Source organism: Myxocyprinus asiaticus, chromosome 6 (genome assembly GCF_019703515.2).
Source record: "Myxocyprinus asiaticus isolate MX2 ecotype Aquarium Trade chromosome 6, UBuf_Myxa_2, whole genome shotgun sequence".
In the NCBI taxonomy this organism is placed as follows: domain Eukaryota; kingdom Metazoa; phylum Chordata; class Actinopteri; order Cypriniformes; family Catostomidae; genus Myxocyprinus; species Myxocyprinus asiaticus.
The window spans coordinates 23,297,282-23,358,514 of NC_059349.1; the positions used below are offsets into that span (position 1 = coordinate 23,297,282).

The window sequence follows — 61,233 nt, forward strand, 5'->3', positions numbered from 1 at the left end:
AGGCACTTAAGGCGGTTCATAGGGGCCGGATCATACAGTTTGCCTCATTCACCAAAAAATCCAAAGCACGAGAACTCGTGGAGTTGGAAGGGAATATTAAAAGTGCAGAGGCAGAGCTGAAGCGCCGAATGTTGTCTGATGGCCTCAGAGAATTGACCAGATTGAAATACAGATATAATACTATTTTGTCGCAGAAGGTGGAGTTTTGGCTATTCAGGGCAAGACAGTCATACTTTGAGTCAGGGAACAAAGCAGGGAAACCTCTGGCTAGATATATAAAACAGAGAGAGTCTCTTTCTATCATTCCCTCAGTGAAATCTGCTGGTGGTGAAATATTTACCTCAGCCATTGATTTTAATAATGCTTTTAAAGAATTCTATCTTGATCTCTCTAGTTCCACGTCTTTGTCAAATGATGAGGATATTAGAAACTTTGTGGAACCATTAAAACTCCCTAAATTGACGAATGAGCAAAAAAATTCTCTATAATTCTGAGATAACCTTGGAGGAGCTTGGTGAGGTAATTAAAGCCATGCCTACAGGCAAGGCTCCGGAGACAGATGGCTTTGCCGCTGAGTTTTTTAGATCTTATGCTACAGAATTGACTCCACTTTTGCTAGAAGTTTATACAGAATTTTTAAAGAATGGAAAGCTTCTGCCAACCATGACACAAGCCCAGATCAGTCTGATTCTTAAAAAGGACAAAGATCCAAGTGAGTGTAAAAGTTACCATCCAATTTCCCTGATCCAGCTAGACGTTAAAATATTGTCAAAAATTTTGGCTAACCGATTAAGTTATGACATCTCTTATGCATATTGATCAGGTGGGGTTCATTCGGGGCCGTAGCTCTTCTGATAACATTAGAAGTTTCATCAATATCATGTGGTCAGTGGCGAATGATCAGACTCCGGTCGACTTCGTCTCACTTGACGACGAAAAGGCGTTTGATATGGTAGAATGGGATTATCTTTTTAAGATTTTGGAAATGTACAGGTTTGGGAATACTTTTATTGGGTGGATTAAGTTACTTTATAGACACCCAGTAGCGGCGGTACAAACAAATGGATTAATTTTAGATTACTTTACTCTGGATAGGGGCACCCAGAAGGGTTGCCCTCTTTCCACCTTATTGTTCTGTCTTGCCCTGGAACCATTAGTAGCCGCGATAAGAAAGGAGGATGATTTTCCAGGGGTGGTGGCAGGAGGTATGGCGCATAAGCTTTTGCTTTAAGCAAAATCTTATGCAATTTGTGTATGGAATCAATACAAATTGTTAATGACAAAAAAAAAAAAAAAAAAAAAAGGGAAAAAAAGAAATTGCCATCTCTCTAAATTACATCTTAAAACTTCCATGAATAGGAGTGTTGTGTTTTATCTGTATGAAGATGGTCAAACTAGTAATGCTGCACTCCAGAGCCACTGCAAACAGAAATGAACCATTATTTAGTATTATAAAAACCTTGATACAATACAAAATAATGAGAACAAATGGGAAAAGATATATCTTTTATATCATGTTTATGTCATTGTTTTGAAGTCAAATGTCCCCTTTGACTTCTCCTTGTCATGACTCTGATGATGTTGATGTCCAGAACTTCAGAAGTGCACAGAGTTAGTTGAAGGTCTTTGATAAAACCCCTTGTTCAATTAATATGGCACCTTCAATTAAAAATACATAATTATCATATTTTTGTACATGACAATTAAACTACAAACACCAAATACTCACAAGTTGAGAAACTGAAACATCTCCATCACTTCCTCTCTTTGACTTTGAACATTTGACATATTCACACTCTTGAATAGAGATTAATCAATCTCTTTATATCAGTTCAATAATAGAGATTGATTAATCTCTTTATATCAATCCAGTTGTGTTTATTCAATTATATGCTCCTGGAAACTTTTTTCCATGTTATCTAGATGCAAAGAAAATTAAATTATAACATAACCTGGTATCAGGATTACTAGTCAATCCACAACAGATATTTTAGTGATTCAAGTGTGAAATTACTAACCTCCTGGTGGAGAAGGTTTTGTCAACATTTTTTATTTGTGCTTGCTGAAATAAACGTGTAAGTCATAAATAACAAGGAGTTCGGTCAAAATAAATAAAAATAGCATAAAATTAATCAAAAAATTAATTTGTTTCTCTTACTTATCAGGGTAACGTCGCCCTCAAGCTTTCAGCTCAACCGACTTTCTGTGACCTTTAAATTTTGAAATCGGATGTTCGCGCCTTTTGATCAGTCCCGCGTCTGAGCCTTTGCGCTGTGTAGATAGGAGGGGGGAAACAGCACTACACGCTCAAGCTGTTTGCTGTTTATGATAAACACAATTTGCATCTTTTGTTGAATTATGAGTCCAGAATAGACTATACCATAGACTATACCACTATACCATTTATCTTGCCGTCTACAAGATAAAGGACATTGGATCTGATCATCATTTCATTTATCCTTTTCTAATCAAACCTAAAGCTAAAAAGCTACATTTTAAACGTTTTATTTTTCTGCAGTATGAAATGCAAAAGTTGTGTTCAGAACTATTTATAAACAAAACTTTCAATAATGTAATTTATGCATACACATACATACTCACATTAAGCATTTCACTCTCACAGGGTATAAAGTGCAGCATTAAAAAGAGGCTGATTGCCAATACATTTTTTTGCTGGTTTGACATGCAGTCAACGTACACCCACGCCTTCCTCATCTGCGGAATTTCACCGTGCAAAGGTAAATGCGACTGCGATTTACCGTACTGCCATTTGATGAGGGAAGCAAAGCAGGCATTTTCAATTAATTCCAAAATTAGTCGAGCGCCACGCTTGCGAGGTTGATTCACGGGTGAAGAAGACTTGGGTGGATGATGAGTGTGTGTGAAACCAGCAAAAAACTAATCACCAAGCAGCCTCTTTTCAATGCTGCAATTTATACTCTCGGAGAGTGAAGTTAAAAAGAAACCCTCCGGTAAAATTATATCCTTGTCCATTGTGAATTTTCAGTGTTGCTGTGTACGAAGTAGTGTTGGGTTCGAGTCCACCTTAGTCAAGTCCAAGTCAAGTCCGAGGCATTAAACAATCGAGTCCGAGTCGAGTCCGAGTCCAAAAGGGGCCAAGTCAGACTGAAGACCGAGTCCATAACAGGCTGAGTCCGAGTCGAGTCCGAATGAATCTGTTCATGAATCTGAATTAAAATTGTAACCGTAAACTCAACATCAATATTTTAAACCTCACAACTAAGAAAAACAGTTTGTCAATATAAATGTAACAAAAACAATTGCATTTTTTATATACATTTTATAATTAGTATCCTGCTGAACAGACTTCAAAGTGGTTTCAGAATAAAAGCATATGCTTTAGGTGACAAAACTGTCCTTCAACACAATTCTTATTGCGTTCTGTTGACATTTCAATTATTTGTTGCTCTTTCCCCTCTACTCAAACATACACCAAAGAAAGTGAAAGCTGCGTTTGTCATCACAGCCAGAGTTTTTATTATTTTAATTTTGTTTTTATTTCTACTTCATTTTAAATTTGTCAATTCAATTTAATTTAGTTTTATTTAAAAATACATACTGTACAAATGAGTCAACACTGTAGTAATTAGCACTCGCTGAGAAGTTACTTCTCACGATTTGACTGCAAATGCTACATCCAAAAACAATGGAAAAGCCCACTGATAATATTAGAGCTATGTCATCACAGACATGATTTTCTAGTTAATTTGCAGGAAACCGCACAATGCAGGGCAGTTCTGCATGCTACTCATGTACCTAAATCCCTGATGCGTCCGTATGTGTCTCGCAGCAGCTGCCGCAGAAAATTAAAAAAAAAAATAACTGATAATTGCTTGAGCGGCAGCCGCGTTGGTCTGCAATCAGTCTGAAATCTTTAAATACCAAAACAAAATTCATTGAGCTCTCCTTTAACTGCAAAAACATGGAGAGTAATAATTTTTAGTCATAAATTTTACAAAACTGTCCTTCAAAAGTGTCGGCTAAATAGGCAAAAAAAATAAATAAATAAAAAAAGACGTGCATAAGTTACCCGGTGGTTTACAATAAAAATAAAATAAACATTTAAAATAAAAACATCATAACCAACTAAATTCAACTCGTAACATGAAGTTTAGCTTCATACACAAACTTTGTCATCGAATAATACATTTATTTTATAGTCTATAATTAAATTATAAACAAAACATTTCACTGCCCAAAATATCCTAATATTTTATTGTGCATGGATGAATGTTGTGAATGGTGGACAAATGCTGTAAAATAATGTATTTTAAACAGCTCATCAATGCTTTGAAAATAGTCAATCAATAATAAATACAGTTGAAGTCAGAAGTTTACATACACCTTAGCCAAATACATTTAAACAGTTTTTCACAATTCCTGACATTTAATCGAAGAAAACATTCCGTCTTAGGTCAGTCAAGATCACTACTTTATTTTAAGAATGTGAAATATCGGGGGGGTCACGTGATGCCACGCGAGGTTCGGATATGTGAACAGCGCGCTCTGCGCACTTTGTAGTTTTAACACTATTAATGTCATAAACCAGTGAGATTCGATACACTCTGTTCCATAACTGTTCTTCAATGTCAATATGTCAAAGAATTCAAAATCCTTGGGCTCTGGAGATATTAAAAGAGACTTACGTGCTCAAGCTGACACCCCTGAGTAGGCCCCAAGCCCAGGAGTCGAATTGGTCGGAGAAATTAGGGAAATTCGGCAAGAAATGTTGAACATGTCGGCAATGCTGATGAAGGTCATTGCTGACTTGGAGGATCTTGCTGTAATACGTCGATCAATCACTGCCATGGAGACGAAATTCAGTGAGGTGGTTACAAGAGTGGGGGATGTGAAACGGATCGATTATCTGGAATTATCTGCTAATCTGCTAGCGACCGAGGTAGATTTGGAGCAAGTCTGAGAGAAGTTGGAGGACATGGAGAACCGTAGCCGGCGGAATAACGCCCGTATTGTTAGAATTCCTGAGGCCGAAGAGGGTCAGGATATGGTGAAATTCCTGTACGGGCTCTTTTCGAGTCTGCTCGACATAACAAGCCGTAAGCTGGAAATCGAGTGAGCTCACAGGGTTCCGGCTCAGCGATTCGCTGAGGGAGACAGGCCCCGATAAATTCTGGCCAAATTTCTGAGATCATCCGATAAAGATCTCGTGTTACGCGAGGCGAGGAGTAAAGGAAGGCTTTCTTGGAAGAACCAAAGCATTTTCTTGTTCCCAGACTTTGCAAATTCGACAAGAGAGAAATGTGATCGATTCAAGGAATGCAAGAAACTCTTACATCAACGGAAGGCTGCTTTTGCACTGATGTTCCCGACCAAATTGAGAGTAGATGCGCACCTTAGTTTTTACTTTTTTTTTTTCTTTCTTTCTTTCTTCTTTTTGTGCTGGTTCCGCCTAGCGGCTAGAGTTTGTTTTGTGGAGGAACACATTTTCGGGACAGTTATGTGGATGAATCTACACATTCTTTGTGTTTATTCCACCAATTGGCTGGAGTTTGTTTTATAGATTATCTTTTTTTGCCTAATTCTGTCTCACAAAATTTTTATAGATACACCAGAATTAAGCAATCCGATGGCAAAGTTGTCGCGGGGGCTCTCATAGGCATACATGGACTGTTTGAGGGATGGATGCCAGTTGGTGCTGTCGTGTGCGGGGTTAATGCGCACGTTCTTCTTTTTTCTGTTTGTTTGGTTCAGGGGGAAGTTTGGGGTTTGATTGTTACACTAATGTTGGAATGTGGTCTTTATAATTTTGTTTTTGACACACAATTTTTTTTTCCTAATATGTCAAAATGTAAAATGTTAATTTGAGTGGATTGTCTCTCTCCACATGGAATGTGAATGAATGGGGCACCCCATAAAAAGAAGGAAGGTTATTTCTCTTCTTTAGCATAAGAAATATGATATAGTATTTCTTAAAGAAACGCATCTTTCACCACAGGAAGCTGAAAAATTTGGGAAGATATGGGGTGGACATGTTTTCTTTAGTGCTGGCTCAAGTAAGAGCAGGGGAGTCATTACACTGATAAGTAAGCATCTACAATTCAAATGTCTCAAACAGATTAAAGATAAATTAGGAAGAGTCATTATTGTTTTAGCTGAAATTCAGGGGCAAAGGTTGATTTTGGCTAATATTTACACACCTTACGTTGATGAACAGGGCTTTTTTTTATAGATCATGAAGGGATGTTGCAAGCCGCTGCCACCCCTCATGATATAATATTGGGAGGAGTCTTCAATCTTTTGATGGACTCAGTCCTTGATCATAGTGAAGCAAAAGTGTGCAAGCCCCCTAGAGCAACACTGACGCTTCACAGGATGTATAAAAATCTTAGTCTTACAGATATTTGGAGAATTTATAGTCTGGTGGGGACTATACATTTTTTCCATCAGTCTATAAGATTTATTCTAGAATAGATTTTTTTTATATCCAAGTCCCTCATTTCATCTGTTGTTGATTGCTCAATTGGAAACATTTTAGTCTCAGATGTTAAATGTTAAAGGTTGAAATCAATGTTTATATGGAGACCAACTGGTCCTCAGTATCCTCTGTGGGCGTGGCTTGGGAGGCACTTAAGGCAGTTGGATCATACAGTATGCCTCATTCACCAAAAAATCTTAAGCATGAGAACTCGTGGAATTGGAAGGGAATATTAAAAGTGCCACGACAGAGCTAAAGCACTGAATGTCGTCTGATGGCCTCAGAGAATTGACCCGATTGAAATACAGATATAATACTATTTTGTTGCGTAAGGTGGAGTTTTGACTAGTCAGGGCAAGACAGTCATACTTTGAGTTAGGGGACAAGGCAGGGAAACAGCTGGCTAGATATATAAAACAGAGAGTCTTTTTCTACCATTCCCTCAGTGAAATCTGCTAGTGGTGAAATATTTACCTCAGCCATTGATATTAATAATGGTTTTAAAGAATTCTATCTTGATCTCTATAGTTCCATTGATGAGGATATTAGAAACTTTGTGGAACCATTAGAACATCCTAAACTGAAAACAAACAAAAAAAATTCTTGATTCTGAGATAACTTTGGAGGAGCTTGGTGAGGTAATTAAGGCTTACAGGCAAGGCTCTGGGGCCAGATGGCTTTGCCGCTGAGTTTTTAGATCTTATGCTACAGAATTGGATCCACTTTTGCTAGAAGTTTATATGGAATCATTAAAGAATGGAAAGCTTCCGCCAACCATGATGCAAGCCCGGATCAGTCTGATTCTTAAAAAGGACAAAGATCCAAGCGAGTGTAAGAGTTACCATCCAATTTCCCTGATCCAGCTAGATGTTAAAATATTGTCAAAAATTTTGGCCAACTGATTAAGTCAAGTTATGACATCTCTTATACATATAGATCAGGTGGTGTTTATTCTGGCCGTAGCTCTTCTGATAACATTAGGCATCTCACTTGACGCCAAAAAGGTGTTTGATATGGCAGAATGGGATTATCTTTTTTTTCTTTTTTGATTTTCTCACCTTTTTCTCCCAATTTGGAATGCCCAATTCCCAATGTGCTTTTAAGTCCTCGTGGTCACGTAGTGATTCGCCTCAGTCCGGGTGGCGGAGGACGAATCCCAGTTGCCTCTGTGTCTGAGACCGTCAACCCACGCATCTTATCACGTGGCTTGTTGAGCGCGTTGCCACGGAGACACAGCGCGTGTGGAGGCTTCACGCCATCCACCACGGCAACTCACCACGTGCCCCACCTAAAACAAACCACATTATAGCAATCACGAGGAGGTTACCCAATGTGACTCTACCCTCCCTAGCAACCGGGCCAATTTGATTTGCTTAGGAGACCTGGCTGGAGTCACTCAGCACGCCCTGGAATTCGAACTAGCAAACTCCAGGGGTGGTGGCCAGCGTCTTAACACTGAGCTACCCAGGCCCCACGGGATTATCTTTTTAAGATTTTGGAAATATATGGGTTCAGGAATACTTTTATTGGTTGGATTAAGTTACTTTATAGACACCCGGTAGCGGCGGTACAAACGAATGGATTAATTTCAGATTATTTTACTCTGGATTGGGGCAACCGGCAGGGTTGCCCTCTTTCCCCATTATTGTTCTGTCTTGACCTGGAACCATTAACAGCCGCGATAAGAATGGAGGATGATTTTCCAGGGGTGGTGGCGGGAGGTGTGGCACATAAGCTTTTGCTTTATGCAGATGATATTTTATTATTCGTATCTGACCCTGCTAGATCTATGCCTTGCCTCAAATTAATTATTAATTCCTTTTCTAAATTCTCGAGAAACAGAGTTAATTGGTCTAAATCCGAAGATTTGGCTCTGACAGCGTACTGCCCTGTAACGGCTTTTCAGCTGGGCGCCTTCCAGTGGCCCAAACAGGGCATTAAGGGTATTATGGGTATTTTATTCGCAGCAAATTTGTGTGATTTAGTTAGTCAATTTTGACCCTTTAATAAAAAGGTTTTCGAGCGATGTGGGGAGGTGGGCTTCATTACATTTATCTATGATTGGGAAGATTAATGTTATTAAAATGAATTGTATTCCAAAATTCAACTACCTGCTACAATCTCTCCCTATAGATGTCCCCCTCTCTTATTTCAAGCAATTTGATAGCATAGCGAAGTCCTTCATTTGGAATAGTAAACGTCCCAGATTATATTTCAGTAAACTGCATAGGCCGATTGACAAAGATGGGCTAGGCATACCCAAGATTTTGTTTTATTATTATGCATTCAGTCTCAGACATTTGGCTCATTGGTCACTTCCACTTGAGAGAGCCCCTCCCTGGTTTTGTATTGAACAGGAAGTTCTTGCCCCTATTTCACTATTGCAAAGCCTTTCTATCAAACTAATCAGAGAAGTTAAGTTAAACCCCGTTATCTCACATTTGCACTCGGTATGGACAAAAGTGTCCAGGGTGTTTAATTCAGACATTTATTTAAATGTTGCCTCGAGCATATGGCTGAACCCAAAATTATGTATTAATAAGTCCCCATTCTACTGGTCAGAGTGGATTGTGAGGGAGGTTAATACATTTGGTGACCTATCCCCCAAATTTATGACTGCCCCATCACCCAAAATACAGAGTCTGGGGCAAAGTAAAATTCGAGTGCCCAAAACGTCACACATACAACTCTGAACCTTCAACCAAAATTCTTGGATCTTAACACACCACCAAAAGACATGGGTTGTGTCTCCATCTTCTGATTGGCATCACCAGCAGGTGGGTGTGTCTTTAAGACCAAGCCTATACAATCTAGAGGGTGTCCAATAGAATCTATGTAAAATCTTGAATTGCATAAGGCAAACCCTTGCATCTCTAGATGCAGACTTGACATTTTTTAGAATCCTAGCCCACACTCCCTCCTCCAATACCAAATTTAAATCTTTCTCCCATAATCTCTTGAGAGAAGTTGAAGCTCCATCCCCCAGACTCTGAATTAGCAGGGAGTATTACACTGATGCCTCAAGACCTTATCCAAAAGCAGTAATCACCTCTCCCAGAGTATCTGCTGCTTTAGGGGGTTGTGTGCCACTCCCAAAAACAATACAGCTAAATGTCTGAGACCGAATGCATAATAATAAAACAAAATCTTGGGTTGGCCTAGCCCACCTTTGTCAATCGGCCTATGTAACTTATTAAAATGTAATCTAGGATGCTTACCTTTCCAAATGAAGCACTTTGCTATGCTATCAAATTGCTTGAAATAAGAGAGGGGGACATCTACTGGGAGAGATTGTTACAGTTAGTTAAATTTTGGAAAACAATTCATTTTAATAACATTAACCTTCCCAATCATAGATAAATATAACGAAGCCCACCCGCCCACATTGCTCGAAAACCTTTTTTATTAAGGGGTCAAAATTAACTCTACCTAAATCAGACAAATTTGTTGTTGCCCAAATAATTAATGCCCTGTTTGGGCCACTGGAAGGCACCCAGCTGGAAAGCTGTTACTGGGCAGTACACTGTCAGAGCCAAAGCTTCGGATTTAGACCAAACTGACTCTGTATCCCGAGAACTTAGAAAAAGAATTAATAATTCTATGGAGGCAAGGCATAGATCTAATGAATAATAAATAATAAAATATCATCTGCGTAAAGCAAAAGCTTATCCGCCAAACCTCCCACCACCACCCCTGGAAAATCATCTTCCCTTCTTATCGTGGCTGCAAATGGTTCCAGGGCAAGACAGAACAATAATGGGGAAAGAGGGTAACCCTGCCGGGTGACCCTATCCAGAGTATAATAATCAAATGAATTAATTCAATTAACCACCGCTACCAGGTGTCTATAAAGTAACTTAATCCATCCAATAAAAGTATTCCAGAACCCATTGTGACGAGGAGGAGGGCAGGGCCAGGCCGTGACTATGCACACCCAGCCCCTAAATGGGCTAATCAGTCGAGGAGAGGGATAAATGCAGCAGGATGCGGCAGTTCGGAAGAGAGAGAGCCACATGCAGCTGCAGTGTGTGCGTTTGTGTTTATGTTTTGTCTTTATGTTTTAATTTCTCATGAAACATTATTTTGATGGTTCGTCTGGTTCCCGCCGCCTCCTTTCCATTTTACCCTGTTACATTGGTGCTGAAGCCTGGAACGCACACACTGGAGCTGCATGTGGCTCTCTCTCTCCCGAACTGCTGCGTCCCGCTGCATTTATCCCTCTCCTCAGCTGCTTTGGGGGCCAGGCGTGCGTAGTCATGGCCCGGCCCCGCCCTCCTCCTCGTCACACCCGTATATTTCCAAAATCTTAAAAAGTTAATCCCATTCTAGCATATCAAACGCCTTTTCAGCATCAAGTGAGATGGCCGCGACTGGAGTCTGATCATTCACCACTGACCACATAATATTGATGAAATGCCTAATGATATCAGAAGAGCTGCTTTAATCTGTTTGAGACATTTGAATTGTAGATGTTTACTTATCAATGTAATGACTCCCCTGCTCTTACTTGAGCCAACATTAAAGAAAACATGTCCACCCCATATCTTCCCAAATTTTTCAGCTTCCTACAGGGAAAGATGTGTTTCTTGAAGAAACACTATATCATATTTCTTACATTTAAGAAAAGAAATAACCTAAAAAAAGAAAAAACATTCACATTCCACGAGGGACAATCCACTCATAATAACATTTGACATTTTGACATATTAGAAAAAATAGATTGTGTGTCAAAAGCAAAATTATAAAGACTACATTCCAACATTAGAGCAACAATCAAACCCCGAACTTCCCCCAGAAAAAAATAAAAATAAAAAAAAACAGAAAAAAGAAAAACGTGCGCATTAACCCCGCACACGACAGCGCCAACTGGCGTCCATCCCTCTAAACTCAAACAGTCCATGTACGCTTACGAGAGTCCCTGCGACAACTTTACCATCGGATTGCTCAAGTCCGGTTACACAACAGAAAATAATCTATAAAACAAACTCCTAAAACAAAAGGCATAAGATATAGTCAATTAAAAGTGAAACAATCTGTCTGTAAACAATTGTTGGAAAAATTACTTGTGTCATGAACAAAGTACATGTCCTAAACGACTTGCCAGAACTATAGTTTGCTAAAATGAAATCTGTAGTGTTTAAAAAAATTAGTTTTAATGACTTCAACCTAAGTGTATGTAAACTTCTTACTTCAACTGTAGGTGCTGTTTATCTGTTTAGAGTTGCTGTCTGCTTTAGCAATAACACTTTTTCCCCGACTATTAAAAAAGTTACAGTTAATTTTACCAGTTTTCAGGTCCCGTGTCATGTGAAACGGCCTTGTTTAGTTTCTATTACATTGGATACATACCCGTCTTTATGTTTTCATCATGCCAGCCACCTCGGTAGTCTCTGTAGTAACATTCAAGCATACTGGTTGACTGATGAGTGTGCCTGTGCCTGTGCACGTGCGTATGTGTGTTTGCTGAAACCTTGAAAGTGAAACCGACTTCAGGGGCTAATACAGCTGCATGCAGACAGAGATGTGTTCATTAATACCGGTTTTGTTATTTATTCATTTATTTTTTTAATTGTATCACAAATGTCATGAAGTCCCAAAGGCTCGAGTCCGAGTCAAGTCCGAGTAAAAAAGCATCCGAGTCCGTGACAAGTCCAAGTCCATTAAAATTGGACTTGTGAATCAGACTCGAGTCCAAGTCCATACTCGAGTACCCCAACTCTAGTATGAAGCACCGCCTACACAGAGGTCACTGCCAAGCCAAGCAACTTCCTGGTCAATGCAGTGAATTCACTGTCAAGTTCACCAAACGAAATCCGCAAGTGGAAATTTTCCACACAAGTCCCTCGTACAAAATTCACAATCGTGCAGATCCCAATTGAGATGACTGTATTTCATCCGCGGAATTTAGCCATGAGAAGGTAAATGTGACCACGCCTTTAGACCGCATAAATAAAACATGGCGATTTTGTCGACGCAGCTAACTAATCATTGCCAGATGATGATATGTCTCTGGTGGATAATCTTTTTGCTCAATAATAGCGAACACAAAACTGGTTAAACTGTTGGCATTCTTGTTTCTTGAAGCTGCATCTTGTCACTCCCAAAAGAAAATTTGCAGTGCGTACATGGCAAAAATAAATTTCAGAATGTCTGAGCAGCTGCTCAAAAAATGAGACAAGCAACATAAAAATTATCATTAAAAATAAGCCATTCTATTTGTGCGCTGTATTCCACACTTTATAGGCTATTGTTGATAAGTGGTTAGGTTTAGGGGAGGGGTTGGGTTAGGGAATCTAAAATATGATAGTATAATATAACTATGCTAATACATTTATAAGTATAATTAAAGATATTGTGGTTAAACAATACATTTGAAGATTGCCGAGCCTATGACAGAATCGTGAGAATGAATGACAAGGATGCTTGTCAAAAAGTCACTACGGTGACATATTTGTCATGAGAATGCCCTGGATTTTTATGTTGTTCGCAATGTATTTAGTCAGTATACACATTTATTTTTGAATGACCGTCAATGGAGAAAAATGCTTTTTTGGTCCAGATAATGTAGTTACAGCTACCAGCAGGAGCTAACTGGGCCATGCTAACCAGCCAAACCCTGACCTCTTGAATGAAACCCATTAATGTGGGTTTGACGTCAAAGCAAGTTGGAAAGTTGGACATTTCAATCATGTTTCCAGTGGATTTCTTGTTGTCATTTTCCATTCCTCACCACTCTTTTCAGCAGCCATAATGTGTCACACCTCTAAAACCAACCTTAAAACTATGGCCAGACTTTAGCAGCTAAATCTAATTTAGCTGGTAATTCAACTGTCTATTGCGCTGTGTCCTTACACACATCTTATTGTGCTCAAATGTTGGAGAATACCAGAGAGAAACAGAACATTTTGGGAACCAAAAAAGATCATCATCGTCCCTCAAACAAGTGCTACGAAGAGTCGCAGTACTACCCTCTGGTAGGTTACAGGTAGTAGTATTAAAGTTCAACACATCTGTGTAGATTTGTGTTCCAGCATCGCCCTGTCGCAGCTCACTGGCTGCTCACAGCACCTTCTACCAAACAGGTGCAGCTGCTGCAATGGAAAGAATAACATGCGGTCATTAAATGTAGCTTAATAACCACAGATGAGATGAGAAATAAAACAAATGTCCAAGTGATCAACACATTCTCCAGTCCCATAGATACTAGACACTGTACATGACAGCATTATAGCAGTCAAATACAGTGACCCAAAACAAGTATTTGGACACTTAAGCCACTGAATGAATGTCATTGCAACAAAAATCAAAACAATTGTCATCTGGAAACCAATGATGCTAGACAGTAACTTTTTAACTTTTAAAGAGGTAGTTCACCCACAAATGAAAATTCTGTCACCATTTACTCACGCTCATGTTGTTAAAACCCCATTTGACTTTTTTTCTGTGAAAGACATAAGATGTTAGGCAGAGTGTTAACCTTAGTCTCTATTTACTTTCATTGCATATTTTTTGCATAATGAATGTGAATGGTGATTGAAGTCCCTAACATTCTGTCCCATTAACATCTCCCTTTGTGTTCCATGGAAGAAATTAATTTGGGAACAAAATGAGGGTGAATAAATGATGATAGAATTTTAATTCTTAGGAGAACTATTCCTTTAGCCATTTTTGCAGTTACGTTTACAAATTGATCCAAAGGTGATTTTTAGTGGATGTATTTAGTCAGTTCTCTTCAAGTTCTCCAAGAAGATTATGGACCTGTTCCACTAACATTTGACCACAGGAAAGTGACTACATGCTTCTTGTCTTCATTTTGAACACTATATCTGTTGGTTTAGTATTTCAAAGTAACATTTCTTTTTTTTTTTTTTTGCTTGAAAGTGTGTCTGTGCTATCTTTCAAAAAATGATATGCCACTTACTAACTTACTGTGTCAAGTTATATCCAGTTGCCATGATGATGTAATGTCAATAAACCCTAAAATCCTAAAACAACTGTAAAAATGATGATTTAAACAACTTTATAGCTCAACTAATACACAAGTTTTAACAGAATAATTAATGTAAATTAACTTTTATTAAATCATAAACTTCATATTTCTGCCTTTAAACCCTCCAAAAATTGGCCCCATTCACTTCCATTGTAAGTGCCTCACTGTAACTTCGATTTTTGCTGCTGCTTCTTTTTTTTTTTTTTTTTTTTAAGAAAAGGAGAGAAAAGTCTAAATTATTTTTGTGGTAATCAACATTATGCCACATATGCTGTTGATTGAGCTTAACTTGTATTGAACCTGGAATATTCCTTTAAGCGTGGCTTAAATGTCCAAACACTGTTTGGTGGACACTGTAGAAAGCATGGAACAGTGAGGTCATTAGATGCATTACCCAACTTGTTACAAATGCAGTCAAGTAAGGTAAAGACATCAGTGGATGGGGAGGAGAAGAATCTCTTCAATGTCCTCCAGCAGCAGAAAATACTCACTCAGCTCATCTTCAGCCTGGCTCTGGGGTCAGTTTTTGGAGACCATCAAATGGTTCTGGCTCTAAAGCCATTTAGATTCCAACCACAATGTTGTATTTGGTTTCCAAAGAAACCTCTACAAATCTGGGAGAGTGGCCATGTGTGAGGTCCTTGGGGAAAAAAGTAATTTTCTGGAACTGGAATAAAGAACTGATACGTATATGAGAGTGAGCTTGAACAACCATACTCAGCAAAAAACCTACCCACTGCAAATATGGCAAAGATGGAGACAGGAACCTCAATCTTCAACGATGCTTCCGTAAACACGGAGATCTTCTAAACATTTGCAATTGATATGAATTAAATTACCAAATCTGTGGTCTCAGAATCATAATTGCTTTTATAATGCTGATTTGAGGTTTAGCAGGATTGCGACTATTTGCCTCCTCGGCTATGTGCTCTGCTTACTATAGAGCAAAACTCAAAGCTCAACTTGCTACAGTATTTAGAGCCACTCAAACAAAAGAGCCAAATATTAAGACATACTGTAAGTTAACATAACTGCACTTTAAAAGGGGTGAAACAATTTATCAAAAAAAAAAAAAAAAAAGGCAGACTACCCACACGCATTCAAAATCATTTGATAAGTTAAACATATTCTAAATCAACATGATTACATGGGAAATCAGTGTCTAAAAGTTACAAAAAAATTCCACCTAAAGTCGGAGCCAATGTGCCGAATTCCAGAAAAGTGCCAACATGAGGTGAACATTCATGCCCTGAAAATCGGCTGCTCTATACCTTTGACATCACATCCCTCCAGCTAGCGAGATATCACAATTGCAAAAAAAGCAAAAACATTGTTTTGGAAAGGACTGACTGATAGCAGACAAAAAAACAAAAACAAAAAAAAGATTTTCCTGTGAGATCAATCTGTCTAAATATAGTAACACAATACCAACCTGAAAGCCATTGAAATGGCATGGCCACAGAGCCAGATTAAGAGCCAGGATAATTCTGTGAGAGAAGAAAATCCTTCCTTGATTTAGGAATATTTGCTTCAATTGCTCTCACGCATACCTACACAACCAGTAAGAGCCTATACATTTTAGGGGGATCAGAGTTTTTCTACCGACCACAAACAGTTCTTATGCAACACTATTTTAAGCAAAAGAAACAAAGACAAAAGACAATAATATGCAATGTTTGCAGGTTTCACTCAAATTGCATGTTCCTTAGATGAGTGCTACTGATTTTACCTTCACAATTTCTTAATATAATATTTTCTTAAATAAACGGCTCATATTAAAGTAAATAGTGAAACTCTTATCAATTTATGGAGCACATCAAAAGATCCAGAAAGTTTGAACTCTTAAATGGGTTTCCTACAAAAATGAGAAGACAAACTCAAGGTCAACTTATCAGTCCTGTGGGATTAGCGAGGGAACAGGCAACATCCTGCCCATGCTGAGGTTCTGCCTCTATAATTAATGGACAGCTTCCATCTTTTCCATTCATAAAAACAGAAAGACTTTCACCGTATTAGTAGGGTTCCTGCTGCATGGATTCGGTTGGTTCTGTTTTGGCCATCCAGAGAAGTCAAAAGAAACCAAAAAAAAAAAAAAAAAAAAAAAAGGAAGCAATCCTACAAACAGTCCATCGATTTTTAAAGACATGTTTTCTTTTCAGGCTAAAGATAAATAATACTAAAGATAGAGCAGACTCTCTAAAATATGTGCTGTAATTTTTATCAGATTTTCTGCAACAGCACTGTGGCCATTTACAGTACGTGTCTTTGGATGAAAGAGGCATGTGTCACTGCTGCGACATTTTTGAAAGGAAATATTTAGAGGTGCGGCATCTAAAAAGGTCTATCCCTCTGAAATGAATTAAAATAGTCCAAGGCTGTTTTAGTTAATAGAGTGTCACTTTTATGGCATGTTCTAGATTCAAACAGCAGAGCTGGCTGCAGACAGATGGCTGAACTTAAATGTGCTGGACATATTTGTGAATGAGTTCTCCTTCTTGTTAAACTGATCCAGCTGGATAACCTGACAGAAAATCACTGTCATGGCCCAACATGATAAAATGACTGAACAAAGCTGTAAATTCAAAATGCTAATTTGCAGTCAGTCAGTGTCAACACCACTAGACAATGGCATAGGTGTTTTTATTTGATATTCTCTCTCTCTCTCCCCCTCTCCCTCTCTCTCTCTCTCTCTCCTCCCTTCCTCCCTCCCTCCTTCCCGATACGTCAGTGTAGAGCTAAGAAGAGAACAGCCACAATAAACATTAAAAGATTTTCAAATGTAAACACTGGCTCCTAAATAGTGATTAATGAACAACAGAAGTTTAACCAAGAACTGTAGTTTTAAAACACTTTACAAATCCAAAAATATCTTTCAAGCTATTTCAATATTGCTTGGTAGCTTATTTTGTTATATCTTCCATTCTTATGGGCTCAGACATTGTGTGAGCAGTGAAGTCCATGTGTTCAACATCTGATCCCAGCTGTGGTTTATTAATGCCATTTCTCAAATGCATTCACTTTACAGTTCTGCAGGAAATAGCAGGGAAACTGTCTAGTGCTTGTTGGTGTTAGTAGTACAAGGACCCGAACATGTCAGATACTAAATGCATCTTAATCATTTCAAATGTGAAACTAGATTGTCTTTTCTGCTACCATGCAAATCTCTGAATACCAATTTTGTATATGAACAGAGTAATTTTAAAAGATAGCTTATTCATTAGCTTAATGATTTTTTACCACTGTGTGAGTGAATAGGCTTAACAGTTGTGGACATTAGCTGCTTATATTTGACATAATTCCATATTTTCCTTAATGCATTATTTTAAAGACAGAAGATTAACATTTTGAGTTTGTTGGGATTACTTTTGAAAATTAAAACTACCAGTCTAGGAGTGTAATTATGAAGCCAAGTGGATTTTGGAAGCATCTTCCAAAATTAATTTTATATTCTTGATAATTACATGATTATTGTGGATTACAAAAAGTCTTCATTTGAAACTGGGTTGATTAGAAATGTTAAAATGTTTTAAAAATGTCTGCCTTAAAGGAACATTCCGGGTTCAATACAAATTAAACTCAACATTTAACGATAGCATTTGTGGCATATTGCTGATTACCACAAAAAATAATTTGGACTCATCCCTCCTTTTCTTAAAAAAGGAAAAATCGAAGTAAAGCACTTACAATAGAAGTGAATGGGACCAATTTTATGGAGGGTTTAAAGGCAGAAATGTAAATCTTATAATTTTATAAAAGCACATTAATTCTACTGTTGTCGTTTTTAGTCATTTTAAGGTTTTAGGGTTTGATGACATTACATTGCCATGGTAACAAATTTGTAAAATTGGCTATAACTTTACACAGAAAACGTTAGTGAATGATTTTATCACACTAAAATCATACATATATTGTTTATTTCTAGTGGCTATACTTTTGAAAACCTCAAGTATTTTTATGTTATAGGATTGGCCCCATTCACTTCCACTGTAAGAGTTTCACTCTAACCTAGATTTTTGCTTTTTTTAAAGGAGCAACAAGTCAAAATATATTTTGTGGTAATCAATATTATGCCACAAATTCTATCGATTGAGCTTAACTTGTATTGAACCCGGAATATTCCTTTAACACTTGGTGGACATTGGTGCACTGTGCAACAAAGTCAAATAGGCCAAACTATACTTTCATTCTATTCAGTGAGTCTCACACAACCAGCCAATACCAATTTTACCGTCTAGATCAATACTGTTTTTTCCATTTGTAAGAACAGGGCCCTTTCTCATGTTCACATGTATGGCATGTCTTTAAAAAAAACCACAGTTGTTAGATTAACTCTTGAAAGGACAGAATAAACTAAAAGTGTATTGCACCCTAAACTGCTACAATTGAAAAGGTCAAGACTGTCACACAGAAGTTACACTTTTAAAACCAGAAAGACTGAAAATCAGATGCCTTGATTATCCACACCTCCTTATTCTAAACCAATGACATATATTGTGCAAGGGACTGCCTGGTGTTTTTGGGCATTCCATTTAGTTATCCCTTTTCTCTCTCAACTTCACTATTGGGCTGTACATTCTGCTGGACAAGGGCCCCTGAAATCCTGCTCTCCTCTCAACTGGCAGTGTTTCTCTTGAATGCACGTACGCAGTGGGCAGCTCTTCACTTATTTACACTTCACAGAGAGGGTTCAGGTCATTACATAAGGAATATGACCCTTATAAACACAACAGGATTTTACAACTCAATGCCATAACCACTCAAAGTGTCACTCAGATTCTCAATAAACACACCACTACATGAGCTGGGGGCCAAAAGGAAACTATGGTACACATTAATTTGTATAAGTGCTAAAAAAAACAACAACAAAAAAAATTTCAAAAAGAAAAGCACAGTACATGCCCTTTTCAAAGTTTTATTGTCAAATATACAGATGTTGGCTCTTATCTGAATTCTGTATGAGATCGCTCTTAAAATTATTTCACCAAAATATCCTTCCTTTATCAGCTTTCGATGCATGTGATGGCTTCTTCTATGAGCTCAAAGACAGCAAACATCATACCCTGTTTTGTTTTGTTGTTTTTTTTTTGGCCTTTAACTCTACAGCAGTGTTTAGTGAGCAAGGACTCAAGCATTGTCAGTGGGGATGAATACAATCATGTTGTATCAGTTTAAACAGTCTCACATTTACATATCTTTTATCTATATTTGGCAGTGTAAATGAGAATTAAGGCTGCTTTGTCTTTATTCTCCACTACACTATGAATACCAACACTCATTAAATTTGCATAGAACCTGGTGTAATGAAAAAGTACTGGTTATATGGCGCCACCTACAGAAAGGAAAACCTAATGTTGTAGTACTTGCAACGTCTATTTGTGTACAAATTACAAAATAATGTTCTATTTAAAATATGAATTTGATTTAATAAAAATTAAACCTTCTGCTTAAAGGAATATTTCAGGTTCAATACAAGTTAATCTCAATCGACAGCATTTGTAGCATAATGAACGCTTGTGCATCTGGAAGGCTGGATTCACCCAGCGTTCATACGAACACTGTTCGCCATACCAGTTAAAGGAGCCCAGCTTTGAGCTGCATTTGGGCTAGAAGAGAGTTTTTACATAAGCTTTTAATTTTGGAATATATTAAAACATCTATTAATAAACAAAAGCAGCTGCTACAATCTATTAAGAGTATCAGAACTCTGACCTCCCTAGCAAACAGGGGAAGAGGACAGTATAATGTAATATGCTTTCCTTCTTTCTTTCTTTCTTTCTATTATAAATCTAGAAGCCCCTTGAACTTTCACAATAATCAATGAATAATCATTTCTATTTGTCTTTTTCAGACACTTAGGAAAAAGGTTTTGTAATTTCTTTTAATAACCTCCAGGTTTTTTATTTCACTTTTTTTTGCCTTGCATTTTGTGCATATGTATTGTATGAGGAATAGTGTCTGTTAAACATTGTGTATTCTAAAATGTGCTGATTGTTGCTGCTGTCCTGCAACCAAATTTCCCATCAGAGATTAATAAAGTACAAAGCAATCAATCATCCATTCCTCCCTCAGATGTGTGAGGTGATCTGGTACTACCTGTCCCATCCATAACACCTAGTAAAGCCTGCTCCATCCACTGCACTGGCATGTGCACTGTTTCTGATCTTCAGCTGAAGGGGTCACTGTCCTTGTCTTCTTATGAGTGAATGCTGAAGCTCCGCCTCCAACACAGTGACAGAATGCTGGAGTGGCGGAAGAGTTTGCGCCTGTTTAGAACAGAAGACAGAGGGAGATGACAATGTCAGTCAAGTCAAAGTCGTAAATTCTTATTCATATCTTCTGCATATGGTACCAACTGCTTGGGAAAAGTTAAAAAGAGATTATACCTGCACTTTCTACATCTGAAAACAGCCTCTGCATTCTGGGTTTGGGCAGGGTCAACAACTAAAACATCTTTTGGGACATTCTGAAGCTCTGAATTGATCAAAATATAAAAAAGAATGACTTATATAGCAGGTTTCCTTGTTGATTGCATTCAGTGAGCTTGTTTTTAAAACATCTGTAAAAGTTTGGTTGAACTTATAGTTGTGCTCAAAACTTAACATTCCCATTTTATCATTAGTTGACATGACCCTTGCAGAATCTGAAAGATGTTTAGCATTTTTAAAACATAAGAGAGATCATAAAAATTGTGTTTAGGACAGGGCAGTACTAAGGCCTACTAATCATTTCCATGATAGCTCTTATTATTATTTTTAATTATAACCATCTTACAGATTTAGCAGCTATGGGCAGTGAATGAAATCCAAGGCCACATACAGTATTTACTAATGTATTAAGAATTGTACAATATATTTTTAAGTTTAAAAGTAATACAAAAACTTGTTTTAAAACTTACATAACTGGATATTTTTCTGTAATTTTCTTCAATCTAAACTGTTTGTATATGGGATTTGTGGTGTCTAGTTTGCAATCCATTAATTCACAAAGTGCCAACTGGTCCAGAAACTCTTCGTTCAACTCTTCAAAACCAAGACTCATCTGCAAGTGTCTTTTAAACTTTGCAATAAGCAATGGCAAACCTTACATCACAGGATAAACAATGAAACATACTCACTTCACATCTGGTTTTAAGTTTTGGAGTTTAGTATATGCATCCTGTAAACTCAGGTTTTCATGAGATAGGCAGTCACTACAGCAGCATTTCTGCTTTGCCCTACATGACGTCAGAAAGAAGCAAAAAGTTGAATCACAATGACATACATAACATATTACTGATATACTTCTGATTACAAAATAAGACACTGGTAACACCTTATAATAACTTCAATGAAATAGTCATTAACAAACATGATATTATGCTTACCACCAGCAGTTTATGTACATTCAAATATTAATACAGTATAAGAAAATATGAATCAATGTTTTATCACATTTGTAACCATTTGAATGCACATTAACTAATGGCCTGTTCAGCAATAGGGTACAATGGGACAAAAGGCACATTTGATTTGATTTTCTCCCAAAACACTAAATAGCAACAAAAACTACCACAATACTTTCCTAAATATCTGTTTGACACTATACACTGCAAAATAATCTGATCCATGAGATAATTGTGTGCAATGTCTAACGTTTGATTTTGAGGCAAGTGGATATAATATTTAATCATTTTTAAAATGTTGCAAATTTATGTAGCTAATGAAAATCCCTGAAATTATCACATTTATTGTTAGACAAAATACTTGTTTGTTATTTTCAGTTTTGTTCAAGGTGATTTTTATTTTTATTTTTTTTATTTTATTTTATTAAACAATTATTTAATTCAGAAACATTTATCCCTGCAAATCTTCGACAGCTGTTTCTTACGTGTTACCGGTCGTCGTCGTCTTCTTTTACATTTATTGGCGGTTGGCAACCAGCTTAAAGGTGCATTTCCGCCACCTACTGGACTGGAGTGTGGAGCATTGTGGATGAATAAAAAAAAAAAGTAATTTTTTTTTAAATTAAATCTATTAATCAGACCACTTATTTTAAATACTTTATCAGTTCATAATAAACTTTAAATTGTTTCAGGGCATTATTCAATATAGTTTTAAGTGACACATTCCCTATTTCCAATAAGCTTAGCTCTTCTACCATTTGTGATCTTTCTCTTTTGTATGCTTCACAGTATAATATCACATGTTCTACAGTCTCTGGTAAACCACAATTACTGCAATTACCAGATTTGTGCTCGCCAATAATAAAAAGCTTATCATTAAGAGCAGTGTGTCCAATGCGGAGTTGAGATATTATTGAGTCTTCCTTTCTATTTCCAAAGTTCTTCCTTCCAATTCCAACCAGTTTTTGAATTCTATATAGGTGACAACCCCTTAACTCCCCATCCCACATCTTCTGCCATTTCTTAATCACTGCCTCTTTAATTATTCCTTTCATTTCTTCTTAATGCTACATTTATATCTACATTTATATGACCTTATGCATTCTTGGCCAGATGATCTGCTTCCTCATTGCCCTCTATCCCTACATGTGCCGGTACCCATAAGTATGAAATAATTAATCTATATTGTCTAATTCTAAACATACTCTGTAGAATCTCATACAATACATCTTGCCTCGATGTTGATTTACCACTTAACAAACGTACTAATACAGAATGAGTCCGCGCATATTACTGTATTTAATGGCTGAATTTCCTCCACCCATTGAAGAGCCATCATAATTGCTATCATTTCTGTTGTATAAACAGATAAATGGTCACTTGTCCTTTTAGCAATTCTGGTCTTAAAATGGGGAATGAATACCGAAGCCGCTGTACAACTGGATTCAGGGTCTTTAGATCCATCCAAAAAAAATTTAATCTCCTGACAATACTCCTGATCCAGATCCTGTTGCGTCATCTCGTCCTTAGGTACCAATCCCTCATTATCTTTCATTTTTTCCAGTAGCTGCAAGTCAACTATTTGCATAGGAAATAACCAAGGAGGAGTTATTGGAATTGCCACTGTAGTACTGACATCAATTCTTGTCAGTCCCATGTCCTGGGCCTCTTTTTGCACATACCACCTAAAACTTGTGTAAACTTGTTTTTATTCCCAGCACCCTTCCAATACCTTTTTAGCTGGATGGATTTCATAATGTTCTTTTAAGGATGTCCAATATTCCATAGCCAACTTGAGTCTACAGATTTCCATTGGCATCTCTCCCATCTCTATCTGTATAGCTGATATAGGAGAGGTTCTAAAAGCACCACAACATACATACAAGGCTTGTGCATGAATAACATCTACCTTTTTTAATAAAGTTGCTGATGTAGACATGTATACTATACTCCCATAATCAATTGTTGATCTTATAAGTGCACAATATATGCTCCTTAATGCATGGCGTCTTGCACCCATTCCACTCCTGCCAAGCACCTCATTATATTTATTCCTTTCTTACACTTATCAATTAACTTCTGTATATGTACAGCAAATGTCAATTTCGTATCCAACCATACCCCTAAAAATCTCATATTTGAGACCTGTTCTAAAATTTGTCCATATAGTTTTATTCTAACTATATGAGTTATTTTCTTTTTTGAAAAGTAATTTACTTTTGTTTTTTGCAATGATAGTCGAAATCCCCAATTCCCTGCCCATCTTTCCACTTCAGCTACTGCCAACTGCATGCTTTGTACTATATATGGAATATTTCGTCCTTTCTTCCATAAAGCCCCATCATCTGCATACAGTGACTTCCCTCTTCATGGTTCAATTTGGGGGAAATATATATTACCTGTTGTGAATGTGGAGGTCCAGTTACATAAAAAGTCGGTAGGAAACAGGAGCGAATTTGTTAGTTCCGGGAAGAACATCCCGTCGCCGCTAGAGGGCGTTAATAGAAAAGAAATAGCATATTTTTCTGCACAAGATATTGCAATATTTTGCTCTAAGCTGTTAATATAACGACAACATTTATGTTCTGTCATGCAATTCCTGTTTATGTTATTTATTTTGTTGAATGAAGATTCTACATGTCCATAAGCATATTTTTATGTTCAACGTCCGATTGACTGACTTCTATTTTTTTCTTCTAATTTGCCGACTACACCCCATTCCTACCTAATGTTTTTTTTTTTTTTTTTTTTTTTTTTTAAGAGTGGTCCATCATCACAATTCAGTTTAAAGAGGTTTTGTTTTTCTATCATGGTGGGGACTCAATACTTTCACATTTAGCTAACCTAAGAGAAACCTTGCATTTTAAGGCAGTATTTAGTATGTTTATTAAGCCGTTTTCCTCGTGGAAATGCCATAAACCATATTCAGCCAAGAGAGAAATATTTTATTTACAAGTTTATGTTCATGGAGGATGTAGCCTGTATTTTTTTTTCTTTTTTTTTTTTAGCTTATATTTGTGCTTTTAATCTAATTTACATTTTAACAAGATTCCATGGTGTGTGTCTAGATCTGTATTACTACCCTTTTGGTAGACTTTTGGCTGCCCTGCATGTGGTCTATGAAAGCCAACACCATGACATTTAAACAAGACTGAAGGTGTCCAGTAAAAACTGCATCCTACATAAGTCTTACCTCAATCATCTATATGGTTGCCTGTAACTCAATTTACATGAAACTCCTCATACCAAATAATTATGTATTTTCGAGAGGTCTTTGGTGAACCAAAAATACACACTTAAAAATGTCATTGCAATACAACAATATAACTGTATCAAACCAAGTTGCATTTTTCAATTGATGCTGGAATTTTTCTTAGAAATGACTTTATTTTTTAAAACATTTTTGCAATTACTATTAACCAACTGGTCTCAAGAAGTTACTGTAAAGTGGATACAAAGTTAGTTCACAGTTGTCCTAGCTGAGTAACTTCATGAACTATAGACATGTTCCACTTAAGTTTGACAACCAGAACATGTCTAAATACTTTTTGTACATTCTGGACAGTATATCAATTGTTTGTTTGTTTGTGTGAAAAAGTTTTGTTCAAAAAGTGTGCTTTGTACAACCATTCTTTAAAATAAAGGCTATATAATATTTTGGCTAACACGCAACTATAAGGTTCAATTTGTTAACATTAGTTAACATGAACTAACAATGAACAATACTTCTACAGCATTTATTAATCTTGGTCAATAAGTTTCAACAAATAGAAATACATTTTTAAAATCAAAAGTTGTATTAGTTTACATTAATGCACTATGAACTAACAATGAACAATAGTATTTTTATTAACTAGCATAAACTAAAATGTTATAATGCTGTAAAAAATATATTGTTCATTGTTAGTTCATGATACCTAATGCATTAATTAATGTTAACGAATGGAACCTTATCGTAAAGTGTTGCCATATTTGGTTATGTAATGCACTGACATTCATAAACTTTTTAAGTGTTTGTATCCAAGTACTTTTTAGGGCCATTTTCTTACGGCATATTATGGAAACTTGAATAACACCTCAACAAGTGACTGTAACATTACAGAGCAGATGCCTGTGCCTTAATCTGACTTGTCCTCTCAGGACAAGTCCAACTTAACCTCATGTGATCCCACAGAATCCCTACTCAACAGGGCCAGCTCCTGCCAGCTATGCTAGGGTGGGCTGATGGATATTATAGGTTTGGGGGGGGGGGGTACTCAGACTACAAATTGAATGTATTTAATTGGCGTGACATGGTGTAATTGCCAAGATCATAAGGCCAAATATAACTATATTTTACACTTATTCCCCATATTAAAAAATCGATATGATCACACATGAAGTTGGCATGATGTTTCCGATAGTTTCGGTACACTAGGATCGGCGACTGTATGCTGACATACAGCATTCTTATCAGACATGTTTGCAGTGGTTCCAGTGCGTTTACCTTTCCACCTGGCGCGATTGGCAGCACGTTGCATCAGCTGTGTGGGAAATTAGGGTTCAAATCCAGACAGTAACCATGTTTGAATTATTAATGATGAGCATGATTCGAAGGTTTCACTTTTCCCTCTAGCATTACTTTTTTACGCCACTAATGGTTAAGGTAAGGTTTGGGTTTGAGTTGGGGGAAATAATTTATAAATATATGCTTTTCTCTTCATTGTATAACATCCTGTAAAGCTGAAAACAACTTGCTTCACTACTAGCTTTTGGCAGCCTCTCCTGAACATAAATGGAGCTCACACGTGCTCATATGCCCTACAACACTTACTGCTTTGGCCACTGGGGGCAGTGTTTTGAAATTTCGGTCAATGTATACCGATTTTGACGAAAGAAAAGTCAGTCTACTCTTTCCGTTTTCACTATGAGATCAGGCTGCAAAAAATATATTGAAATAAATAAACTGATAAACATTCTATATAATCATAAGATTGTAGTGGGCACTGACAACTTTACACTTTCAGAGTAATTAGAATTACAGCCTTAAAGCAAATTACAAAGACAAATCAGAATCCCCATGAATGCAAGGATGGATTGGAGAGAAATAATATCAAGGAGGAAAATAAGGATGGATTGAAAGGAAATATATTTAATGGAGAGATCAAGATTAAGAACCTAAAATTTGACACAGATGAGAACTGCTTAAAGAAGAAATTATATAATATTAAATGATGACGATTCGTTTGACAGAAATGTAATAAGCAATGATCCTACCCCACAAAGACAAAACGCAAAATAGAGTTATGAATGAAACAGGTCTCTTATGATCTGTCAGTGACAGATGAGTTTGTCTCATTTGCTGAAATTCAGAGTAACCATTGTGTGAAAATGCAGTAACTACAAAATCCACATCAAAATAATTCAAGCCATTTTTCTCAGTGTTAGTTAATGAGTATGGCCTTTGTAGGGTAGTAAAGGGTATTGATATTTTTACCAGTGAAACTATATGTGTAAAGTCATTTAGAGAATACAGGAATTTGGATGGATGGATGGATGGAAAGTACTGCCATGTAAACACCAATGGTTATTTTCATGGCAAACAGAGTAATTTAAAGCGCAATGACAAACAATAAACAACAAACTATCACAGCACTGTAAAAAATTTAATATAAAAGAGATGTAAGACATGAAGAGACAGACAGCATCACTCACTGACACCGAATTAACAACAGGGGAAACAGAAGCACACGTCCCACAAAACACTGTATCCAGCTATGAATCATGATCGCGTACGGTACTATCAGCTAATAATGGCCGCAGAATCAATGGGACCCGGTGCAACAGAGTGAAACAAATGACTTGCAGGACTCCCGCAAAATATAAATATCTAAATAACAAAATAGATTTTCTTGAAATTTATTTAATGTATTTAAGATACAGAGTGTTATTCGTGTTATTTGTCTATTACGCAAGACCAACAAAAAATAAAATATTTACAGGCATAGGGTTAGTGGCTAATTCATACAAATTATTCCTTGTGCTCCATCCAGTGGAAAGTGCTATGGATGTTAACGCTTTATTAAAGAAATGTACAAACAAAACTTTGAAACCAACCAAAGGTCAATCAGATATTTGGCAATGTTAGAGTGATAACAAAACTTGATTTCTCTCTCTCTCTCTCTCTCTCTCTCTCTTTTTTCTGGGTGGGAATTAAAAAAAAAAAAAAAGCCTGATACCAGAGCAGGACAGAATCTTAGGGGGCCGGGACTGAAACATTTGCGCAGACCACTACCTGCGGGCTTTCGAGTGGAAGTGGGACAAAATGTGAAAGTTGCAGGCAGGAATGGGACAAAATATTAAATATTGTTTTGGATGGGAGTGGGACAGAATATCGCAGGAGTGGGTCTGAAAACCCATCCCGCGCAGACCTCTACTTTATAATTAAGGTCCAGTATTTCACAAACACCCGCAGCGTGATTTTGGGGAGCTGATGTGGAGGGAGAGGGAGTCAGGGAGATATTTGATAAGAGGGAGCCTGTGATACATTAACAGCAGCCACATGGTCACTGCACACTGAGACAGCACCAGGCTTCTATATGGGCACTAAAAACCTATACATTGCACAAAAATATCTTTAATTACCGCACGCAACATCTCAGACTCTCTGGATTGCAGCATCCACTTCTTGGGTGTGTCATTGCTTTCGGTCAGTGACAAAAATAGAAAAACACTACACAGTTCTGGTGGTGTTTTGTGATTGGTTGGGCAGTCTACAGCCCAACACACAGCCTGCCCCCATATTGCTTTTAACCAATGTACAATTTGAAAAAAAAAAAAAAAAAAAAATATATATATATATATATATATATATATATATATATTATTTAAAACCGTGTTTCCCAAATGTCTGATTGGGTGGGCAAGACTCACTTTTGGGTGGGCTCAGCCCACCCCTGCCCATGCCTACATCTGGCCCCGCTACCCAACCTGTTCCACTCACGTACGTCTTTCCTGGAATGCACAGCATTTGTGCAGCATCACTACATTATCAAATGAATCCTAATCAGACAGCAGAAACACATATTTTTCAATATTTTCTTTTATTAACAGCAGTCATTTGCCATCTGGTTGTCATGTAATGATTAGGGTTATTGATTTTTGTAAGAGCATCAGAAATTTGCATCAGCATCTTATAATCGTCTAGACCCAAAAAGGCAGAGATTTAGGATTAAGAGCTTAAAGAAAAATAAGGACTGATGCTTCCTAGAAATGAACATCTGTGCTAAGTGAAATAGGCTTCAAGTGTTTCTCCAGCACCCTTTATGCTTGAGACATTAAGATTTCAGTTACAAAACTTCATTTGCTTTTGCAACAGAACAGGGCAAGATAGGAAATAAATAGTACAGGTCATTGTCGAAAGTTCCTCCTTGCCTCAATATTTTCCATGAAGGAAATGCTACTTGTGCTATACTGATACATCTAGAGGAAATAAAACTGCCTGAAAAAGAAAGTTACGCATGCATCCACAATTATATCTTCCATTTACACATGTACAAAATGATTCATCATCAAAAAGTATATGGTTTACTCCAACTAGCCTATTCATTTCTATTCAGATGGTTTGGCTAAAGAGCTTTATTTCTAAAAGGTTTCGGATTTTGCCATATGTCATCTGAGAACAGGTCCTTTCTAAGAAGTGGCTTTCTTCTCAGAAAGGCCCAAAATTCTCTGAAGAGCTGAAGAGATTGCTGATATATGAACACTGTTTCTCTCATTTCAGCCAAAAAAATTCCTCTCTAAAGTCTACATTAACCTTTCTGCCCTTTCTTCAAATTTTAAACGCACCTGGCCTTGGCATCCTGTTTAAAACCTCATGGTTGTTTTTCATTAAAATGATTCTACCAGAGCTCTAGTTTAAAGCAGAAAGCATCAAAATAGTTCTTCTCAGCTGGCAGCCCAAGAGGTGTGACTCCCTGTGCCTGTGCTCTTAAGGCACAATTGATTTTGCCTGTTGTTTCCTCTCAAAAGTTCACTCAGGGTAACCCTACTTCACCCGTATCTATTTCAGTGCTTCAAAAATTAGTGCTTCATTGCCAAGTGTTTTCCTGCATTTGCTTTTCGACTAATTAACCATTGTATAGTATCTTTTTTAAATCACTCTGTTCTTTCCTCTTTTCTATTTTTACACATTGGAATTACAAACATGTGGTATAATGCCTCTCTTGTACAGTCACTGTGGAAAGTGTCCCATGATCATGCTGTCAGATGTCCTCACAAACTTTCACTTCACTTTCACTCCTTGGCTGATTATGCAATGTTCTTATTTTCTAGAATGAAATATTCTCATGTTTTCTATATTTTGAGTCATTTCATTGAGATACTGGACATTTGTGTTTTCTTGTGACTTTTAGATATACTGCTGCAAAAGATTTTAAATTATGTCAAAAGCCTCTTTTCCTATTTTGGGATCTTGTTATTGCATTGATTTTACTGATGTATCTTTGTTTGTCTGAACTTCACTGCAAAAATGAGTTTAACTAGTTTACTATGAAAGTAAGCAATACAGTAGTTCAGGGTTTCCACACTGTCATTGGATTTCCATGACTTTTCCATGACCTTTCCAGGTTTTGAGATAACTGGATTCATATTTTTAAAAAAAATAATTATTTTGATTCAGACCGATATGCTCATGAAGCATGTCCATTGATTTGTGAACATTTCAGCTAATTCGTTTAAAAGAACTGACTCAAAAAAAGAATGATTCACTCACCAACAGAAAATTATATGGCTTGCAAGCACAAATTAATCCAGACAAGAGCAATATCTAGCTGAAGAAATTTTAGAGCCAAGACAAAACTAGAAACATGTATATTCACTATAGAAATTTCTATGACAATTTAGATTTACATGACATTTCCAGCCCTAGAATTTTTTAAAATTTTTTATTTCCTCATATATTTCTAGGTTTTCCAATACCATGGGAACCCTACGTACATACCGTAGAATAACGTTTGTATAATAATGTTTGTCTAATCAATAAAATCTGTTGGCTTTAATCAGAAAAATGCAGAAGTTCCTTTGTGGAATGCACTCTTTTCACTTTATACCCTTAAAGCTCTCAATTTGTTTATACACTTTTGGAGATTTTACAATGGTTTCCCAAAATACCCATCTCTTTGTATATATTTTATTGTAACAACCCATGCTTTGTGTGCCTATGTGTTCATTTACATTTAGTACTCATGTGTTGATCAGTATGGCATGGGTTGCGTCCCATGAGCTCCTCTGTCAGTTGGATTGAGTAAGATTTATGACGCGCATCCTGTGGCGAAAGAGAAGCAAGACGCCACTCACGAGGTAATGCTGGCAGTCCTTCCTGGAGGTCAGCTCTGCCCTCTTGCTGAAACCTTCTTACTACAAAATGGTTACAAAGCAGTGATATTAGAGTTGCTCTGTCAGAATACTGTGTAATGGTGGGCGATCAGGTTTTACCAAATTTGCTGGCATCACAGCAGCATCACATATATTTCAAAAAAGTGAAATGTATTCTTAATCCTTTAGAATGATAATTTATAACTCCTTTGAATAAAAAATAAAAAGTATTTTCCCTAATTTTTTTGCTGTCTAGAAATTAAGGTGTTAAGGTGTGATCAGGAATTTAGTTTATATACTACACACAAAAATGTCAGTGTGCAAAATTGCATTTGGGCCCCTCAGTAGATATCTGAAGGCCAGAGTTGACCAGTAAAGAATACAATACTGTGATTAATGATTACTTTCTTCTATTGCTGGAAACAACACCAGTAGGAATAAGTATTTTACTATTTACATTTTTTTAAATTCTAATAATTTTCAATCATGTTTCCAATAAGTAGTTTTCTGCACACAACAGATGATTAAAAGCAATTGGCATGCTGCTTTGGTGTGTTATGGACAAAATGGTCTGCATCAAAAAGAGGTTTAACACTGAAAATGTGCAGCATGTTATGCTTTTGTGCTCAGAGATTAATGACCTGTGAGATTGATGATACTTGCCTTGGCTGTGCTTGCCATGCTCGAGCCTTGAAGAACAGCGAGGTTCCACTCATATGTGTGTGTGAGTGGGCGTGGTCTGTGTGTGGGGACTGATTAAAACATGAGGGGGCTAGGTTAATGAGTGTATGACAGATGGAGAACTACCCCCCAAACACACACAGTCTATATGATCAGTAGAGCAGATAGGAAGGTTGTTTCTTAAGTTTTCACTTCACTCGATCAGATAAGATCTCACTGGTATTACAAAAAGACAATGGTCTATCTTCCGAATCTCATCAGAGATACAGAGTTTATCAAAACAAAAACTGGCCACAACATTTTAAACTACACTGCAAAAAAAAATGTTAACCTTAAAAATTTGCTTCATGTGGTAACATCTTAATTTACTGGTTTTACTTAAGTCAACAATATTATTTGACATAACAATAGACCTTTTCACCTTATTTAGCAGCGTAAATCTATTTTAATCTTAATCTAAACTTTTTTTTCCAATTTTTTTTATTTAGTGTAATTTATAACATTATGCTTTGTGTTGTATTACCCTGCAATTAGTAAAAAAATAAATAAAATTAAAAAAAAGGAGTGACTGTTCTCTATTTTGTTTCCTCTTGTGGAAAGCCTTGGAAACCTAATAGTGGATTTTTCTTTTGCTGTTGGATGGATAGGGATGTCGATTTTCAGATATTTTCATAATCGAGTGTCGTGGAATTAACTATAAATTAACAAATTAATCGTTAATGTTATTACCACAAGACACATGTGGAAGACTCCAAATAATATGAACATGTAGCCTACTCTTTAAATATAATTTAAATTAATATACTTAAGAAATGCCAATATTAGTATTTTTATCTTAAAATATTCTTAGTTCCATGTGTTTAAATACATTTAGGCACTGTTTAGTACAAATTTGTCAATTGTTTTTAATAGATTACTGTTAATAATAACTTGTATACAATATAATATATATATACAATATATAACTTAAATATATATAAGTATAAATATTTGAGTTCATTAAAACATTACGTTGTGGATCGTGGGATATTTCGGACCTTTGGATTAATTTTTTTATTTTAAGTTAAGTCAAACCAAAACATGCTGTGTAAACAAACTAGCTTACATAACATGACATTTCTTGTGTGTTGGTGAGATATAAGCTGAATGTGCCTTCGTGCTTTCCTTGCAATCACTGATGTAATTGTAGTATGGGATGAAACAGGTAGACTAGCAGATCAAAATTTTATAGAGAAATGCTCCAACACTGATTGTGGTTCTTCTTTTGTTATGCAGACAAGACATAATATGCAGCGCGCATGACTATATAGACTGCCTTATCAACGTTTGCGGGCATAATTACTGGACGCATTTGTACTGAAATCAATTAATCAAAAATGGATTAGCTTAATCGATCAATTTATTAAGGAAAATTAATCGATTATCAATTAATCATTAACATCCCTACTGTAGGGGAGATTGGGAAAGCAAAAATAATTTTAGCTGTGTTCTTCCATTTACTGCAGTTTAACCTGCTATAGTTTACTTCCGTTTTCCAAATGCCGGAAGTGTGAAAAAAGTCTATACATTAGGTTGCACCAACAAAAATAATTTTAAGGGTTAGATCAGGTAGAAATAGATCTTTAAGGTGATAACTGCAGGTTAATACTTTTTACAGTGTAGTAGGATGGAACGTACACAAAAAGAAAAAGTCACCCTAAAAATGTGGCAACATCTAAAATAACTGTGTTGATTCAAATAAAAATATAATGAAAAATGTCTGAAGAGACCTGACTATATGTTACACCAACAAAACCAAACTTAAGAGATCAAATAAAAAAATAGCTCCTTAAAGTTGCAATTGCAGGTTACCCATTTTTTTTACAGAGCAGTAAAACAACTAATTATTTGAAGCTTGTTTTGGTTTACATACCTAATAAACAAGTATTATGGTACTAGATCATCAAAAAAGCTTGATTCAGAACTCTTGATCTGTGAGACAACTCTAGTGTGGATAGTTAGCTTGAAGACGTTCATTTCAGACACATTTAAAAGAGAGCAAATCTGTGGCTGAGTGACCACTTCTGGAGAACAGTAGCACATTTATCTGTGTGTCGGGGTCTCTATGTGTGTATTTGCCACATGTTCCCCCAGACATAGGTTGATGTCTGAGGGTGCTGACCAGACTGTGCTCATTTCTCCATGGCTGGCCTCAGCACAGTGACTGTTGGGTTAAGGGGTGGGCCACTCTGCTTTTAACTGGTGATAGATGATTGCAAGGGTGAGGTCTTCAACACTCTGCAACTGAATGGTCCACCGCCAGCCATTGTTGTGGACAAACAGCAAGATAATCCTCTAAGCGTTCCCTCAAATTTGCAATGATTTAGAGGTTCTCTAGATTGAGCAGAGCATTGACCACCTGATCTGCTGTGATTTCAAACCATTTCCATTAGCCATTTGAAAAGGAATTACACATCTTTGCATTTGGAAGATGAACATACCACCTTGCATGTTTGCTGCTCTTCTTGTTAATGAAAGCAATAGGATTGAATGCATCACCAGAAATCTTTACATTGTTCACAGTTGCACTAAAATATAATCCTCATTCTTGTTAGCCCCATACACTTTGCAGCTCAGGGCGATTGTAATGCTCTGGAACATGTGGCTCCATTAGAGGGATAAAGGGGAGGTTGATAAATTGTCCTTTTAGTCCCTTTCTTTGACTCCACGAATTTACATTATCTAACAGGGAACAAATGAAAAGGCCCTGATTAGTGTGGAATGAGTTGGAAGAGAAGCCATTCATCTTTGTTAGCATCCCCCTGTGTTCTTTTATGTTGTGTTTTTGCAAGGATGGGTGCCAGTGTGCTTTTTCCATTCGACGGCCCGGCTCATGGACTGACACAGTGGTCATCACTAAACACTCTCTCAGTGTCCCCCTTAAACAGGAGTTCAAGACTCTGAATGATGGTGACTTCTGAATAACCTCCAGAGGTAGAGGGAGCTCACCCTTAAATGACCCCTCACTCTGAAGAGATCTTTGGGGGGCATTAAGGGGTCTTCGGACCCTCTGCTGGAACTGAGTGCTTGGAATTTGGAGAATTTTTTCTTTTACCCCCTCTCCAAATTCTCAAAGGCCATGGTCAGCAAATCTTTCACTAAGTAGTTTGTGGATAAAGAATATTATTATAATCCCCTATACAATAAAACTTAAAAAAAAAAAAAAGAAAGAAAGAAAAAAAAAGAATGCTGGTCTTCAATAATTATTTGGTGTTAATAGATTAAATAGTAATAGATGCAAGCTGTTTCATTTATTGTACACAGTATTTTAAAGTTTATTATTTAGAAATTACCTAAGATGGTAGATTTCAGAACTTCCCATGGATACTTTTCACATATCCGCATGTGGAATGACGAAGTTAAATATAGTAAGGTAAGCTTGTGTAGTGGTGAATGGGAGATCACAGCAAATACATTTCTACTACTTTCTACAAGAGGAAAAAAAATACAGAGCTGTGAATTACGACAGTCAGAAGAAAGAAGATGCCAAATTTACCATCACCCCCTCACTAGCTGCATAAAAAAAAAAAAAACTACTTAAACTAAAATATTACTACAGTTGTAGCCCATCCACCTCAAGTTTTGACGTGTTGTGCATTCTTAGATGTTATTCTGTTCGCTACACTTGTACAGAGGGGTTATCTGAGTTACCATAGCCTTTCTGACAGCTCGAACCAGACTGGCAATTCTATGTTGACCTCTTTCATCAACAAGGTGTTTCCGTCAGCAGAACTGCTGCTCACTGGATGTTTTTTGTTTTTGGCACCATTCTGAGTAAACTCTAGAGACTGTTGTGTGTGAAAATCCCAGGAGATCAGCAGTTACAGAAATACTCAAACCAGCCCATCTGGCACCAACAATCATGCCACAGTCCAAATCACTGAGATCACATTTTTCCCCATTCTGATGGTTGATGTGAACATTAACTGGCACTGCAGCTCCTAACCCGTATGATTTTATGCATTGCACTGCTGCCACATGATTGGCTGGTTAGATTATTACATTAATAAGTAGGTGTAAAGGTTTTCCTAATAAAGTTTAAATTTGAGCGTATAACTAAATAAGTAAAAAAGTGTAATATATATATATATATATATATATATATATATATATATATATATATATATATATATAGTATTAAGCTAACTGGCAAGTATTAAGCTAACATATTAACATCACATCACGTGCCTACGAAAATAATAATAATTTGTAAAGCAATCATTGATTCTCCTGGACATAGTTGCTTGTTTCAGCATGATCCATTATAAACTACAGTACATTTTAGCTATATACAATACTGCCTTCCCCAAGAGATATGACAAATGCAATTGAGTATTCGTTAGTTTTGTGATTCGATCCATTATTATGATGTAAACAGCATGATACCGAGTGCTGCATTAAAAATGTAGGCTGTCGTTGGGAGAGGTCTGGCTCTCGCCACCCCCTCGATGGGGCCCCTAGTGTGGCAGCAGCGAATCTTCAGTCAGATCGCGGACAGCGACGGGGAGATGCTGCCGTCCAGAACGGCGAAACAAGACACTTTATAGGAAAATTGGACAGTTCTTTCGTATTAGTCAAAGCATGGATAGTAACGACACATATCTACACCTCAGTAAGTGTTTCGTTGTATTTTTTCTGCCTTTTTCTTCCCCGAACGCTGTACTGTTCTCTTTCCATGCCTCTGTTTTGAGTACTCCCCCTTAATCTGCGTTATCTGAACTACGGATTCTTTGGACGGACTTTGTGCGATATGGTCATAAATTGTACGTGGTTGAATTATCGGCGCGGTCGTGTCATATGTATTGACTTGGAACCAGTGCCAATGTTAAAATCAGGTGATAAAGATTGTGGCTCTCAGTCAGGGTCAGGGGTTGGCACTTTAATTGCGGTTATGTAATTTATAGCTTTCTAGAGCGCCTCTTGTTAAACTGTTTGCTGTCCAGTAGTTATTAATGGGTCTCAGTTGGTATCTGGACAGCAGCATGTCGCGGCTTCTTTATTTATTTAGCAACAGTTTTGCCTTTGAAGGCAGCCACAAACAGGATCATCAAGCAATCACGGGTCACCTACAAAAGGATATGTGGACAATATATCTGTTAACAATATATTTACGTTTCTTTTAGTGCCGAGTTGAGCTTGTGCCTTAATTATGTACACACTGAGTTAGTCATGCTGTGATGAAATTCAGTCCAAGGTGACTTTGCCAATTGAAACACACTCTTACGGCGAAATCGTCAGGATTCGTACGACTTTTCCAAATTAGGCTAAATCGTATGATATGGTACGACTTAACTTGTTTGAAATCCTATGACTTTCACTACAGCCAATGATGTCGCTGGACATCATTTCCATCTAATACGCGACAATTACTTGCTTCTGTCCAAGCAACATCTTCCTATCGTGTTTACACATCTCTACTGAATGGTTAAGTTTAGATAAGGGGTTTGGGTAAGGGCATAATATTAATAAGTATGTCCTTAATGCCTCGCGTGCAGAACTCACGCCTACTTCCACATTAAACATCCGGGAATTTGCACGTGATGAAGTCCTACGAGTTTATGCGAACAACATTGTGCGAAACCATACGAAATAGCCAACTCGTAAATTATGTACGACTTTTCTTTCATGAGATTTTTTTCTTTTCTGCAGAAAGAATCCACAACCCACCTATAGGCTTGTGCAATAGCAGATTGTTTTCTTTTTTTTTTATTTGGAATGCCCAATTCCCACTGTGCTCTAAGTCCTCGTGATGGCGTAGTGACTCGCCTAAATCCGGGTGGCGGAGGACAAATCTCAGTTGCCTCCGCGTCTGAGACCGTCAATCCACGCATCTTAACATGTGGCTTGTTGAGCGCGTTACCGCGAAGACATAGCGCGTGTGGAGGCTTCACGCTATTCTCTGCGGCATCCATGCACAACTCACCACATGCCCCACCGAGAGCGAGAACCACATTATAGCGACCACGAGGAGGTTACCCCATGTGACTCTACCCTTTCTAGCAACCGGGCCAATTTGGTTGCTTAGAAGACCTGGCTGGAGTCACTCAGCACGCCCTGGATTCGAACTCACGACTCCAGGGGTGGTAGTCAGCGTCTTTACTAGCTGAGCTACCCAGGCCCCCCAATAGCAGATTGTTGAAACAACTGATGCTTATATGTAGCCTATCATTTAACAACTATTGAGCAATTTTTAAATAACTCTTTCTTTATCAACCGCCACGAATTACTTAATTTAGAACAACAGGCTACCTATTTTATTTACTGGTATCAAACCAGAGTAAAATGTTGGCTGTCGTTTTATTAAGATGTTATTCACAGTGTATTTAACCGATGAGACCCTGTATCACCTGTGTAGTCACTTACTTTGCTCTCTCGGATAAAAGTGTGTGCACATTTCTCTCAAAACTACTGCTTAACATTGAGCCTGGAGTCATTATTTTTGTCTTCGTTAACACCCTCCTTGTGGTGTTTTTATATTCTCACCCCAGATGTTGTTAATCTGACTTTAACTGTGGGCTGTAATGCAGGGCCGTAACCACCATAGACATTGAGGGGGACATATCCCCCCTCCCCCCAATATTCATAATAGTGGTCTATTGATATGTGGTTTTCCATGGTTGAATATTAAATTACATTTGGTCCCCCCTCAATCCTGAATATGTGGTTACATCCTTGCTGTAATGTCTATTTTAGGATTTTGTCAGGCTTGCTCCGACTTGTGCGCACTCTTAAAAATGTCAACCGCAGCCTCAAACGTCGTAATTTACTTTACACGCGTGTCATTTCACGCACATGGGGCATTTTTGCACGCGCGGCTTCAGCGGGGTCATTCTGTGTAACTGGGGTCTTTCCCAACCATTTTGTAACTCTTTTTTTTTTTTTTTTAAGATTGCAAGCTTTAATTACTCTATCATCCAAATAATGTGTTTAAGTGTTAATAAATTGCACAGCGGTATCTCAGGCTAAATTAGTAAACATTTTGTGTAACAGGGTTGATAGTTCTACACACTAATTTGATATGACAAGCTTTGTGCTGAGGGTGGTGAAACTACAAGAGGCTTCTTAAAAAAGAGACTTCAGTGCTGATATCTCTACAAGTATCCACAAACGGTCGAAATCACTGAACTCACATTTTTTCCCCATTCTAATGGTTGATGTGAACATTAACTAAAGCTCCTGACCTGTATCTGCTGATTTTATGCATTGGCTGATTACATAATTGCATGAATAAGTAGGTGTGCAGGTGTTCCTAATAAAGTGTTCAGTGAGTGTATGTCAAAAGGACAGAAAGATTCAACATTTCATTGAAATTTGGAGATTCCACAATTGTCTCATTTTACTACAAAGACAACACAGAACTAGATGTGCACTCTCAGTATCATTTCTGTTTGTTTCTAGGGAATCCATAACCATTGATTAAATCTGTTCAGACCAGACTCTGTGAAAAGCCCAAGTCTGCTTGTATTTGTTTGCATTGAAAGTAGACTGTAGCTATTCTAAACCACCACGAAAACATTGGAACACTGCGTGCTTGATCCATTAGATAGTCTGAAAAAGCCCTGCCATCCATGGTGATCACCTTCAAAGCAGACTGGGTTGTTATTCATCTTGCTAATCTAATTGACAGTTTTTCTGCCCCAGTTATGACAGGCTCTCCCAAGGCAAGTCTAAGAGAGAAAACATGTTCCAGCTCTCTCACACTTTTGCTTAAAGCAGTTGGTTGTGTCACTCCTCTTCCAAGGTCCAAGCACTGTTCTCTGTTTTGAGGATATGTTAAATTCTAAAAATTAAACTCTGTTGTTTTAAATGGAATAATCTATTGTTCCTACTATAAGGAATATAATTTTTGTCTTATGAATGGTGATTGATAGCCTGCCTATCAAAACTTTTTATTTAACTACCACAAAGCCAAATCAGCACACATTCCTACCCTGACATTTAGAACTAAACCTTACAGTATTATCAGATTTTGGGCTTGCATCAATAAACCAGTTCCCTGTGAGCCACGGGATGATAATCTCTTTAATCTGAGTAGGTAATCCAGCATCACTCTGCCACACATCCACTGGGGCAATTGTTCCAGCCCCCTTCCCCCACTAATTGGCAAGAAAACTGATACTTCAAGATATAGCTTTGGGATATCTTCCTGAAAAGATGAGCCAGTTTGTCAAAATTGCATAGGAGGCAATGGTGGTGCTTAAAATGAAAAGGTTGTCCGAATGTCTGCAAGATGGAACTGTTCTCTGTTTGAAAACCATGTTGCAGCCTGGAAAAAAAGATGGGAGTGGCAACTAACAAAAGACCATTTTCTGCATTTTCTTTTACAAATGAAGATCTTGCTGGCATCAACAGCCTAGAGGCTTTTAAAACACAAAGTTATTCCCTGTATAGAAATTGTGTCTCTTTTCAAAATGGTTTATTAGGAGTTTATTAGGCATTCTCTTTTGAGTAGAAGGTTATGTGTTTGTGTTCATACCATTGTTAAAATGCTGTACAATGGAACTGAGTCATCTCCCAGAGTTTGATTCCATGCATCTTTTTGAATAAGTTCCTAGAATGAATGAATGGATTTCATTATTTCTGATTTCAATTCTTTTGTGATGTTCTTACCCATTGTACCAGTTATTCACAGCCATGATAGTTGCTGATTCATTCAGAGTACTGGCCAGTCAGGTGGTATTATATGGTACTGTAGATATACACTGGTAAGACTAGTAAGATTTACTTAATTTTTATTTTGCAAGTTTTTGCACACAGTTTTTGTAAGTCAATTTGATAAGTATAAAAATAAGTAAAATCAACTTACCTTCATGACGTAATATTGATTAAAGTAAGTTTAACTTAAACATTTCAGTTAATACAGAATCTTTTACATACTGTATTCAAATCTGATGTACATGGTGCTGCTTAAAAATAGTAAAATTTAAATGAACATTATACACAGTTGTTATATGAACATTTCACATTTTGAACTTTCCTTATAAACGCATGTTTAATCATGTACTACATGACATACGGAAGCTTTCCACAGGGAAGCTTATTGCATGCTAAGTAGTCTATTAGACAACATCATCTTGCATTACTGTCAATATAAACAAGATACTGAGCTGCAGATGCAGGCCTCAACACTTGGTGCACAAAACACGATGACGATAACAATCAACAGGTAATGTTTTTGACGATGAACGGTTAATTTGAGTAGAAATGAACTTCAGACTTCACATAACAAGAAGTTACCAAATGTAACAACAAAGAACTAGGGATGCACGTTATATCGGCGGCCGATATATTATAAATATTATCACGCTGATAATGGAATTTCCGCCAATATTTTCACAGATAATTTGTTATGCTTTATTTGCGTAACGACATGCCATATCTTATGTTCTATTTGCTTCATGAGGCAATAAACGAAAACGCTTATTACTTCATGAAACATAAACAATGTGGGAAATAGCACATCGTTACTTACAGCACTGTGATTAAAGAAGTCCAACACGCAGCCTAACACGGTACATTGATCTTGAAATAATTCCCACAGAGCGACTCGAGATGGATGAAAACACTAGTTTGTGAGTGAAACGAATGTGCTTGTTGTATTTTATGAGTTGAGACTGGTTTTTACCTATTTCCATTATGATTGTTGTGTTCACATTTCATAAGTTAACAGTGGAACTGTCACAGATGAGCGCTGTAACAAGCGTCTGTGAATGAGACACGTATAAGTACAATGCACGCACAAACATAACACACACAAACCGCCGCTGCACTCGCAGTCTGGCTGCTAGCATACATATTACACCATGTATACAGAGATTAGGGTTAGTATTGTGTGTTTTGTTGTTTAATGTTCGTTACATGCTGTTTCATTGCCTCATTTTGGTTTCATGCATTGCTACAGCTGTTAGAAGTTCATTATTCTCTCTCTGTTAGCGAGTCATCAGGCTTACTGTAAACACTCATATAAATGGGCACCATACAATTTATGCAAGTGTATTTTCATTTATTTGTCATTCAAATCAGCATACATCTGTAGTATAGGATGCTTTCTGGTTCATATTACATCCGCCAAACCTTAAATAGCAGCAAGTCTAAATTCCAAGCTTTTAAATTACACATTTTTTAAATGAGAAGCTTTTAATGAATTAGCTAGCAGTACCAGGTTAAAGGATTAAAAATGTATATCGGGTATCGGCCACAGTGAACTGTGAATTAGTGTTTATCAGTATTGGCCCAGAAATTCCATATCGGTGCATCCCTAATAAAAACTGTGTAAACAAACTTGCAAACAGTGAAACCATGCAAGCTCATAATTATTAAAGCCCGGTGCATGCCGGGCACACCAGCTTAGAAAAGTTACGTAAAATGTACTTATTTTATTAACCATTGAAATGTACTCAAATTAGCAAATAAACAAGATTTTCTACTTCAGTGTTGATACATGATGACGCATTGTATAGATAACAAACAATCATAAATTATAATTATTTATGAGCTAGAGCATTCATTTTTAAATGCTTGAATTGAGTACAAACATAGAAATGAATAATTTCAAGTTCACGCTTCAACTAATTTATTCAATGTAGAAAGTACTTAATCTTTTCTGCTATTTACCACAATTTACCACAAAATTTCTTTTTTTTTTCAAGGTAGTCTGTTTGAAATCAGTAGATTCTCAGCTCTGAAAGGATGCTGTCTATAGATATAATGTTATACAAGTATATCCTCCTGAGACCCCGAGTCCACCTGCATGGACATTAAGTTTTGGCTTCGCTATAGGCTATGCATAATTTCATTTCATTTAAACAACTGATCTCAGTTCAGGAGACTCTAGGCTGTCATTAAACGGTTAAACTTTCTACACACTGAGTCATGTGACAAAACAACAGTTTTTGTAAGCAACAAAACTACATCTGGTAAGAAACCTCATTAAGATTTTACATTAAAACCTGTTTGAGTCACATTAGTCTTGTTTCATCCGATATGCCATTTTAAAAATGTCATCGATTTATTGTGTGCATGCAGTTCAACACAATGGCCACATACGTGGACTATAGGCTAATTTTCCTTAAATTATAATATATTCACTGTGCATTATCACACTGAGAATAAATGGGTTCATCCAAAAGCTGGAAACTGTTGCTTTCAGAGGATTTATATGGAGTTAGGATAAAAAATAAGGGGCATTTCAAACTGTTCTGAGAACAGTGCAAACAGACAGCACACTGGAGGATAAGTCATTCCATAATTAGGGAGCAAGGGATCCTATAGCTTTCCTATGCAGCTAAGTGCATTCACTCCTAATATCCGGTCAAAAGTTCAGTTTCAGACTGCAGATGATGTTTGGACCACTCAACATGTTTGGCAGACATGGGACAATGGTAATCAGTACAAAGATTCAGAATTTCTACTGCTAAATTTTATTTTAACATGGCTGGCAGTGGATGATGCTGTCCATTACTTTGAAACAGAATTAATTATACTAATTTCTGATGTAATGTCTGTAACATCTCAAAAACATGAATAACCAACACTCCTGGAAACATAAAAAAATAGATTAAAAAAAAATCTGACTTTATGTAGCTTGGTATAATTTAACATTTCATAACTTACTCCCACTGTCCACATATGTGGACATACATTTTTAGGAAAACATAAATGCATGTTTCTTAGGGACTGCTAGTTACAAATCAAAAAGGGGAATGGAAAATGCACATATCAGTCATGCTCCCAAAAAGGCAAATGCTTGCTGTTAATATAGGGTAAAAAAAAAAAAAAAAAAAAAGACTGCTGGTAGTATAATACATTATAAAGTCATACTACATTTAACTGTGTTAATAATAGACTTAATCTTCATTCTAAAATTCAAGTGAAACATACAGAATGGCAGTTACAGTTACATATGTCTAGGTGTCACATTTATTAATTTATATGTATCCATATAGTGAAATATGTAATAAATAAGCTAAACAGGCTTATGAAATAATGGGATGGCTGAGTATCTGTATTGATCTACCATAATCCCCACTAGAAAGCAAATGATTGCTCGTCATCACTCATGTCTGATCTCGATTTGTTGTCCCACCAGCAAGAGAGAGAGAAAGATTATGTGCAGGAACTGTGGCTGTGAGCATGCACACCCGGTCATTCCATGAATGGATATTCCTTCTGATCGGAATGTAACATTTAGAGGTTATTAATACCGCGAGAATCCTGCCAGGGCACGAAGACTCCTCTAGGACACTTGAGTGGGTGTGGGTGGGTGCAGAGGATACCTTTTATACACGGTTCCCCTGTCACATAGAGGCACACCTACACACTTGATCATCTGAAAACCTGCCTGTTTACAGAGCATGCCACATGACAGCGACAGAGCCATTTCAATGTGAGTACCAGGTGACATCGCAAGACAATCACGTTTGGAAACCAATTGCTCTATCATGCCTCTTAAATACAGGGAGAGTGAGTGAAAATGCCATGTTGGTGTGATTAGACTGACATGAATGATTGCATGTGGTTGGTTGTAAAAATGTATGTTAAAGCTAAAATGTGTGTATTGTGATGGTTTGGTGAGGGTCTAAGTTGCAACTGCTCTTTATACTGTATCATTTCTTTATGCTTTTGCTGAAGGGCTTGTTTTGGTAATGTTTTTTTAAATTCTAAAATGAAGTTTCGATTTGTATTTTCAGATTTTTGTCTTATCTTAAAAGAAACATATTTTGCTGGATAGTTGAGTTATGTCACTTGTTATTAGGGATAGGAATTGTAAGCAATTTAACGATTCCGGTTCCAATTCTGATTCTTTAATGGTTCAATTAATGATTCTTGAGGAAAAAATATTTTTAAATAACAAATGCCATTTTTATTGTATTTACTGCCATCAGCAGACATCATTTTACATTTCAACAGAGCAGATATAACAAATCAGAAATATAATTTCTTGCAAAAGGATTGTTTACACAAAATTTTTAAAGACTTATAAAAGCAATCCAATAACTGGTCCTACTGTAACTACTTGTTGAATTTTTTTAGTATTTGTTTTTTTTTTTTTTTTTAATATATCAAATTCCACTGTTTACAACAAAACTTGTAATGTGTTGGCCCATCTTTAACAACACATTGTCATATGAACAACCTGTCAGTAACTGCACCACCTGATTTAATACTCAGAAGCCTGAAGCACAACGATAAATAACACTGTAACAGGTCTTGGTTCATTTCGAGCTGGACATGACAGAAGTCATAACTTTCAGGTCAGTCAGGTTAATTCAGGAACTGCTCAGATTGAAATGTTTTTGATTCTCTAAAAAAATTGGCTCATAGAATCATTCGCTCTGGAATCATACTACACTGGTCACCCTAGATTCAAAAGAACCGGCTCATGAGAGTCATTCGTTGGGGAACCACACTACACTGGTCGCACTGTTGTTATTTTCTTCTTCTTCTTATTTTTTTTTTTTGTGTGTGGTAGATTCAGAAGAACTGACTCGAGTCATTTGTTCAGGAATCAGACTACACTGGTTTCGCTGTGTGTTTAGATTCAGTAGAGATGCAGCAGGAAGTATGGTGTTTCGTTTGCACCGGTGGAAAAATATAAGTTCAAAAGTCATAAATGTCATGAAAATCATAAAAGTTCTGTATTTTATGTTTTGTTTTGAAATGGAACTGGTTCCAAATAAGAACTGGTTCTCGGTTCTCAACCCTACTTGTTATTATCTTTTGACAATGGTAATCTCTCTCAGAAAGAAGGGTGTTAACTCTAGTGGGTGATCGAAATGGGTTTTTAAATGGGTGATGTGATCTCTACAGAATAGTGTGTCCATTGGCCAATATAATGCAGCTAGGGTTATATAAATAATAGTCTCAGCCTCAGATGGCACACAGTTCATTTTCTAACCATCTGACACACATAGCACACAAAACTGGAAAACGGTTTCTCGATGAACTCTGCAAATCTGATTGGCTGATTCAATGGAACTTCTGCGAGTAGACACAGACAGGATGTTTTATCAGTATGAGTGCTTTTGGGGAAAAAATAATCACAGAATTTGCCCAAGTTTGCCAGGTTAGTGTCATCAAATCTTTTAAAGATATTCAGAGTTTCGTTTGAACCACGATCAGAGCTGCGTTTTCTGTTTTGTTTACTAAGTTAAGTCTGTGAAATTCTCTATAATGAGGTTTTCTGTGCTGTATTTAGATTCTCTACACATTTTCTGCTATTTTCCCGTGTGTTTTCTGTGCATTCACGCGCAGAGTCTCACTCGGCAATATATATATATATATATATATATAAAAATTTTTTTCTCCTGGTCTGTCTTTTATGATGGTATGTTACATCACTGATAACCGCACCCCTAAACACCCCGTAATAACAAAGCTGACTGTGATTGGTCAGTTAGATGGCTTTTCCTGTCTCAATGGGCAGTTTTTGGCCAGTTGAAGCCGCTGTAGAGCCCAGACCTTTGCCGTAGTCATAGGTCTGGCTTCACAAGACTATATACATAATACAGTTTAGCCTAATGATGGCAAATGAGATGTACACACTTATTTTACACAATTTACTCAAGATACAATTCATTTTAAAATGAAAACTTGAAAACAGTATATATTTTTATTATCCATTGACTAGGCTGTTAGTTGATTTGAAACTGGCACAAGGGGAAGTAAGTACTACTGCTAATTGGCCAACCCTAATATGGGCCAATTAATCAGCCTGCTCAGTCCTGTATATTGATCTGTCACTAGTTAACTTCCAGATAATTATTATACATGATACATATAAATTACATAGTTATACAATGTATAAAATACAAAAAATTCTGTACATTCTGCCCTGAGATGGGTTGAGAAATCTGAGTGTTCTAAATTTTATGTGTGATGAGCCAAGAGTGCTCGCAGTCACTGCTAGTCATTTCCGTGACCCCAGCTAATGTGCAAATGCCACCAACCATTACCCCCCCCCCCCCATTACCTCCCAGATGTCTGGCATCATTTCTAGCATGAAAATGTCAAACTGTCACACTATTTATCTATATTTATACTGTAGATCAGTGGAGAGGAAATAGCTTGAACAGGTCAACAGTGTACATGAATGACAGTGTGATGACAGTTGATTCATTCATCCATTCCAGCACAATTAAAACATTTTTTATATTGATCTTCAGTTCTGTTTACCTTTGTGGTTGTGGATGGTTTCTGACCACCTTCTCTTTCTGTTCTCAGGTTCTTCTTTGCATGTAACGCACAGCTCTCCCCCATCCCAGCCTCCTCTCAGTTCGATGGTGGGCCATCAGCACCCCTCTATCATCAATGGTCTGGGATCGCCCTACTCAGTCATTACCTCTTCATCCCTGTGCTCGCCTGCAGCCTCCATGCCCACGACGTCCGGCATGGGTTATGGAGCACTCCACAGTCCACAGGTACAAGACATACACTCACTGAGCACTTTATTAGAAACACTATGGTCTTTTTAAATTTCCTGACGTAATCTTCTGCTGTTGTAGCCCATCTGCCTGAAGGTTCGGCGTGTTGTGCATTCAGAGATGCTATTTTGCTCACTACAGTTGTACAGTGTGGTTATCTGAGTTACTATTTCTGTCAGCGAACGAGTCTGGCCATTCTCTGTTGACCTCTCTCATCAACAACACATTTCCATCGCGTTTCCATCCACAGAACTGCCACTCACTGGATGTTTTTTGTTTTTGCCACCATTCTGAGTAAACTCTAGAGACTGTTGTGTGTGAAAATCCCAGGAGATCAGCTGTTACAGAAATACTCAGATCAGCCCGTCCGGCACCAACAATCATACCACAGTCCAAATCACTGAGATCACATTTTCTCCCCATTCTGATGGTGGATGTGAACATTAACTGAAGCTCCTGACCCATATCTGCATGATTTTATGCATTGCACTACTGCCACATGATTGGCTGATTAGATAATGCATGAATAAGAAGGTGTAAATGTGTTCCTAATAAAGTGTAGAAAGATACATAGAAACATGTATAAGGAACTGAATATTTGATATTAGCTAGTCTGCTATCAAATATTCACACAGGTCAAAAAGTTAATAATCATTATAACAGTTACGGTCCTCTAATCTGAATGGACAAGCGGTGTTCCAAGAGTGCCGAGTAAGTATAACAGCACTGGGATGCTTCAATGTTTGTATCACTTTATTTCAGACGGACTGTCAGTCTGCGTTGCTCTGCGACACACAACGGTTGATCCTGCTTTGGCTTGTTTGGAATTATTTTCATTGTCAGAGTAAAAATAGACAAAATACCTGGCAATATTGTGTCTAAAATGTAAGTTACTCAATATTAACCTATTGTTGAATATTTGCTTAAATATAATAGTATATATTATCCACACTACAATACAGTATCTCTTCCAAAAGAGCACAAATCTCTCCACTCTGGTACCTTTTCTTTGCTTTACATCATTTATGCTGTGTAATGGTAGAGACAGTAAGACTTTCTTAACATCTAGGGTTCTGAAAACTGTATACACAACAGCCAGTGCGGGAAATATAGAATGCTCTTTTAATGCATTTCTCCTTTCCTCTTCAGGGCCTCCCTCCAGCCCCAGGGAGAAGAGCCCATTCAGTTTAGTCTAGCTTAAAAAGAGCTAATGTAGCGTGATGGACAGCCCTAGTATAACCTTGGCTCACACGGAGAGAGATATCATTGCGTTATGGCTGCGCTACAGCAGGTGCAATATGTGGCTCTTCAAGAAAGCTGCAGCAACCTGCCATGCTATTAGCCTTAAATAGCTTCGTGTGGATGCCTCTATAAGAGGAACGTGAGGCGTAAGAGCTTTGAATATTATATAGGCTATAGGCAGTAGATTAAAAGGAGTGTTTGTGATGGTGGTTGGAATAGGATGGTGGTTTGGTGTGGATCACCTTCAGAGCATCTTTCTGCCTCACAAACATGCTGAACAAGTCACAGTTTCAGAATGGCACTCTCACAAAATGTGCATGTTTGTGTGCATGCAAGTGTGAAGGTGTATGTGCATGAAGCATCCAAGTTATTAGGCTACCTTTCATTTAATGTTTGAAAATCTCAACTCCGCAGTCTTTAAGGGATAGTTCACCCAAAAATGCTTTTGAGATGTGAGCCGTTAGTCTGCAAAGTTTGAGGGAAGGAAAATTTGTATTAAATATGCATTAACAATCCATGAGTTCCCAGTGCCATTAAAAATGCAGATCATGACGTATAAAAAGATCATTTTTGTCATTGTAACGGGAGCCAGCTGGTACGTGCTGTGCAGTTTGTAAACCTCACTCTCCTGGCCTCAAGAGGCACACTAGTGACTGACACTAGAGGCCGTAGCCTTTAGCCTCCTCGTTAACGTGCCCGACTCCCTTGCCAGAGACGCCGGTTTGAGTCCCATTCGGAGCAGGTCGAGCGGGATCGGTTACATCATGTCCAACTTAAAGGTGCAGTGCATAATTCTGTGCCACTAGTGGCACTAAACATAATTGGATAAATAATGACTTTTCAAACAGGTTTCTCAAATACTTCTACTAGTGGTGCATAAATTACATGCTTTAAGGGATAGTTCACCCAAAAATGAAAATTCTCTCATCATTTACTCACCCTCATGCCATCCTAGATGTGTATGACTTACTTTCTTCTGCAACACAAAGATTTTAAGAAGAATGTTTCAGCTCTGTAGGTCCATACAATGCAACTGATTGGTGGCTAGAACTTTGAAGCTAAAAAAAACCAAACATATAAAGGCAGCATAAAAGTAACCCATACAACTCCAGAGGTTAAATCCATATCTTCAGAAGCGATATGATAGGTGAGAAACTATAAATTCTCCTCCCTGCCCAGTAGGTGGCGATATGCACAAAAAACAAAAGAAGAAGAATGTGAATGTGAAAGTTGATATTTATAATAAAAAAGGACTTAAACATTGATCTGTTTCTCACCCAAACCCATCATATTTCTTCAGATGATAAGGATTAAACCACTGGAGTCTTATGGATCACTTTTATGCTATCTTTAAATGCTTTTTGAACATTTAAATTTCTGGGTTGTGGTTGTATGGACCTACAGAGCTCAGATATTTTTCATAAAATCTTCATTTGTGTTGTGTTTGTGATGAGATATTTTTCAGTTTTGGGTGAACTATCCCTTTAACCTTTAAGTTGGGAAAGGAGGAATGATTTTACAGAGAAAAAAAAATTAAGCAAGCCTATTGAGCAATTGAGTTTCAGTTGGTTTGTTTTCAATTTCCATTCCTTGACCTTTCTCTCTCTCTCTCTCTGGCCTTGATATTTGTCTAGTTATGTAATAGTCGTCTGATCTGTCTGTCTACTTTACCAAGATCTTGTTTCACTCATAAAACCTGCCACTTCGTTTACTACTGTTTGATGCCCTCTACTGGTGAAGTACATTTTAAACTTAGCCAAGGGACATGCAGTTGTTTAACTTCTATAGAACTTTATTGCAATTAACGACTTGTATTTACAGCCTTCACCTGTAAAGATTCAAAGTTTACATTCCATTGCTGCAGTATTTCCGGCCCTGCTGGAAAACCATTTGCGTTCCATGTCTAATATAGCTCAGAGCCACTGAGGGTGAAACAAAGAAAGTATAAACAAACATTCCCCTCCAGCTAGAGGAGCAATCAAGTCATGTGAACCAATGAGGAAGTATTCAGGAAACAAATAGATTTAGCTTGTTTAGGTGGTGGCTCTGCCTACCTCACATACTACACACCCTCAGCAAATGCTTACCTCCTGTCACATGCTTACTCTGTCATTCTCCTGCCTTACAGATGAACTCTCTGAACAGTGTTAGCAGTTCAGAGGACATTAAACCTCCTCCAGGACTTGTCGGACTAGGCGGTGTCAACAGCTACTCGTGCGGCAGCCCGGGCTCCCTCTCCAGACACATATGTGCTATCTGTGGAGACCGCTCCTCAGGTAACTGCCCTCATACTTGAGCACCAACACACTAGTGACTAGCATTTGCTTGATCATGCTGGTACTCAAGAGATCGTAAGTCAACTTAAAGGGATAGTTCACCCAAAGATAAAAATTCTGTCATCATTTACTCAACTTGACTGACTTTAAATTGTAAAATGTTATGTAGCTTTAAAATGTATGATCTTCTACCTACAGGGAAACATTATGGTGTTTATAGCTGTGAAGGCTGCAAAGGCTTCTTTAAGAGAACCATCCGGAAAGACCTCACGTACACATGTCGAGAGATTAAGGAATGCCTGATAGACAAGCGCCAGCGTAACCGCTGCCAGTACTGCCGCTATCAGAAGTGTTTGGCTATGGGCATGAAAAGAGAAGGTGAGTACAATTCAAAAATGAGAGATTTATAAATGATCATAGTATTGCAGGGGAACACCTGGTCATTTGAACCTTTACTGGTTTACTTTAAATGAAAATTGTATACTTTGTGGATTATGAATTTTGTAAAATGTAATGTACTATGTGTAGCGGTGCAGGAAGAGAGGCAACGTGGCAGAGAAAAGAGTGATAATGAGGCGGAGTCCAGCAGCAGCTTTAATGAAGAAATGCCAGTAGAGAAGATCCTTGACGCTGAGCTTGCTGTTGAACCCAAGACTGAAGCCTACATGGAGTCTAGCACTGGAAACTCAGTGAGAAATCTAATTAACACTTTAAATAAACAGCAAACATGATAACTCTTTTCATTTTAATCCATGTGGGCTTCTTAAAGGAATAGTTCACCCAAAAAGGAAAATTCTCTCATCATTTACTCACCCTCATGCCATCTCAGATGTATATGACTTACTTTTTTCTGCTGAACACAAACAAAGATTTTTAGAAGAATATCTCTGCCCTGTAAGTCCATACAATGCAAGTGAATAGTGACTAAAACTTTGAAGCTCCAAAAAGCGCATAAAAGCAGCATAAAAGTAATCCATAAGACTTCAGTGGTTTAATATATGTCTTCAGAAGTGATATGATAGGTGTGGGTGAAGTCTTATGGATTACTTTTATGCTGCTTTTATGTGCGTTTTGGAGCTTCAAAGGTCTGGTCACCATTCACTTGCAGGATATGGACCATTGGACCAAGAGAGCTGAGATATTCTTCTATTTCATTTTTGAGTGAACTACCCCTTTAAAGTGATCTTATTTGTGATTTTTCTCTCCTATTGCCAATACTCTCTCTGCTTCTTAGACAAATGACCCAGTAACTAACATCTGCCAGGCTGCAGACAAGCAGCTGTTCACTCTTGTTGAGTGGGCTAAGAGAATCCCGCACTTCTCTGACCTACCTCTGGATGACCAGGTCATCCTACTGCGAGCAGGTCAGTGGTCCTTTATTCAGGTACCAAAATATTTTTGATATTCAGAACAACCCATCCGGCACCAACAATCATACCACGGTCCAAATCACTGAGATCACATTTTTTCCCCATTCTGATGGTTGATGTGAACATTAACTGAAGCTCCTGACCCATATCTGCATGATTTTATGCATTGCACTACTGCTGCATGATTGGCTGATTAGATAATTGCATGAATAAGAAGATGTACAGGTGTTCCTAATAAAGATATTTAGATATAATAATTTTTGAAATAAAGCAACCTCACTTACAGATATCTACATATTTGTGTATATTTAGGTTGGAATGAGCTGCTCATTGCTTCGTTCTCACACCGTTCTGTGACTGTTAAAGACGGAATCCTATTGGCCACTGGCCTCCACGTTCATCGCAGCAGTGCTCACAGCGCAGGGGTGGGCTCCATATTTGACAGGTCAGATCCAAGACACTCCCTTATTATAGATGCACATATGTACTGAGCTTTCCTTTCTGTCCTCCATCTTTATTAGACTAAGCCCTTTTCATGTCATCATTAAGTTTAGTTTAATTATAGTTGACTATCTGCTAGATTAGATTTTTTTTTTTTATCTATACAATTGCATCCTTCTAAATTCTAATGTTAAAATTTTAATCCAAGTTCTCGTTCCACCTTGACCTTATTTCTGTGTGCTGTTTGCAGGGTATTAACAGAGTTGGTGTCTAAGATGAAGGACATGCAGATGGACAAGACAGAGCTGGGCTGTCTTAGGGCTGTTGTCCTCTTCAACCCAGGTAACAACCTCTCAGAACCACACAGGGTCCATAGCTTTTTAAATGAGCTCAGATCTGTCTAGACAAACTTAAAATGAAATATTACAAAGAAAAAAAGACAACTGTGCACTTATAATGGTATTTCTAAAGTGAAGTGCTCAAAGAGCCACATTCTTTTAAGGCAGGATGAAGTGCATGTGTTCTTATGTTTTATGTAACTGTCCCTTTTGTAGATGCGAAAGGATTGTCAAACCCATCCGAGGTAGAGGCATTAAGGGAAAAAGTGTATGCCTCATTGGAGGCCTACACAAAACACAAATACCCTGATCAGCCTGGCAGGTAATTCCCTCACTGCTACCTTGATATGTTATTTATGTAACAGCACTTATTTTATAACAGACATATGCTTTTTATTAGAACAGATACGGTATGTAGGTCATGTAGGTTTAGTGGTGGTAGAGTATGACCAGTTCTCATTTCTCTCAGGTTTGCCAAGCTGCTCCTACGTCTGCCCGCTCTCCGTTCCATAGGGTTGAAATGCCTGGAGCACCTGTTCTTCTTCAAACTCATCGGAGACACACCCATAGACACTTTCCTAATGGAGATGCTGGAAGCGCCGCACCAAATCACATGACACAAGTCTCACTTTTAATGTAAATGTCCCCCAGTGCACACTTAACCCCATAACAAAAAAGAAGTTCTTATTTTGTACCAAGCATAATGTGAAAAAACAAGAAAACAAAAGGTTTGTATTGGTATTTTTAAAGAAAAAGACACTTTTTGTCGTTGAAGTAAAATGTAAAAGTACTGTAAACCTTTATTTTGTACATAGATTTTACCAACTGTGATAGGTGCAGCAACTAAATGTGAAAATATTTAATTCAAAGGAGAACTGTATAAACAGTCACCAGCAATGAGTTTTAGAATTCTGTGAAAATAAAAAAGTCATTGAAAATGTCTTGTTGTTTTCTTCTTGTACAGTTTGTATGTTTTTTTGTTTTTGTTTTTTAAATAATGGAAAGTGGAAAAGACACAGATTTCACAGACAGACTCAATGCATGAACAATGATACATTTTCAAACCTAATTCAAACATTTAGTTAAACAAGATATGCAAGCAAAAGCTGTTAAGTAAAACCCAGATTGACCAAATTGTCTCTAAATTTTACAGAAGTTACATACAGTGCCTCGCAAAAGTATTAACCAGTTCTGTTACAAATCTAAAACAACTCAAACCTAATTATTTGAACATATTGTTAGAAAATGTTCTTAGCAAAAATGTTTGTTCATGCGTTGTTTTCATAAGTATTCAGTCCCTGTGTTGGGGACTAAAGGTCTAAGTGTGAACAGATAAAAATCATTCTTTCTGGACACAATATCCTGACAATTTGCATATTGCTGTGATTCATTAAAATAACTACTGTATAAAATTGTATCTGATATAACTACTTTATCTGTATACAAGCCCCATAGTTAAGGGATAATCGTTCAGGTTGTAAATTTGAAGAGCATCTGTAAAAACAAGGTATTAATTAAGAGCATTTAAAATAGGTATAAGTAAAATAAACACGTAGATTAGAAAAGGTACAAACAATAAATGTTTATATTTCCATAGAAATTAACTCAGTTTTGCTTAAAGTAAATTTATCTTGTTTTAATATATTTACTGGAAAACAGGACAAAAATACTGATTAAGAAAATATTTGTGCGGTGTACAGTGGGGCTCGAAACTCTGAAAGGATTGGATAAAAATGTTTTTGCAGGAAATAGTAAAAGGGACAGTTCACCCAAAAAAGAAAATTCTCTCATCATTTGCTCACTCTCATGCCATCCCAGATGTGTGTGACTTAATTTCTTCTGCTGAACACACACAAAGATTTTTAGAAAAATATCTCAGCTCTGTAGATCAGCAATGCATGTTAATGGTGGTCCAAAAAGCACATAAATGCAGCATAAAAGTGGTTTAATCCATATCTTCAGAAGTGATATGATAAGTGTGAATGAGAAACAGATCAATATTTCAAGATCATTTTTATTTTTATTTTTACAATCAATCCCCAATTTCATTCACATTCTTCTTCTTTTGTTTTTGCTAATTCACATTAGCACATTGGGGGGGGGGGGACTTAAATATTGATCTTATTGTTTCTTACCCACACTTATAATATTGCTTCTGCAGATATGGATTAAACCACTGGAGTCTTCTGGATTACTTTTACACTGCCTTTATGTGCTTTTTGGACCTTCAAAATGTTGGTCACCATTTACGTGCATTTTATGGATTTACAGAGCTGAGATATTCTTCCAAAAATCTTCGTTTGTGTTTAGCAGAAGAAAAAAGTCATACACATCTGGGATGACACAGTAAGGGTGAGTAAATGATGAGAGAATTTTAATTCTAGGGTGAACTATCCCTTTAAGGCTGTAGTTTATACTGTATATAACTTATTTATCCCCAAAATAAAGGTTCTTTATTGGCATGCATAGTTCCATGAAGAACCTTTAACATCAATGGAACCTTCCCATTGCACAGAAGCTTGTTCTGGGAAAAGGTTCTTTAGACTATAAAATGGTTTTGCTGTGACCCACTGCTGTGACTTTATATAACTGATGTGTCAGTGTTATTCATGTCTGTTTGATTATTCTAAATCAATTCATTTTTTGACTCACTGGTTTGAAAATGACTTTCCCCCTAGAATTAAAAAGCACTTGTAAAGTGTCTGGAACAGGCAGGAAAGGAACAGCAATAATGATTTTTACAGCAGACATGAATGAATGTGCTTCTTTCATTTGCCTCTGCTGTGTGTCTAGACTGATGGTATTTAGGTAAGTAAGAAAGCAGCTTATGTGTGCATAATGTATTGTGATAATGCCATAACAATGCTTTAACAATGTGATGATATAATAAAAATGTTAACTAATGAGCCATAACCATAGACACGGCATATTCTTAGACATAACATAACCATAGAATGAAAAAGTATAAAATCTCATCTGTGGAATATCTGCATCAAAGATGCGACACTTTATTTTTTTGTGGTTTGGTGGAATGTTGTTGAGCAAGACATTTGACATTATGTGACATTTTATTCTTTGCAGTGTGCACTCCTGTATCATGAAAATATATATATATTTTTTTATACATATACATATACGAAGTTAACATTATGAGCACTGTTTAATTAAGTTAATAAATAAATTAGTGTTATGTGGTAATTACATAGGTTACATGTATTGCATTTTAAAAGGTATAGGGGAGACTAGAGCTAGTTTTCACTTTTTATGCCAGTTAGTATTTCTCATAGTCTTTTTGGTAACACTTCACAATAAGGTTCCATTCATGAACATTAGTTAATGCATTAGATATTATGAACTAACAATGAACAATTTACACTGATCAGCTACAACATTAAATCCACCTGCCTAATATCGTGTAGGTTCCCCTCGTGCTACCAAAACAGCTCTGACCCGTCAAGGCATGTACTCTACAAGAACTCTGAAGTTGTCCTGTGGTATCTGGCACCAAGACGTTAGCAGCAGATCCTTTAAGTCCTGTAAGTTTTGAGGTGGGGCCTCTATGGATCGGACTTGTTGGTCCAGCACATCCCATAGATGCTTAATCGGATTGAGATCTGGGGAATTTGGAGGCCAAGTCAACACCTTGAACGCTTTGTCATGTTCCTCAAACCAATCCTGAACAATTTTTGCAGTGTGGCAGGGTGCATTATCCTGCTGAAAGAGGCCACTGCCATCAGGGAATACCGATGCCATGAAGGGGTGCGCAGGGTCTGGCACAATCTTTAGGTAGGTTGTATGTGTCAAAGTAACATCCACATGAATGCCAGGACACAGGGTTTCCCAGCAGAACATTGTCCAGAGCTTCACACTGCCTCTGCCGGGCTGCCTTCTTCCCATAGTGCATCCTGCTGCCATCTCTTCCCCTGGTAAAGGACGCACACGCACCCGGCCGTCCATCAGACCAGGCCACCTTCTTCTCCAGTTTTGACGCTCACGTGCCCATTGTACAACCCCAATTCCGAAAAAGTTGGGACAGTATGAAAAATGCTAATAAAAACAAAAAGGAGTGATCTGTAAATAATATTCACCCTTTGCTACATTGAAAGCACTACAACTAAACATTATATGAGGTTTTACCTTGTGAATTTCATTGTTTTTTTTTTTTTATGTACAGTAATTTCAAAATCAGATGATTGCAATACGCTCCAAAAAAGTTGAGACAGGGGCAATTTAAGACTAATAACAATTTGACGAGTTGAAATAACAAGGCAATGGGAAACAGGAGATGTTAAACAGGTGAGGCAGTTGTGTCATAGTACAGGTGCATCTCAATAAATTTGAATGTCGTGGAAAAGTTCATTTATTTCAGTAATTCAACTCAAATTGTGAAACTCGTGTATTAAATAAATTCAATGCACACAGACTGAAGTAGTTTAAGTCTTTGGTTCTTTTAATTGTGATGATTTTGGCTCACATTTAACAAAAACCCACCAATTCACTATCTCACAAAATTAGAATACATCATAAGACCAATAAAAAAAAACATTTTTAGTGAATTGTTGGCCTTCTGGAAAGTATGTTCATTTACTGTATATGTACTCAATACTTGGTAGGGGCTCCTTTTGCTTTAATTACTGCCTCAGTTCGGCGTGGCATGGAGGTGATCAGTTTGTGGCACTGCTGAGGTGGTATGGAAGCCCAGGTTTCTTTGACAGTGGCCTTCAGCTCATCTGCATTTTTTGGTCTCTTGTTTCTCATTTTCCTCTTGACAGTACCCCATAGATTCTCTATGGGGTTCAGGTCTGGTGAGTTTGCTGGCCAGTCAAGCACACCAACACCATGGTCATTTAACCAACTTTTGGTGCTTTTGGCAGTGTGGGCAGGTGCCAAATCCTGCTGGAAAATGAAATCAGCATCTTTAAAAAGCTGGTCAGCAGAAGGAAGCATGAAGTGCTCCAAAATGTCTTGGTAAACAGGTGCAGTGACTTTGGTTTTCAAAAAACACAATGGACCAACACCAGCAGATGACATTGCACTCCAAATCATCACAGACTGTGGAAACTTAACACTGGACTTCAAGCAACTTGGGCTATGAGCTTCTCCACCCTTCCTCCAGACTCTAGGACCTTGGTTTCCAAATGAAATACAAAACTTGCTCTCATCTGAAAAGAGGACTTTGGACCACTGGGCAACAGTCCAGTTCTTCTCCTTAGCCCAGGTAAGACGCCTCTGATGTTGTCTGTGGTTCAGGAGTGGCTTAACAAGAGGAATACGACAACTGTAGCCAAATTCCTTGACACATCTGTGTGTGGTGGCTCTTGATGCCTTGACCCCAGCCTCAGTCCATTCCTTGTGAAGTTCACCCAAATTCTTGAATCGATTTTGCTTGACAATCCTCATAAGGCTGCGGTTCTCTCGGTTGGTTGTGCATCTTTTTCTTCCACACTTTTTCCTTCCACTCAACTTTCTGTTAACATGCTTGGATACAGCACTCTGTGAACAGCCAGCTTCTTTGGCAATGAATGTTTGTGTCGCTCCCTCCTTGTGAAGGGTGTCAATGATTGTCTTCTGGACAACTGTCAGATCAGCAGTCTTCCCCATGATTGTGTAGCCTAGTGAACCAAACTGAGAGACCATTTTGAAGGCTCAGGAAACCTTTGCAGGTGTTTTGAGTTGATTAGCTGATTGGCATGTCACCATATTCTAATTTTTTGAGATAGTGAATTGGTGGGTTTTTGTTAAATGTGAGCCAAAATCATCACAATTAAAAGAACCAAAGACTTAAACTATTTCAGTCTGTGTGCACTGAATTTATTTAATACACAAATTTCACAATTTGAGTTGAATTACTGAAATAAATGAACTTTTCCACGACATTCTAATTTATTGAGATGCACCTGTATATAAGGAGCCTCCAAAACAGCCTAGTCCCTCAAGAGCAAGGATCATTCAAGACTTGTCAATTTGACAACAGATGCCTCAGCAAATAATCCAGCACTTTGAGAACAATGACAATGACAAAGACAAATTGGAAGAATTTTGGGCATTTCACCCTCTACAGTGCACAATATAGTTAAAAGATTCAAGGAATATGGTCAAATCTCAGTGCATAAAGGGCAAGATGAAAACCACTTCTGAATGTGCATGATCTCTGATCCCTCAGATGTCACTGTCTTAAAAAATATCATCCATCTGTAATGGATATCATAAACATGGGTTTGGGATTACTTCAGTAAACCTTTGTTAGTCAACACCATTCGCCACTGCATCCACAGATGCAAGTTAAAGGAATAGTTCACCCAAAAGTGAAAATTTGCTGATTATTTACTCACCCTCAGGCCATCCAAGATGTATCCTCAAAACATAATTTAAGACTTTTAGGATTTCATTTCAGGCCTCCTCCTCTAAACAATGCAATTGAATGTATTTTTTGATGGTCCAAAATACATATTTAGGGTGCATCAAAATAATCCACACGACTCCAGTCGACAAATAAAGTTCTTCTGAACGCAAACGATTGATTATTTTGAGAAACAAAACAATACTTATATACTTTTTAACTACAAATGTTCATTTCTGTACATCTCTGTGATGCACGCTCATGAAAGGGAAGACGTAAGCTCATTGGTAAGGTCACGCTTCACGTGGAGGAGGAGGCAGGAAGCGCGTCATTGTTTACATTGTTTTTTTGTATTATTATTATTTGGAAATGATTTTTTATTTTATTTTATATTGTTCTGAAATTGTTTTGGAAATTGTTTTGGTTTGTGAACGGCGCTTGGTCTGTGCAAGTTTCTCTTGTAAACAATGACACGCTTCCTGACTCCTCCTCCACGTGATGCGTGACCTTTCCAACGAGCTTACGTCATCCCTCTCATGAGTGCGCGTCACAGAGATGTACAGAAGCGAACATTTGTAGTTAAAAATTATATAAGTATTGTTTTTTTTTTCTCAAAATAATCAATCATTTGCATTCAGAAGAACTTTATTTGTCGACAGGAGTCGTGTGGATTATTTTGATGCACCCTAAATATGCATTTTGGACCGTCACAAAATGGAGTACATTCACTTGCATTGTTTAGAGGAGGAGGCCTGAAATGAAATCCTAAAAATCTTAAATTCTGTTTTGATGAAGAAAAAACTTGGATACAAACTTGTTACATGTTGGATGGCCTGAGGGTGAGTACATGATCAGCAGATTTTCATTTTTGAGTGAACTATTCCTTTAAGACTTTACTATGCAAAGCAGAAGCCCTACATCAATACTGTCCAGAAGCGCTGCCGACTCCTCTGGGCTCGGTCTCATCTTAGATGGAAAGTAGAACAGTGGAACCGTGTTTTTTGGTCTTTGTGTTATCTGGGCCAAAGAGGAAAAGGACCATCCAAGCTGTTATCAACGTCAGGTCCAAAAGCCAGTGTCTGTATGGGCCAGGGGTGTGTCAGTGCCCATGGCACGGGTAACTCACACATCTGTGAGAACACCATGAATGCAGACAGATGTGCACAAATTTTGGAGCAACATATACTGCCATCCAGCACCATCTTTTCCAGGGAAGTCCCTGCATTTTCCAGCAGGGCAACTTCAAACCACATACTGCCCGGATTTGTAGTGCATGGCTGTGTAAGCAGAGAGTGTGGGTGCTAGACTGGCCTGTCTGTAGTTCTGACCTGTCTCCAATTGAGAATGTGTGGTGCATTATGAAGCACACCATACGGCAACAAAGACCATGTACAATTGTGCAGCTAAAGACCTACATAATGGATGACTGGGGGAAAGTTCCACTTTCTAAACTTAAACTTGTGTCTTCAGTGCCCAAATGTTTAATAAGTATTATTAGAACAAATGGTGATGTTTCACAGTGGTAAACACTCGACTGTACCAATGTTTTTTGAGCGTGTTGCAATCATCTGATTTGAAATTACTGTACATTTTCAAAAAAACAATGAAATTCACAAGGAATTACATAATATAATGTTTAGTTGTAGTGCTTTCAATATAGCAGAGTGAACATAATTTACAAATCACTCCTTTTTGTTTTTATTAGCATTTTTCATACTGTCCCAACTTTTTCAGAATTGGGGTTGTAGGTGCTTTGTCGGTGGACAGGGTCAGCATGGGCACTCTGACCGGTCTGTGGTTACTCAGCCCTATACGCAGCAAGCTGCAATGCACTGTGTGTTCTGACACCTTTCTATCATGGCCAGCATTTAAGTTTTTCAGCAATTTGTGCTACAGTAGCTC

At 37.4% G+C, this 61,233-nt stretch overlaps 1 protein-coding gene and 1 pseudogene across 1 annotated transcript; one reads left to right on the forward strand and one right to left on the reverse strand.

The window, feature by feature from the left end:
- Nucleotides 1-19,034: 19,034 nt before the first annotated feature.
- Nucleotides 19,035-23,347, reverse strand: LOC127442702 (dual specificity protein phosphatase 12-like; annotated as a pseudogene).
- A 13,006-nt stretch (nt 23,348-36,353) lies between these two features.
- On the forward strand, nt 36,354-53,924 carry LOC127442408 (retinoic acid receptor RXR-gamma-A-like). The gene is made up of 10 exons (XM_051700423.1): nt 36,354-36,514; nt 47,125-47,321; nt 50,695-50,842; nt 51,041-51,220; nt 51,371-51,531; nt 52,077-52,206; nt 52,525-52,657; nt 52,904-52,995; nt 53,208-53,313; nt 53,461-53,924. Exons 1-10 carry the CDS (start codon nt 36,484-36,486, stop codon nt 53,606-53,608), a joined length of 1,326 nt encoding a protein of 441 aa, XP_051556383.1. The 5' UTR covers nt 36,354-36,483; the 3' UTR covers nt 53,609-53,924.
- The last annotated feature ends 7,309 nt before the right edge of the window (nt 53,925-61,233 follow it).

Excerpts from the sequence above, each read along its gene's own strand:
- LOC127442408 (XM_051700423.1), top strand. The coding sequence starts at position 36,484 with ATGGATAGTAACGACACATATCTACACCTCA. Across the intron at positions 36,515-47,124 it reads CGACACATATCTACACCTCA|GTTCTTCTTTGCATGTAACG; the intron begins GTAAGTGTTTCG and ends TTCTGTTCTCAG. Across the intron at positions 51,221-51,370 it reads TATGGGCATGAAAAGAGAAG|CGGTGCAGGAAGAGAGGCAA; the intron begins GTGAGTACAATT and ends TACTATGTGTAG.